A 64253-nucleotide genomic window follows, 5' to 3' on the forward strand; every position below is an offset into this window, starting at 1 on the left:
TCACGGGACGCAGAGAGAAGTCAAGACTCAGGACAATCCTGATTTAGCCTGTTAATTAGTCATTGTGACAATTAGAAATAGTGCTCCCATTTGTGTCTGGGGTTCTTTTAGGCTGGTGTCAGGTCCAGCTGGACGCGGTGCTCAAATACGGCTTGGGCAAGTGCTGGTACCAGCACCTCAGGTCCACGGGGATTCTCCCTGGGGCAGCGGCTGGCTCTCCAATCCCACGGAAGACTGGGGATTGATTCTGACCGCATCACCTTCTGTTAGACCCAGGGCTGGTCCAAACTGAGTAGTTGGAAAGAATTGAACCTCCATGACATTTAGATCAGAAGGATTTGGGATGGGGAGCAGGAGGCCCCCCTCTGAACACAGGAACACACAGAGTTTTCCTAGGACAGAAAGAGGCTCTGATGTGACTTGTCATCTGCCGACTCCTGTACACTTCCACCCTCCTACCGAAGCAAATCTCAATTCTCAGGCATCTCAGAGTCCTCCCACCTCTGGACGTCGCGGTCCTTTGAAGCCCTCCAGGGAGGCACATATTTGAAGGTTATCTGAGGGCTGACGTGTATCAATCTCAGGGAGATAATGAAACCTTCAGGGTGCAGCACAGCTGCTTATAGATGTCCCAGTGGGGGGTAGCAAATAAAAACATATTTATTCAAAATTTTGATGATCAGGAAATTACTTCTGGGATGAGCTCTCTAGTTGCCGACTGCAGGGGCGGATGTTAGTGTGGTGGGGGGGAAGGACGCTTTATAGTTGGACATTTTCCATGCAAATATCTGTCATCTCAGTTCTAAAAGGAGCCCACCTGGGAAGTGCCGAGAGAGACACGTTGTCACATTGGGATGTGGCTGGTTATGGCTGGTGGGAAACAGGCAGAAGGTGGCTCGAGGCTTGTGCCTGGGATCTCAGAGCTTGGATGAGAAGGACCTGGGGCCAGGCCCTGGCAGGCCAGCTCTGCGGGCGTCCTGCTCAGCTTGGTGCCTGGTTCTGAAGACACATGGCACACAGTCGCAGGCCTGGCTCCGCCGTCTGACTGAAGTCTGATCAGTGGTGTCCACAGGAGGACAAGAGTTCTGCGTTTCGGTGACCATGAATGTCTGAACGTAACAGAAGCTCACTCCACTTTGTGAACCTTTGGCTCAGTTGCCCCCTTACATGGGGTGGCCTTGACCTCAGGGGAAGTTTTCTGGCATCATGGCTCCCACCGGAGGCCAGCGCCCAGTGAGCACCACTGTGGGAGGAAGGCAAGGTGGCAGGGGTCCGACCCACCTCTGCCGCCGTGGGCCCTGATCTTTCACCCATGTTCTGCTTCACCGGGAGGGTTTCTGGGTTCTTCTCCAAGAGGAATGGACCCCTCTTTCCAGTGGGGCCAAGAGCTATGGGGCCACCAGACGTCTCGCCCAGCACCCCCGTGTCACAGGCGAGTGATGTCACAGGAAGGCACTAACCCAGGGACTGAGGGGTTCAGCGCCACGGGGTGCAGCAGAGCTGTCCCTTCTCTGTGCTCTCCGAGGTGGAACCCTGGAGGGAGACAGAGTAGCATCCTTATCTCAGGGCTCCGGATTTGGCTGTGGGACCTCCTTGAGCCCATGGGAAGAGGGGACATGCTTGGTGGCTGCCTGGGCAGAGCATGAGGAGGACGAGCTCCTGGTGCCCCACGAGCCCCAGCTGGAGACCTGTGCAGCCGAACTTGCCAAAGACGTGCAGGTGCCTCAGACCCCGGGGGTCGGGGGACGAGGAGAGTGGACATTAGCTTGTTTTAAGCCACCAGGATTCTGGAGATGTTTGTTGGCTTCATGTCCCTCTCGGAACCAATCCTGGAAACTGGGAGGATGAAAAGGTTTCTGACCTGAGCCCAAAGACCATGTGGGGGCTTGGGTGGTGACAATCCTTTCCAGTGTGGGCCGGGCTGGAGCCCAGGACCGTGGAGAGCGGGATGTAATTTCATTCAAAGTCGCAGGAACGAATACTGAGTGAAGAAACCAGCACCTGCCCACCACGCTGAGCGTGCGCCTTCGTTTTACCACATAAGGACAGTTTAATGCTTGATCTCTATGACTTCGTCCCTCTCGCCTCTCTTTAAGGCTTACTGGCTGGGGGAACAGAAGCAGTTGCAGATCTTATGATGTCCGAGGCTGTGGTCAGAGATCAGTTGTCCAGTCTCTGGTGCAGAACATATTTTCTCTTACCTTCTTCCTATTTCTTAAAACACTGAAAATAAAATGTACATCCCACCCCGTGTGACACCAATTATTTAGCTCAAGTAACTCCTAAGTGGCACCCGGCACCTGAGTCCCACAGATTTCTCCTCCTGTCGTTATTTGAAATACAGACCTCAAACCGTGTGCGATGGCCCGTTTTCAGCTTGAAACCTCCGTCGACAGAACCATTAAAGTGCCTGTCCCCGTCAGAGCTCTTAAGTGCTCCTTTCTCTTTCATTCCAGGTGGCTTTGGGGGCTCGGTTCCTGCTGAAGTCAGTCTTGTCGATAGCAAGGCTGTTTTTGTTAGGAGGGTCTGTGACCCAGTCTTCTTTGGAGGGTGAGTTTAAAGGAAGTCATGAGCTTTTCATGTGTCTACAGACAGCACCGCGACAGTGGGCTCACTCGCCAGGACGTGCAAGGTTATGTCACAGCAGCGAATCACCTTGGCCTCACCCAGCGCGGCACTCTGCACGTCCCACGGGGGTCGGGTCGTTAGCAGGCCTCGCTCGCGGACTCCTGCTCTCTGGGGGTCTGGGCCGACAGAGGCTCCGCCGTCTCCCACATCACTCCCATCACAACCATAGTGCAGTCAGGGGATCTTATCCCAGCTCCTAAATGACTCTCCTGGAAGCGAGACTTGGTGCTTCCTCTCAGATCTCCTTGGCCAACCAAGGTCACGTGTCCATACACAATCTCAAGGGTGGGAAAGTGTGACCTGCCATGGGGCTGGCAGGGGAGGGGCACCCAGAGCATGGGAGGGCGCTGCTGATGTCCACCCTACCAAAGGAGCACAGGGACAACAGCTGCAGGGTGCTCCTGCCCTCTCTGACACTTGGGATCGCAACAAATGACTGGGCTTCTCAGGGGGTGGACTGGAGAGCGTTGTTGGAGGCCGGGCACTTTCTGCGCTCAGTGTCTCCATGATCTTATCTCCATCTGCAGGAGGCCTCCGCAGACGCCTTCTGGGCTCCCAGCCAGATGAGTCATGCTCCTCTCCTGCTGCCCCGTCTCCATGGTGCCCTGGTCTGTGCCTCAACCAAACAGTGGGCCCAGCCAGGACCTGAGCCAGGGGTCCGGACTCCCCCAGGGAGAGCCGAGCTCACCCCTGAGCTCTGGATGCAGCCGCCTCAGCAAGAGCCACCCACAGGACCAGGCGGCGGGCACAGTGCCACTTGGAGTCTGATAAGCAGCTTGTGGTGCGGTGCCCAGATCAGCCTGTCATCAGCCTAGAAGAGCCGCCCGGGGACTCTTCATCTCCATGCCCGGGGCCGGCCTTGGCTGTGGCTGTGTGGGATTATTGCAGCCCCTGCTGGCAGGAGCCTGCCCTGCCCAGGCTCTGCAGAGACCAGAGAGGGAGAGAAAGCAGCCCGAGAGCACCTGCTTCCTCCTGAGGATCTTGAGGTAGCAACCCCAGCCTCGTTTGTTGTCCATCATGAAGGGGAGGAAAAGAAAACGTAAACCAACCTCACTCCCCTCATCTTCTCAACATTCCCTAAAATCACCAATTAGAAAAAAAAAGAAAGAAAAGACACAATTCAGTTAAAAAGTGAGACAAGCTTTGCCTGAAACGTCACATTTTCCTAGGAGTCTGAGGCCAGCAAAGCAAAAGAATTTCTGTTCACAACTATGGTGTGAACAGGGCTATTTTCAGCAGAGAGATGCCTCCTGAAATAGGGAGATGGGGAACACGCAGTCTGTCAATTACTCACAATTCAGTCTAACAGCTCTCCCAAATTAGGCAGGAGCGGGCTGGTGGGCAGCTTCTGAAAGCCCTCCCATTGGTCCCCGCTCCAGGTACCATGTCCTCAGGTGATCCCCTCCCCTTGAGTGAGGGCCACCTGGGGACTTAATTTCTAACAAAGAGAAGTGATGGATGTCACTTCCCAAGTCCAGGCGGAACTCACAGTCTTGCCCCAACCTGCTTGCCAACAGCCCTCAGATCCAGTCTGCAAGGAGCCCCGTCCCGCAGTCGGCCCTCGAGGAAGCTTGAACACAGATCCTCCAGCCCTGGGCGGGCTTTCAGATGAGGCCACCACCCCAGCTGGCACTCTGCAAACCCTGAGAGGCTCAGAGCTGAGGACCCAGCGAAACCCCCTCCTGGTTTCTGACCATGAAACTGTGAGACAACCAATGTGTGTGGCTTTGAGCTCCTGAGACATGAGGAAGCTGGCTGGGCACAAGAGGTCACCCCCACACAGGGTCAGTTCTGCAGTGCAGGGCCCCGACTCAAGACAATGCAATTTGACTGAATTTTCCTGCTGATGAGTTTTTAACAGATTTAAAATCAAAGAAGCCCAGCTTAGGCTGAAAGGCCACTCTCAAAATGTCTGGGAGTAAAGACTTTCTTCAAGGAACTTCATAGAAAACCTGTGTGTTCAACAGCCCCCAACAGAGCTGCACTGGCTGCAGGGGTGAGGGTCCCTCCACCCCCCCCCATCCCTCTGCCCCCCAGGGGAAGCTGCTGTCTACCTGGGAGACTCCACGACAACACGGACCTCGCCATTAGAGCAGGCCTGTCTCCTAAGAAGCTGGCCCCCCAGTGAGGGGGTGGCGCTGCCTATGACTCTTGGTAAAGAGGTTCTTCCTGTCCAGCACAGACTCCCGGGGGCCCAGGCAGAGCAGGAGGGTGGCACCTGGTGCTTCCCTGCAGGGCCTTCTCCGTCCTCCCAGCCCCTGTTCTGTCCCCTCCCAGAGCTCTGTTCTACTCCTAGGGGACAGACCTGGTGTCCAGAACCCCCAGCTACCGTGTGGACAGATATGGCTCCATCAGCTGTCCACCTGTGATGCGCTGGGTCACGAGAAGGAACCGGGTGGGGGTGCTGCTGAAAGTCAAGGTCTTTGTCCATCTCTGATGCTGGACTCCAGGCCCGTGCAGGTCAGAGACAGGTGGCCTCATGCCTCAGTGGCTATGTGAGGGAAGACCCAGGGTTCTGTCACCTGAAGTGTGGGTCAGGGACTGGGCAGAGGCGCTGTGACCCAGCTGTGCCTCTGTGGACTCCATGAACCTCTGCGTCCAGTTCAGGCTGTGGTTCCTCTCAGGTCGCAGCAGGAATCGCACTTGACAATCACTCTCCTGGCTCCAGGCAGCTGGAGGACGTCCAGGGCCGTGGGGAGGCAGCCAAGCCGGCAGCTCCTTCCTGAGTCCTGAGCGATGATCAATAGACACATCACAGCGTGGGACTCTCAGGGAGGGCCGTGGCTCCCCGAGCCTACCCGGGCACCGGGTCCCAGAGCGGGGCAGGCATGGGCTGCCACCAGTGGGCTGAGCAAGAGGCCTCACATCTCTGAGGTTTTCTAAGGAAGACACACAGACCTGCTCAGGACAGCATCCTTGCAGGGCAGAGACGGTGGTGCCCTGGGTGAACGGGTCCCTGTGGCTTGGTTGTAAGTATTTTAGGCAGGTAGAAAAGTGTCATGCCACAAACCATCCTCCAGAGTCAGCAAAATCTACAAGTACCGTCAAAGCTTCTTGTGAGACCCTCCATCACCCCATCATCTGCCAGTCTCTGCGGTTGGAACCGCACCCGGGGCTGGGGGAACGTGGCTGTGGGGCTGGCTCCCGGGGTGAGGGCCGGACCCTGCCGTGCGAGGCGGTGCCTGTGAGGACTGCATGGCAGTGTCTGGAGCACCGGTGGCCAACAGGAATTGCTCATGGCTGCCTGGGTGGTCGCGGTGGGGCTGGTGGGGCTGGTGGGGCAGTTTTCAGGAGCTGCGGCTGCTCCGCTCTGTCCCCGAGCAGGCCTGAAGCTGGGTATGGAGCGCGACGCCTACGTCATGATCGCAGAGAAGGAGGAGAAGCTGTACCACCTCATGATGAGCAAGAAGGTGAACCTCATCAAGGACCGGCGCCGGAAGCTGAGCACCGTGCCCAAGTGCTTCCTGGGCAAGTGAGTGCGCCCCGGCCGACTCCCACACCCCTCCCTGCGCCCTCCTGGGCAGAGCCACCCAGGACCCCTGTTCCTGTGGAGCCACCTCAGAGTCACGAGGCTGGGGTCCCAGGCGGGTTTTCAACCCACTGTGAGGTCCTTGTCACGCCATGGCTGGCAGCGCATGCATGCTGTGGAGTGGCTGCCCGCTGCTGGCGCCTGGGGTGGCCGAGCAGAAGGGGAGGAGGGTGGGAGGCGGGTGGAGCTCAGCCCACTCTTCACTTTTTGAAGCTTCTGGTAGAAGTGGGTGTCGACCTGGGCTGGACAGGAACCTGGACATGGGGAGGGAAGTCTCATAGGAACCCTGCATGTGGGAGGAAGGGGCAAGGCGATGGGTACCGCAGCCGGGGGAAGAGGAGATGGGAAGTGGGAGAAAGTCGGGCCGAGCGAGCCTGGTTTTAGCTGTGCTAAGGTTAAAATGCCTGCAGACAGTCGGTGTCCACTTGAGCCCAGCCTGGAGGGGTGGGGCCCAGGGCCGAGCTTGGGGTCCAGGTCAGCAGCTGGGGTTCTGCTCTCCCTGGGGTGTCTGTGGAGAGGAGAGTTGGGGCCTGGGAGGCAGCGGAGGGGCCTGGCTGCTCTCCACCAGCTCATCTCTAATCCTGGCTGAAAGGACGCCGGCCCCTTTCTGGGAGGGGCTGCTTCCGGCCTCTGGTCAGAGAACCTTCCTACCTCCTGCCCAGCCCAGAGTGTCAGAGGAGCTCCTCCTGCCCCTTGGAACCAGGGCCAGGTTCACAGCCTGCTTTTTAGCCATGGGGCTCAGGAGGCCACAAGCCCCGAGGGAGACCTTCTAAGAAACCTGCCTCCCGCGCAGCGCCCTCTGCACCTGCCCGGCTGAGGCCTCTTTCCCACGGGGCCAGCTCCCGAGCTCTGCATGAGCTGGTCCCCTCCTGTGGACGGAGTCAGTGGCCACAGAGACGGTTTGTCCAGCCCTGCCTCTGCTGCCCGGCACTGACAGAGGCGGGTCACTGCTGCTATCCCCACTTTAAGGGCGAGGAGAAGGCCCAGCACGTGGGCTGGTGACTTGGCGTGCTCTGCCCATCTCCTGCTCTGCGTGTTTGCTCATTTTTATCTGTGAATCCAAAACGTGTCTGGTTTGGCTTTTCGGTCTTCAAGGGCTGGGCTCAGGTCTCGTTTCCCTCACTCTCTCGCTGCGTGACATTGGACAAGTCTCTTAACCTTGCTGAATTTCAATCTGTGATCCAAGAGAATAAAATGGCCCTCAGGGTTGCTGGAGGAGGCAGGTGACACCTGTGAGGTGGCTATACACAAAAGTGACCTAGGTGCAAAACCTGTGTGTCACTGCAGAGGCCCCCAGGGGGCCCACGCCTTCCGCCACCCTCAGGTTAGTTGAAACCATCAGATTCAACCATCCTTTGCTCCTATTGACCCAACCCCTCCCCTGGGCCAGCTGGGGACAGAACCCTGGGAGTGCCTGCCCTCAGGGAGACACCTGTCTAGAGAGTAGCCAGACGCAGGCCGCAGGACGGATGAAGTGAAGGGGTCTTTCTGAACTCTGCCAGGAGCTGTAAGGCAGGGAGGGAGTGGGGCTGGTTCAGGGGGTGCACGGGCCTCTCGGGGTGCTGTTTCAACAAGGTCCGAGTGACCAACACCCGCCAGAAGACCCGGAGCAGCTGAGGGAACAGCAGGTGGGAGTCCTGAGGGTGGAGGGAGGCCAGCAGGGAGGCAGGAGGCCGCAGGTGGCCACAGGGTGGGAGACCAGGGTTGCCACGGGAACCAGAGGGGCTGGGTCAGCAGCACCTGGGTCAGGGCTCTAATTTTATTCTAGGTGCTGAGAAGGCACTTCGGAGGCGCAGCAGGGCCTGGGGTGAGGATGCACCTCATCACAGAGGCCAGAGGAGGGCGCTCTTGGGGGCTGCCAGAGCTCAGGGGACCACATGGGACAAGGTGTGGTCAGCAGGGTGGTCAGCGAAGGCTTCCTGGAAGGAGGGAGCCTTGGTTCCACAGTCCGTGGTGGTTAGAGGCAGTTGAGTTACTGACATCTTCTGGAGGTGGACCTCCTTACTGACCTGGAGGGGGCGGCCTCCCTGCCCAGGCCTCCCTGCCTGGGCCTCCTGTGTGCCCAGGTGTGGGGATGAGTTGTGAGGAGGAGGAGGATCCATTTGTCAGGCGTGCTGTGGACACCTCCACCATGGTGAGAGCCCAGGCCTAGCAGGCAGCAGGCAAGACAAAGGGCCCCCTGAGGGGACTTGGCTTGGTGGCCTGGCTCCGCTGGGCCTTGGCCTGGTGTGGGCTAAGTGAGTGTTCAGTGGGTCAGGAGGAGGCCGGAGGCTGACTTACCCTGATCAGCGGACCCCAGCCCTGATCTGCAGCAGCTCTGGCCACTCCAGGGGGGCTTTTCCCGTCCAGGGACAGCAGCCTGCTCTAGGTCACATCTTTCTGGAACCTGGACCTTGCTGCCCTTCGCGCTACACTGTCTGCCCTCCCAACTGGCTTCTCACACACTGAGTCCTGCCCTGTGCTGGCTCACGGTGTCCCACGGAGTCCCACGCCTTCCCTGGGGCCACGCTCCTGGGCACTGGCTGCTGGCTGGAGGCGGTGGGCGGGAGAGCGCAGGCCCCGCAGGGAGAGCTCGGCTGGTTGTGCAGCTGGGTCCAGGCCGAGGTTCCTTATGACCACAAGGTACCCCCACCAAACCCAGAAGGTTCCTGAGTGAACCCCTTGCCAGGTGGACCCTGCGAGGCCCAGACAGGGATAGAAAGTCGCCCAAATTTGTCCAGAACGCCGTGAACCTTCCTGATCCCCAGAAGGTGGCAAGGTCCAGCTTGGGAGCTCATGGGTCCATGTTGTTGTCCTGTGACTGTCTTCTCCCACCCCCGCAGCCACTTCCTGTCCCTCCTTCCTGGCTCAGGGCTGCTGGCCAGTGCTAGAGGTGGCCCCCAGCCGGACAGCTGGTGGGCAGCTGGACGCTGGGTCCCGGCTTCCGAGAGTGGGCACGCAGACATCCGCTCCCTCCTGCAGCTGCTGGCAGCGGGTCTGGGTGCTGGGCTGTGGGACTCGTGAGAGTGAGCGCTCTCCTTCCCCGCGCTGGTCTCCTTCCCGCCTCCAGCAGGGCTTTCTGACTGCCTGGCACACCGCTGCCTACACACCGAAGGGCTTCCCCTGCCAAACCCCGGGAGGCTAAAAATAGTTTCCCTGCAGGACAGCAGGCTTCAGTGAGCAGGAGAGCATGGGGCCCTGGCTGGCTGCCACCTGCTGTCATTGAGCACAAAACAGGTCCCCCTTCCTGCTCTCTCATGAGGGCTAAATTCTGTGCTGAGCCCAGGAAGATCTCCCGGGAGCGGGGCCCTGGCCTGGCTGGCCTCTCCCCACCGGGTGTGCTGGGCTCGAGAGCCGCCCGTCTCCTCTGCCCCCCGACATACTGTCTCCCCGGCCTTCCTGCTGACCCAGAACAGTCCTCCTTGCTTGATGGTTGCTTCCTTTATTTGTTTAGTGGATGATTAGTGCGTCCTGTTGTGCGTGAGGCCTCTCCCAGGCTGGGACACAGTAGGTAGCACTCGGTTCACAGGGAGATTACGTTCTGGCTGTAGGAGGTGGCTGAGAAAGGGATAAATCTGCAAATGAGATAAATTCAGACAGTGATAAGCGCTACGGAGGAAGAACAGGGCCACTGAGTGGGTTGTGTTGCCAGACAACGCGCCTCCTTCAAGGAGGTGATGTTTGTGCTGAGACCTGAAGGATGAAAAGAAGGCCACGTGAAGAGCTGGGGAAGGGCATTTCCAGGCAGAGGGAACAGGCAGTGCAAAGGCCCTGGGGCAGGAAGAGTCTGGCACCTTTCAGGAAGGGAAGATCCTCTCACCTTCCTTTCCTTTACCGGCCCATCTACTTGCCTGCCAGTCACCTGTCCATCACTTGTCTGTCTGTCCATTCATTGGTCCACCCATCCGTCCACTGCTCCATCCTTTGAGCCTGAGGCAGACCCAGGGCCTGGCCATGTGTCCCTCTGCCATTGGTAATGGGAGATGCGCAGGCCTCCAGCGGTGGCCAGGCTGGGCTCCCCAGCCTCGCTTTCCGTGGGAGGTTCTGACTGGCTTCAGGGTCCCATGGCCGGGCCCGGCCCTGCAGCCCCCAGCCCCAGCCCCAGCCCTGCAGCCCCGGCCCCGCAGCTCTGGCCCTCCAGCCCTGGCCCCCAGCCCCGGCCCCCCATCCCGGCCTGCTAGCCCCAGCCCTCCAGCCCCCCAGCCCCCCAGCTCTCCAGCCCCCCAGCCCCCCAGCTCTCCAGCCCCCCAGGTCCCCAGCCCTCCAGCCCCCCAGCCCTGGCCCTCCAGCTCTCCAGCCCCCCAGCCCCGGCCCCCAGCCCTGTCTCCTGTTCCCACAGTGAGTTTGTGGCCTGGCTCCTGGAGATCGGCGAGATCAGCAAGACGGAGGAAGGGGTCAACCTGGGCCAGGCTCTGCTGGAGAATGGCATCATCCACCACGGTGCGTGGCTGGCCGCGGTGGGCGGGCGTCAGACCAGGCAGACTGCGCGGCCGCGAGCCGGGCCCTCCTGGGCAGCTGCCCGCTTCCCCGCCCGCCCTGCCCCCGGATGTCCTCACACGGCTGCTTCCCGGCCTTTCCCCGGGACAGGAGCAGACAGGGACACCTGGGAGAGGTGGTGGCAGGGATGTCCCCCCCCACCTTTCAGAGGGGAGGGTCACGGCCCAAGCTTCAGTGTTCCACGAGCAGTTACCAAGCGCCAGGCTGGGCGTGCTGGCCACACGGGGTGGGCAGGCAGTGCAGCCGCCTGTCCCCGGGGAGCTGGCCTTGCCACTGGGGGAGGATAAAACCCAGAAGTAAAGGTCTGTGTCCAGGAGGTGTGGGTGCCCAAGGAGCGAGAGCAGGGCGGGAGGTGACCTGTCGCGGTGGCTCATCTCCAAGTGGGGTCTGGGGGTCTCTGGGAAGGGGGCCCAGGCCAGTACCCAAAGGTGAGGGGCAGCCCGAGCCAGGGTGGCTTGTTCAGCGCAGGCAGGGAGGCAGCAAGGCTGCCTCTGAGCGGGCTGTCGGGGGATGAGGCCCAGGACGTCCTGGCCCACAGGGCGGTGGCTCTCGCATGCGTGAGGGCGAGGCCCTTGCTGAGTCCTGCAGAGAACCTGCGGCTCAGGGCCGCACCTCACGCTTCCTCTGCTGCTGGGCAGAGGTGCTGGGTCCCAGGTGGGAGCAGGAGCCCAGCGGGGGCAGCTGTGGGGCTGGGGGGCCTGGCCTGAGAGCTTGGGGTTCGGAGGTTGGGCCTAGCAGGATTTGCAGGGATCACAGCATCCAGGGTGACTTGGAGGCTGTGTGGCTGAGACCCCTGGGCCCCCCACAGGCTGAGCCAGACAGGTGGTCTGGGCCCCTCCTCAGCAGGTGCCTGGCCTGCCGGAGGTCTCCGGTGGCCCTGCGCTGCAGGGGACCTGCGTTCCTCGTCTGCGCACTGGGGAAGTGGGGCCAGCCAGCCCACTGGGCACGGGTGGGGAGCGGGGGGGTGGTGCCCAGCCTCACTGGCCGTCCCTGGTTCCCTCCAGTTTCTGACAAGCACCAGTTCAAGAACGAGCAGGTGATGTACCGTTTCCGCTATGACGATGGCACATACAAGGCCCGGAGCGAGCTGGAGGATATCATGTCCAAGGCAGGTGCTCTCCACCCTGACCCATGACCTGGCATCATGTCCAGGGTTGCCACCCTCCACCCTGAGCTGACACCTGACCCATGACCCTGACCCAGCAGAGGTCATGCACAGCAGGCCTCTCTCTGTCCAGCGGCCTGTCTTCCCCTCCACTTCCCCTGCCAACCCCACCCCGACCCTGATGTCTTGTTGTGTTGTGTTTCTGGCACTGGGTGTTGAACCCCAGGGCCGTAACCATTGACCTCCGAGCCACATCCCAACCCCCTGTGTCTTGAGACAGGGCCTCTCTAAGTTGCTGAGGCCGGCTTTGAACCCAAGCTCTTCGTGCCTCAGCCTCCCAGTCCCCTAGGATCACAGGCGTGCACCACGGGACAGCCCCTGCTCTGTTCTGAGGGCCATCTCTGCACTCTCCAGCAGCCTCGGGGCCCCGAACCGTGTGGCCTGATCCCAACTCCCCTCTCTCTTCTTTCAGGGTGTGAGGCTGTACTGCCGTCTCCACAGCCTCCACACCCCGGTGATCAAGTAAGTCCCCACTTCACTTCTGCCTCTTCTCAGATGTGTGGCCTGGGGCTGGCACCTTCACCTCTCTGAGCCTCACTTTCCTTCTCTATCAAGTGGGCTAATAGCGGTACCTACCCTGGAGGTTTGTCACAGGATGGAGTGGGCGGTTGTTGGGAAGCACTGCGGTGAGGGCAGAGGGTGTCAACCCTAGAACCAGGGACTGGCTGAGTTTGAATGTGCCTGCTAGTTGCCAGCTCTGTGACCTTGGGCAGTCACTCGACACCCCCTGTACCTTGACTTTTTTCTCTGGAGTGGGGATGACAGGATGTGCCCCGGGGCCTTTGCACTTGCTCTTCCCGCTGCATGGGATGCTCTTCACCCTTCAGACGTGGTGTCTCCGCCGTGCTCTGTGCTTGTCACTTCATTTGGGGCCCTGCTGTCCAGTAGAGCTGCCTGCACTGGTGGAAGTGCCCTGTGTCCGTTGTCCCATATGGGAGCACTAGTCACATGGCATTTTCAAACATGGAGATTGAGGAACGTGATCTTTAATTTGACTTAATGTTATTTTATAAGTTTTTTTTTTTTGGATTGAATTGAAATTAAAAGGGCTGACGCTGGGCAGCGTAGGCCTGCAGCCGGGGCCATCCCGAGTGAGTGGTGGATCCAGCGCTCGCCTCTGCCTCTGCCTCTGTAAAAGGGGCACAGAGTCACTCACAGCTCTGGGGTGCCATGGGGCTAAATTCATAGGAGGTGCCTTGAGTGGTGCTGGCTCTGTGGGCGCCATTGCCATCGAGCGATCATTCCCTATGTGAAGCTTCAGTGGTGGATGCAGGGTCCCAGGGCCACCAGACTCTTACCCCGGCTGCACGTTCCTCTGCCCCATCCTTAGCTCTTGCCGGCTCTCCTGGGTCCCTGGTACCCGACCCTGGTCCCCAGTCCTGCCTCCCGGCTCCTCTGCTCTGCTGCTGCCCTGGGACAGCCTGGGGAAGTGGCCCCGGGGCCTTCACTAGTGCACCGCGGCTGCTGGGCTCCCGGTTCTGAAGCTAGAGCAGTTCTTCAGCCAGACCCTTCCTCGGCCTCTCAGGCTGGCCTCGGAAACCGGGGGCTACCTGGAAGGCTGCGGGATGGTCCGGGCTGCCGCTGCCACAGGGCTCACAGGAGAGACCCGGGGACCTCGCTGGCCACCCTGGCCCCAGAGAGGGGCTTCTGTGTCACCATAGCCGGGATCTTTGAACCTAGGACCGCCACACAGAACAGAGGGAAGGACAGGGAAAGGCTGAGTTTTCTCATGTGAGGGTCCCAGGCTCCTGGGCCTGTGCGCTGAGGCATCTCAGCCAAATGAGTCCTCTTTGAGGATGTTCCGTGGCCCCCGGCTTCCACCACAAGATGCCAGCAGCACCCACCCCGGCTCCTGATAGCCCACGGGTCCCTCGGAGGGCACAGTGCCCCGGCTGAGGTCCTCGGGCGAGAGTGAGAGAGCCCTAGAGCCTAGTGCCTGTGCCCTGGGGGAGGGGAGGCCTGGGGGGACATCACACTGTGGCTCAGGTGTGGGGTCGGGGCTGGGCCTCTGCCTGGCCCCTGCCCTGCGCCTCGAGATCTCGGCAAGCCCAGGAGGCCCCACTGCGTCCCCTGCTCATCTGTCACCCCCTCCTCCTCGCAGAGACCGTGACTACCACCTGAAGACCTACAAGTCCGTGCTGCCCGGGAGCAAGCTGGTCGACTGGCTGCTGGCCCAGGTGAGGACCCCTGACCTGGGCGGCCAGCATCTGGCTTTGCCCGAGGAGGGGGGCTTCCTGGAATGTGGAGCCTTGTGTTGTTTTATTTTTTAAAATATGTGTGTGTGTCTGTGTGTGTCTGTGTGTGTGTATATATATATATATACACACACATTTAGTTGTAGTTGGACATTTATTTATTTTTATGTGGTGCTGAGGACTGAACCCAGGGCTTCGCAAATGCTAGACGACTGCTGTACCGCTGAGCCACAACCCCAGCCCCAATTTGTGTTTTTAATGGTGGCCAGGGCACATAGTGCAAGTTTACCTGCTTAACACCTTTTAAGTGTGCAGCTCCAGTGGCATTAAGTACAGGCCTGATGTCCTGCAGACATCCCCCACCCACAGAGCTGAAGCTCTACCTGTGAAGGGGCAGCCAGCCCTTTGCTGCAGCCCCGCCCCCTCCTGCAGCCCCGCCCCTCCCTTCAACTCCGCCCCACCCTCCAGCCCCGCCCCACCCTCCAGCCCCACCCCACCCTCCAGCCACTTCCTGGGCTCTGTCTCTGGAGTTGACTACTCTAGGGACCACCTGAGAATGAAATCCTAGCATATCAACCGTTTGTGACCACCTCATGTCACTTAGCACATGTCCTCAAGTTGTAGAATTTCCTGGGTTTTTAGGTCCCATAAATAATATATATACACATCTTATTCCACTTGTGCTGTGTATCCAGATACCCAAGACCAGGTAATTGTAAAGAACAGAAAGTGGTTCTCACACTCTGGCAACAAACTGGAGCCTCTTGCCAGGGTCTTCCTTTCAAGAAAGCCCGAGGCCAGCAGAGGCTTAGACATCCCTCCATCAATCTTGCTGACCCTGCAGAGTTGTTTGCTCCATTGAGGTCCAGCGGTCAAGCCCGCCTGCCTGTCCTTCCTTCTTTATGGCTCCTATTAATGGTCACTTAACAGGGTTTCCTCTGGCCAGGCCCTGGCTGGGCTTTGTCCGCTATCCTACCGTGGCCTTCAACCCATTTACAGAGGGGAGGGATGGGGCCCAGAAAGGCCAGGGCCTGGTTCCAGGAGGCACAGCCTCACCACGGCAAAGACAGGATAGGGCTGGGCCCATCTCACCCCGTCCAGAACTCTGCCTGATTCTGGGAATTTTTCAGGGAGCTCACAGAATGTTCATTCATGGTCTGAGAAAAGATGGGACCCTGCAACATGATAATGGACGAAGGTCCAGTTAAACTGCCAGAGCTGGGCCTGGTGGTGCAGACCCATCACACCTGTGACTGAGGAGACTGAGTCACGGGGATCACAGATTGAGGCCAGTCTTAACAATTCAGTGAAACCATCAGCAACTTAGTCAGACCCTGTCTCAAAATAAAAAAATAAAAAAGGACTGGGCGTGGGGCTCAGTGGAGAGCCCCTGGGTTCAATCCTCAGTACTAAAACCAAGCCAAACCAAACCATGAAACCAGCTGCAGAGCAGAGCTGTAAGCCAGCCTGAGTAATTGTTAAATTTAGTGTTCATAAAAAGTTCCTTCCATTCAAAAACCACAGTTTTGCTGGCTGGATTTTCTCACACTGAGCAAATGACTGATGACTGCTGTGGAGACTCAATTTATATGTTTCTCGGCACCAAGTAACTTCAAAAGTGGGTTTAGAAAAGTGCTTCACAAAAAATCAGGCTAACAGAATGTCCTTAGTGTGAGCTGTGGGTGTGTTTCAGTGTTTGCTGTAACAGTGGGACCGAGAAATCGGGGGGGTTGCAAGACCGTGGCCTTGGGCTCAGACTTGCTGTCTAGAAGCGCAGGGCCTCTAACCCCCCACTGCACTGCCCCCTGGGGACTCTGTGCAGTCAGCCCAGAGGCATGCCAGGCAGACCCGGTTCACATCCTGGCTCTGGTACTTCCTGGCTGCGTCACCTCGGGCGGGCCGCTGGTTACCGTATCTGTGCCTCAGGTTGCCCACCTGTAAAAAACGCAGCCTGGTGGGAGTCACTGCTTGGCGAGTGTAGCTCTTAGTGCAGTCCTCGCCTCCTGCGGAGGACCCGAGGCGGGCCCAAGTTCTGTCAGCGAAGAAGGCTAAAGAAACCACAGGGGGATTTGCGGGCATGGGACAGTGAGACCAAGAGACAGCAGTGGGGACGTCTGCAGAGTTGGCCTCACAGCTGTGTGGCAGGCAGGTGAGCCTCAGGCAGGTGTGCGGCTGCCAGGTGAGCCCACGGGCAGGTGAGCCACAGGCAGGTGAGCCACAGGCAGGTATGCAACAGGCGGGTGAGCCTCAGGCAGGTGTGCAGCAGGCAGGTGTGCGGCAGGCAGGTAAGCCTTGGGCAGGCGAGCCACGGGCAGGTGTGCAGCAGGCGGGTGAGCCTTGGTCAGGTGAGCCACGGACAGGTGTGCAGCAGGCAGTTGAGCCTCGGGCAGCTGTGCCTCGGGCAGGTGATCCTCGGGCAGGTGAGCTGCCACGTGGGTGCCTGCTTTGTAGTTCAGGTGCTTTGGCTGCAGCCCAGACAGCCCTGGCTTTGGGGCTCTGAGCTTCCCGGGCCTCGCTGCTATGGACTCTGTGGCCTCATGTTTCCCAGACTCCACTTGTGCCAGGGGACAGCCTGCTGGTGTCACAGGGAAAAGTAGATGTTTCCCCAAAGGCTGGGGGTGGGGCAGGTCTGAGGAGTGTTTGGAACCAACAAGACAGGATATGACATCAAAGGCCCATCCCCACCTGGAACCTCAGCAGGAGCAACAGAGAACATGTAATAGAGTGGCTCAAGGGGGCTTCCCCTCCCTCTGGACATCTCCTTATTTCTAACTTGTAGGTTATTCTGCTCCTTAGGACAAAATGTCAGTTGAATGCCTACTGAATCAGTTAGAAATGCTTTTGTCTTCTCATAGTAGGAACTGGACTTAATACAGTAAAGACATTTTCTCTTATATAACTAAATGTTCAGAGTTCACGGTCCTAGAACCCAGCAATGCTATTTGCACCCAGAAATGCACCTTTCTGTTTGGTTCTCTTAGCTTCTTGCTAGTTGCCTCACAATCACAAATGGCTGCCACACCTCCAGGTATCTCATTTATAATGAACTATGGCCCAAAGCCAGCAGCAGTTCAGTTTGAAAGTGCTTTTTCAATTTTCACATTAGGGAGAAAACTTCTCACAGTTGTCCCTTGACCCACCGTCTTCTGCTTAGTTCTCATTGGCCAGACGGTCCCCTAAACCGGTTTGTGGGTAAATGGACAGGAATTTCTGAGAGAAGCTGGGATTGCTCAGGATTCCTCCCTTGATGCTCACGAGGGGCTCTGGACTCACTACCCAGGCAGGGAGTCTTTTAGTTTTGAGGGTAAGGGTCAGTTCTGACCTGCTCTCCTCCTAGTTCATTTAACCCTCAGAATGGCCTGGGGAAGGTACAGCCCTGATCCGTTTTACTGATGAGGAACTGAGGCTGGGGTTCCCCAACTTGCCTCTGGGCACCAGTCGTAGGACACTGTAGAGGCTGGGGCTGTGGTGCCTTGCGGTCAGCTGTAAAGATGCCCTGTATTGATGGTGGCCCTGGTCATGTGTGCGTGGACCACTCCAGCGTGCAGACCTTGGCGAGGATGGGCAGAAACACGGGTGAGGCACTGCAGCTCAGAGAGGTCAGCTGACCGCCGCGGTCACAGTGGGCAGTACAGAGCTCACGCTCTCCCCTCTCCCTGCTGCCCAGGCTCCTAGATGCCCAGGGGACAGGGTTGGTGGGCTGGGGCTGGGGCTGGAGCGAGTGGGACCAGGCCACAGAGCCAGGCTCAGAGGGCATGAGTGTGCCGACGTCCATGTGGCTTGGCAGGACCTTGCCTGCCTGCTCTGCCAACTCCCTTCCCAGGCAGATGGCAGGCGCCGACTGCAGCTGGGCTCAGCATGGGCAGCGAGGGCTAGTGCAGGAGAGGTAGAGGCCAGGAGTGAGGGTGACAGCTGAACAGGGACAGAGTCCTGGGCCGCCGACCACCCTGAACCTCAGTTTCCCCAGCCATGACCTGGTGGTGGGGAGAGCCAGCCTGCCATGCCTCAGTTTCCCCTGTCAGGCAGCTCAGGTGTGGTGGTTGCTTCTGGCTTGACCGCCCAGACTGGCACATGCTCGGCACGAGAGGCCTGCGCGGGCCTTCAGACTCATGCAGAGGGCCTTTCCCACTGCCCCACGGCCTTGCATCACCTCTGCTGCCTCCAACCCAGCGGGACCCCTGGAACCCATTTCATCCCCCAGAGCTCTGGGGTGTGGCGGGATGATCCCCCTGTTTCAGGGGCACAGAACCCTGCAGAGCGGCCTCAAGGTCAGCTTCCCGGCCCTCCACTCCCCTCCCCGCTTCCTTCCATGTTTTATGTCCCATCAGGGCTAGGCTTGGGCTTCCATGTGAGGCCATGTGAGTGCACAGGCCAGTGCCAGGGCCCTGCCCACACGGTGCGAATTCTACTGGGAGACAGACCTTAAACAGAACAGGCCTCAGCACCGGTCACCTGCTCTGAGTCCTTCCCCTAACCACCCTACAGTAGCCCCCAGTGTGCTGGGCAGTGAGAGGGACGGATGGTGTTTCTGGGGAGGACTTGTGGGGGAGGGCTTGGGGACTACTTTTGGGATAGTTAGGGGAGGACTCAGAGCAGGTGACTGAGTGCTGAGGCCTGAAAAGCCCAGGGCGGCACCCTAGGTGGAGGAAAGAGCAGGTGCAAAGGCCCCAGAGGAGTGGCGTGCGCAGCAGGGCAGGAGCCCGAGGGTGAGCCGTGAGTGGGCAGGATGGGGCTGAGGAACCCAGTGAGATACATGGCCTCTGAGCCTGGTTAGCTTGTGCCTCTCCCCACAGGGGACAAAATGCCCCCAGTGGTGATTGCCAACCCAGGATGACAGGTTTGCTCTCAGGTGATGAATCCAGGACCTGTCACTCTAACCTGTGTCTGCCCTGCTGTGGTGAGGGACCTCGCTGGTCACCTTCCCCAGGTCCCTCAGAGTGGGGAGCCCAGGCTGCCCAGAAGTCAGGTGGATGCCAAATGCTGCCCCGCCTGCCTGGGTGTTGAGCTGGGCCTGTGCCACCTGGACCCTGGATGTCCCTCCTGCCATCCTGGCAGCTGGGGGTGGCTGCCTGGGCTGCAGCCCCTTGGGGCCCTCCCTCAGCTGGGCCTGAGCTCACTGGCTCTCTAGCACTGTCTGGCTGGGTCAGTAAACCCAAGGCCAGAGCTGCCCCCACCTGCTCAGGGCCTGGCCTGTGCTCAGCAGCAGCCACCTCTGATAGAGCAGCGGTGTCCCTTGAACCTGGGAAAATGCCCTCCTCACCCCAGGCTGCTGGCAGGGAGGGCCGCAGAACCCTCTGCCGCTCCTTGGCCAGTTGTTGGGGAGGGAGGCGGCTGGAGGGCCTCTTGCCAGTGACCCCCTCCCCAGCTCCTTTCTCAGTCCACAGACTTCAGGACTGCAGCCTTGTCCCCAGGGGGACACAGCAAGGCTCCAGGCCCCTGCCCCCGCCTGGCTGCTCCCCTGGCTGCCCTGCTCCTCCTGGTTTCTCCTTCCCACCTCTGGGCCTTTGTCCTGCTGTCCTCTGCCCAAGTCCCTCGCTGCCCTTCCACTCTCTCTCCGCCACTGTATTGAGATTATCTGGGTTGCAGGCAACAGAAATGATGTTGGATAATTTAGCGGGGGTGGTGGTGGCAGGGGACAGGGCTCCCTGGGAGGAGGTGGGGCAGACCTGGGAGCCAGGCGCCAGGGAAGTCTGAGGAGGGGGAGCCCCGGGGACCACCTCAGGGGCCGCTGCTGGGAAGAAGCACACACCTGCCTCCTGTCCTGCCCCCACCCCTCAGGTGTCCCGCACCTGGGCAGGGAGGTTCCTGTGGCCCCGCAGGATGGTGACTCCTTGTCTGGCCCTGGGGTGGGGGTGTGTCCTGAGCACGGTCCTGCTCAGGATGTCTGCCAGGGAGGGTCGGCTGGGACAGAACCCTACAGTGCCCTGCGCACTGGCCTGTCCTCTCCAGGCTTCCGGGGGGAGACGGGTCGCCCAGGTGGCCCTGAGAGGAACCACATCCCCTGGTTCTGATGGTGTCAGTTGGCAAGTTTTTAGTTGCAGGGACAAAGCCTCAAGTGGAAGGGGACTTAGAGGAGCAGCGTGGATGAGGAGGTGTGGGCGGTGGCTCTGGCGGGATGTGGCTCAGAGTTGCCAGCTCACCTAAGGCCACTGTGCCCCTCTGTTCCATGCCAGGGAGACTGCCAGACGCGAGAGGAGGCCGTGGCGCTCGGCGTGGGCCTGTGCAACAACGGCTTCATGCACCACGGTAACCCTTCCCCGGCCTCTGCCCAGCCCTCCCTGCCCGCCTCGCCCATCACTCAGAGCGCGACTCCTGCTGCCCGCCAGCCCCTTGCGCCGTTCCGGGGGCCCATGTCAAGGCGGCCTTCCTGCCTGTGGCTGAGCCCACGTGGCCTTCCAGACTCATGGTTCTGCTCTTCTCCAGCCGGTGCCTGTTGTGTCCCAGGCTCGGTGCTAGATCCTGGGGACAGCAACGAGCAGAACAGGTCCCAGTCGTTTCTGTGTGTGTCCCAATCAGAAAGATCACATCTTCTGGATCGTTCCAGGTGGTGCAAGTGAGGAGGCCTTGGACTCTCACTCTGAGCAAGGCAGGAGTCCCCAGAGGTTCTGAGCAGGAGGGACGTGGTGACTTGGGTTTCTTCTAGACCCTTCTGGCTTCAGTCTGTGGGGCGGGGCAGGGGCCTGGTGGAGGTCCAGGGCAGGGCCACGTGGCTAGGGCCAGGCGGTGGCACAGAGGTGGGAGAGTGTTGGGTCAGGAGACCCTAGGCCTCGGGCCCTCGGCCGGGTCCTCCCCAGCTGCCGCTCTTCTGATGAACTCAGCTTGGAACTTTCTCTTGAAGGGCCAGGTGGCAAGTGCTCTCAGCTCTGCGGGCCACAGGGTCCCTGTCACAGCCACTCTCTGCCCTTGTAACACAGAAGCAGCTACACACAGCACTGAACCAGCTGGGCATGGCCCTGTGCCGTCAGACTTTATTTAGGGAACCAGGGGCGGCCACCGTGTTCCAGCCCCAAGGCCTGCCTTCTGGCTGGTGGGCGGGGCGGGACCTGCCTCTGGGGGGCTCCCCGCTGGGCCTCAGTTCCCCAGCTTTCCCGGGAGGCCTTGCCATCTGCCATGGTTTATGGGGTCCGGGCTGCTTCCTGCTGTTCGTTTCCCCCGTGAGGCTAGGTCACCCATCTGCCCTGGCTCAGTGTGCCCAGAAGCTGCCCTTGTGCCCCTGGGGCCTCCCAACAGCTCTGCTCGCCCACCAGCCAGCTGGGCCGGACCACTTGTTTGTGGGTGAGGGTAATTAGGGGTCCACCCCTGCTGCTATTCCAGGAAGGCTGCTGGGAGAGGACATTCCGCAGGGGGGTCCCAGCAGTTTGGACGCTCTGGAGGGTGGGAAATTGCAGGGTGCGGCCCTTTTCTCCTGTCCCTGCCACGACCTCAAAAATAGGCTAAAATAGGAAAAAGAGCCCAAGCCCAGGATTGCGGCCTTGGCCAAGTGCAGGGCAGGCACAGAGTGGGGCTGGCGGGACCTCCTGCAGTGGAGCTGAGCTGTCCCAGAGAAGTACCCCCAGGCTGGACCCCTCTCATGCCAATACAGGCTGTCTGCTCTTTTCCCTGTGGATGAGGCTGGACGTGCATGTGGTCAGGGTCAGCAAGGGTCCAAGCAGGGGACCTGACTCCAGGTCTGTGTGGCTCATAGAGCCTGGCCAGCGGCCTCCACAGAGAGGTGTAAGTTGGGCCTCACCTGGGGATTCCCTGCCTTTTCGGGACACGCCAGCAGGACACAGCACTGCGTTCTCCTCCCACTCCCGGAATTTTCTAGCTTCGTGTTTACAGTAGAGGCCAAGCCAGCCCGCCCTCCTGGCTCCCCACTCTGGGGGAAGTAGCAATTTGTGTGTCTGTTTTCTCCAAAGAGGTGATATGGTGGCCAGACAGGTAGGGTCCTGGCGAAGTGTCCTGGGGACTAGGAAGAGGAAACACTTCCTTTGTCTTCTGTTCCGCCACCAGATTCCCCGTCTTTAGGGGTGCATCTAGGCAGCTGGTTCTCCTGGCCGCAGGGACCCGCTAACCTTAGGCAGCTGGCTACCTGAACCTCACAGGCCGGATTCCCCTGGCTTATTTCACCCAGCCCTCGCTGACAGGCCCGGGGGGCAGCACAGGGAAAGGAGGGGCCTGCGTGGGGCCCCAGTGCGGCTGCTGACCCTGACCTGGACGGATTTGTCTATCGGCCTGGGCGTTGGTCTTTCCACCTGTGGAAGGGCTGCAACAGCCTTTCCATCTGCCCAAGGGGTAGACGAGCTAAGCACAGCCACAGAGGCCTGGCCCGGAGGTGCCTGGTGACCCTAAGCCATGGCCTCGGGCTGCATCTGGTTTCTTGTGTGCATTTTCCTGGCTCATCCTGGTACAGGGGTCAGCACTTTTTTCTGTAAAGAGTCAGATAGTGGGAATTTAGGCCCTGTGTGCCTTGTGACCTGTCACACCTGTCCAACCTTGGCATTGTGGCTGGAGAGCTGCCAGCTGCAGACAGTGTTGGGGCTCTTTCCAGTAAAACTTTATTTGTAGGAACAGGTAGTGGGCCAGACGTGGGTCCTGGAGCCTCAGTTTGCCGACCCCCTTGGTTTGTGTCCGTACCTGCCTTAGCCCCGAGGTAGTGTGCGTGTGCTTGGCCGACTGTGGCTTTACTGTTCACAAGCAGGTCTTCCACCCCCAGGAGTCCTGGTGTGTGGTGTGAGGTAGGGGTCTGGCTTACTCTTTCCCGAGTCAGAGTCCCATCCGCAGAGGGCTCCGCAGTCCTTTACGCCCGTCACACCCTGAGCAGCCAGGGGGTTTGGGACACACCAAACCTGTGTGGGGCTAGCCCAGCCCTTGGCTGACAGGTGGCAAGTGTGGCTGACGTGTGGCTGTGAGTCTGACCGTGGCTTGTGTGTCTGTGTCTGCAGTGCTGGAGAAGAGCGAGTTCAAGGATGAGTCCCAGTACTTCCGCTTCCACGCTGACGAGGAGATGGAGGGGACCAACAGCAAGAACAGACAGCTTCGCAATGACTTCAAGCTGGTGGAGAACATCCTGGCCAAGCGGCTGCTGGTAGGAGCAGGCTGGGCCCGGGCACCGTCCTTCCCAGGCCTCCTGTGGGATTGGAGGTGGCCGGAGGCCAGGTCACTGCATGGCCCAGGCGCCCTCCTCACACAGGTCCGGGGTGCTGAGTGCCCTCCCTGAGTTCCAGCTCCACTTGTCTTCCCGGCTGCTGCAGCCTGGCGCTGTGCCCGGGGACGGCCTCCCAAAGCCACTTCCCTGCCCCCCAGAGCCTGGGTCTCAGACTGGCGCCTACCTGTGTTCGGTGGCTGTCGATAGCTCTGCAATTCAGGGAGGTCTCACAGCTTTGCAGGAAGTTGACCCGCCTAGCCCCCCAAATCCTGTTTCTCTGTCCACCAGTGAGCACCAGCCCCTCCAGATGCGTGGTCCCAGCGGGTGGTGGACAGGGGCTCAGAGCGGGTCGCTCACCCTGCCCAGGTCAGAGCTGGAGTCGGCCTGGTGTGGAGACACTCAGTGCCTTCTGTGGGTTCCATTTCTCCTTCCTCTCCGGGGCTCCTGTCACACCCAGGGTGGGCTGCAAGTGCTCAGCGTGGCCTAGGGGACTCTGCCTCTCCCCTCCACCTCCGGTGCTGTCCTCGCCCGGCCCCAGCCACCTGAGCCCTTTCCTTCCCCTTCAGTGCCTCAGGGCCGTGGCCCGCTGGCTGCTGCCTGGGGTCCTTCCCCACTCCCATGTCCAGCCCTCAGCTCCAGTGTGGCCCTCAGCCACCCAGGGCAGGCCCCGGCCCTTAGCTGCTGTCCTGTAGTTCAAGGTGCTCACAGCCCTGCACTGCGGTCTGCGGTTGATCCCGGGCTGGCCCTCCCCTGCGGTCAGCTGCAGAGGGGGACAGTCCAGTCCATCTTGCTGGTGAGCATGTCTGCCGTACCCACGGAGCGCTTGGCGTGTCTAACCAGCGCGGCTCCCTGGATGTTATTGCATGGCTGCGCCCATTTCCCTGTGTCCCCAGGAGCCCCAGCACCTGCTTCCAGCAGTAGAGGGCTGCTGCTCCTTGAGCTGCTTTTCCACTCCCACAGTCATGGGGCTGGGTGTCTTGGGTCTGCTTTATTCATTAAGTCATTTATTGAGCACCTATGGTATGCCAGTGGATGGGGAGACAGCGTGTAGAGAGGGGACTGTCCCTGGGTTTGCAGGAGGAAGGGGTGACAGATTGAACACACACCAGGCTCTGGCGGGAGCCAGGTGGTGCCCTCACCTCAGGTGCCTACTGTGTGCAGGTGGGGCTTGTATTTGGCCTGGTCTGGCTGCTGTGCTGCAGGCCCCTCATCTGCACCCCACCCTGGTGGCCCTGGGGCATGAGGAGACAGCAGGATCCCAGTCCTGTGGGCATCAGGGTGGGGTGCCCTGGGCACCTCCTGCCTGACCGGGTCTGCTTCGGGCCCCCAGATCCTGCCCCAGGAGGAGGACTACGGCTTCGACATCGAGGAGAAGAACAAGGCCGTGGTGGTGAAGTCGGTCCAGAGGGGCTCGCTGGCCGAGGTGAGGCCCAGGGCTGCTCTGGCAGGGGCTTGTGCAGGTGGGAGGGCAGCTCAGCAGGTCTGGGGACGAGGGCTGGTGCTCTCTCTTGTCCATATGGGGAAACTGGGCCCAGGACCCCTGCAGGTACTAGGGAGCCGGACGCCCTGGCCGCTCGGCGCTGTCCTGGTGCGGCCCACCAGCGCCCCCTGCTGGCGCTGTGTGGAGGCCCAGGACACACTCAAGTTCTGAATCAGTTTTGGAATGAGCTGCGAAGATAAAAAACCTAAATATTGGTGGCTCGAGCAGGAGGAGCTCATTGTCCCCTGGGCTTGGTCTGGAGGAGAAGGAATGGGAGGGGATCTGAGCCCCAGACTCGCAGCTTCTCCTGGGTGGGGAGGTGGGGCTGCAGCTGCCAGGCCAGGCAGCCCAGGCTCCCAAAGCCCTTTGTGAGGGGCAGTCACGAGGTGGCCACCCTGTTAGACCCCCTGCTCCACCCAGCCGGGCAGGCCACCTGTGGCCCCTGTAGCTGGGTCCAGACCCAGGCCCCGCGCCCTGCAGGGCTTCCCTGGGGGAGCCGCCTTGGCCCGCTGGGCTGTCCCTGTCCTTGAGGAACACAGGGAGGGCCCTTCACTGTGGATGGCAGTGTTTGCACTCACACGCCTGTCCTCTGCTGCCCCCAAGATGGCCGGCCTGCAGGTGGGCAGGAGGATCTACTCCATCAACGAGGACCTGGTGTTCCTGCGGCCCTTCTCAGAGGTGGAGTCCCTCCTCAACCAGTGCTTCTGCTCCCGCCGCCCCCTGCGCCTCCTGGTGGCCACCAAGGCCAAAGAGTGAGTGACCCCGGGCCTGGTGCCCAGCCTGATGGCATGCTGAGGAGGGACCAGTGCTGGGGCTGGTGGGGTGGGAGCTCTGTGGCCTGGGGGGTGGCCGTCACTGAAGCCACCATGGGACATGCTGCCCCTGCTCTTCAGTAGCCTCGGCTGGGCCGAGGGGCGTGGGCCTGACATGCGGCCCTGTCAGCATGGACGCAGCTCCTGCCCTTCATGGGCCCCTGGTCAAGTGGGGGACAGAGCAGGGGACAGAAGTACACTGGTCGGGGCGTGAGATACGTCCCCAGCTGGGGCAGCGAGTGAGCCATGGAGACGCACAGAGCTGGCCTTAGACTGTGATAAGGTGGGCAGAGAGGTCACCAGGGCTCCTCATGGGGACTTCTGGGGGAGCAGGGCTCCAGGCAGAGGAAGCAGCGGTGCCTGGGCCTGTGGTGGGGCCGTCTCTGGCAGCTGTGAGGCCCAGCAGGGAGGCCGAGGGGTGCGGACGGGTGGGGGAGGCCAGCGGGACACGGCGGCCAGGCCTGTGGGGCCCTGCGCCACGGTGAGCCCTATGGAGAGCGGCTGGAGGTTCCGACGGGTGCGGGGGCTACAGGGGGAGAGGGAGGGGCGGCGGGACAGATGAGGTACAGGGGAGAGTCGTCCATGGAAAAGTCATGCTTGGTGTCTACGCCTCTCTTTTATTTGAGGCCAGCGCTCTGTTGCCGGGAGGGGGGCGTTCTGATGTGACAGTTTCAGTAAAAGGCCAGCTCGTTCAGGGAGATCTGAGCACGGTTTGGCCCGTGCAGGTGGCGGAGCTGGCCAAAGGGGAGCCAGCCGTCTGCTTGACTTCCGGAAGCACCTGGGGTTTGGAACAGGCTTAGGGGATGGCTTTATCTGGCACACGAGGGGACGTGCCAGAACAGGAGGGATAAAGGCAGGCCTGGGGACATAGCCTGGGTGGGCGTGTCCAGGACAAAGGACGCCTGCTGCCCAGCCTAGCAGGTGTGGCCCCTCTCTGCTGTGGTCGAGAACGGGCCCCAGCGTGTCTGACACTCGGGCTTTCCAACCCCTCTCTAGGGGACTGGTGGGTGTTTTGGGGGGACAACACCAAGGTGTGCTGGGCCACTTCTCACCCTGCCGTCTACGATAATTGAGTCAATGTCCACGGGGGTGCTGGCCTGGCCTCCAGGGCTCCTGGGTGTGGGGGCAGTGCAGGCAGGCCTGTGGAACTTCGGGGCTCTTGGCCACTGAGGATTGGTGGCGTGGACTCTGGGTAACTGGCATGTCCCCTCATGTGGGACTGGGCTGCCTGGTGCTGCTCTTGTTTTGGGCTGAGTTTCCCAGAAGCCTTAGAGGCAGGGGCTCCCCCAGGTGGCCCCAGGTTATGGGGAAGGATGCTGCTTTCCTATGGCCTTACCCTGTCACTGAGCTTGCGGCAGGACCATCAAAGTCCCCGACCACCCAGAGGCCCTGTGCTTCCAGATCCGAGGAGCCGCCCCGCCCTATGTCTTCGCCATGGGGAGAGGTGAGCAGGAGCCTGGCTGACCAGCAGCAGCTCTGGGCTGGGGCTGTCTGTGTCCCCGGAGTTCAGAGTCGTGGGGACCCGTGCACCCAGCTCTGCCGACCCGGGTGCCATTGGCATTTTTCTCCCTTCCTGAAGCTAAGACTTGGGAACACTAAGCACACGTGGGCGGACCAGCCTGAGAGACACCAGGGAGCCCTGGGGACCACGGCAAGGTGACGGGCGCTGTTCGTCCCTGAAGTGGCAGCGCTCTCCAGGCTCGGCCTTGCGGGGCAGGGACTGGCCCTGGAGCCAGACTGGGCGTGTCAGGAGAAGTCAGGGTCCCACAGAGCCATGCCGCAGCCCCAGGGCCACCAGCTGGAGGCCTCTGCTCTCTGCAGCGCCTTGTCCTGGAGAGGAGACGGGCAGGTCTGCAGGACTGGGCCCAGCATTGTATCTCAGGGCTTCCTTCTAAACTCTAAAGGTCACTTTTGAGGTCAGAGTTATACCTCTAATATCTGTTCACTGAGAAAGTGAACAGAGGGCTCCCGAGAAACGGAGAGCATTTTAGAGTGAGCTTCTGATTTATCTTTGAAGCAGTAATCTGTGACTGCGGGTGACTTGCCTCCATCTCCAGAGGACATCTGGCAGGACTGGAGATGTTTTCAGTGGTCACAACTGGGGAGGATGTGCCATTAGCCTCTAGGGCAGACCGGAATGCAGCTGTCACCCCATAGTGCCCAGGGTGGCCCTACAGAGCCGAGCTCCCTGGCCCAGGTGGTGGGAGTGCAGGGGAGAAGCCCTGCCCTGGAGCAGCCGCAGCGTGTAGTGATCAGTGTGCCAGCAGCTCTCCGTTACTATAACAAAATACTCAAGACTGTCACCCTACATGGAGGAAAGGTTGGCTGGGCATGGTGGCACATGCCTATAATCCCAGCAACTCAGGAGGCTGGGGCAGGAGGATCCCAAATTTAAGGCTAGCAACTTGGTGAGACCTTGTCTCAAAACAGGCCTGGGGCTACCCCCTTGGCCCGGCTCTTCGTGTTTTCTCCACCTCTGAGAAAGCACCCAGCTGGGTCCAGGCCTTTGGGGACATTCCAGGTCTACACCGTAGCAGTGGGCGAACCAGCCAAGCCCAGCAAGGCTGCCATGTTCCCGAGCCCTTGCCCAGAGCCGGGCTCGGTGCTGGATGCCTCCTGTGCCAATTCCCTGGTGTCTCAGGAACCTTGTGAGTGGCTTGATCCTCGTCCCCTCTTAGCAGTGAGGACCCTGAGCCCAGCAGGTGGAGGAGTCCTGAATGATGGTTCCGTGGACAGCAGGGTGTGCCCTTGTCACCTGCCCACACAGGCAGAATCTCAGTCTTTGTCTGCAAGTCACATTGTCCCCAAGGCCCCAGGGGATGCGGGAGGAAGGTGCACCTGGCAACTGGTAGCGCCAGCTCGAGGCCCGGCTTCTGGCCAGGTGGCCTCGAGGCTGCCGATCCTCCTGAGCCTCTGCTCCCCTGGCCACACGGGCTGACCCTGGTGCAGGACCACGGGTTGTGCAGGGCAATGAGGGAGACGAAGCTCTCGCGTGACCTGAGCCTGGATTCAGACCCGGCTCCTCTGTGTGTGGCCTTGGCTAGCTGTCCCCTCTGTGAAGTGGGGTGCCAGGTCCCACTCTGTGCACTCGGGGGCCACTGCTGGCTCCAGGGGGAGGTGTGGCCAGGTGCCTCCGGTGGCCTGCCTTGCCTGCTGCACCCCGACGCCCTGGCCCTGCCTCAAGCGCTCCTCCCCCAGGCTCCAAGGCCATGGCTGCTGGACTGTGTGCCGGCCAGTGTGTCCTGAAGGTCAACGGCAACAACGTGGCCAGCGAGGGTGCCCAGGAGGTCCTGGAGCACTTCCAGGCATTCCGGAGTCGTGGAGAGGAGGCGCTGGTGAGCGGCCGGGGCTGGTGCCCCCCCTGGGGAGACGTGCGGGCAGCACAGGGGGCTCTGCCCAGGGCACCAGAGGACTGGCCCCACCCCCCACCTGGGTCCCCAGCTCTGGGATACGGACAGGGGCTCTGGGCAGGGTGGCATCGTCCACCCCCTCTGCTGTCTGTCTGGGTGTCCACGGCCAGACTGTGACTTGGCCTGGGGACTCGGGTGCTGGCACTTTTCAAGGCTCCCTCCCCTGGCAGTGGTGGGGCGGGCGCCATCCAGGCTGAGGGCAGGGCGTTCCCGGGGGCCTTGGGAGCTCCAGGGACATCTGGAGGCTCCTTTAGGGCAGTGTCCCTAACCGGCCCAGAGCTGAGCGGGTGGCCCCTTGGCCCCGTCCCCTCCTCCCTGGCCGTCCCTCTCACAGCGGCTCCTCCCAGGGCCTCTACCACTGGATCTACCACACCCATGAGGACGGCCAGGAGGCGCGAGCCAGCCAGGAGACCCCCGGAGAGGACCTGGGGGCCCTGGAGGACGACCAGCCAGACTCTGGTAGGGGGAGGCAGGGTTGCGACAGGGACAGGGCGGAGTCCTGTTCTGTGCCAGTGTCCTGCCCACCTGTGGGACTGGGTGTGGGGGGCAGGTGGGCAGGCTCTTCCAGGGCGGGGTGGACGGCAGCAGGCAGCAGAGGCAGCCAGCGCCGTGGAACGGGCTCCGGCCGCCCTTGAGTTGAGGCTCCCGTTGCATGCCGGTGCCAGGGCTTGGCTGCGTGGTGCGGCGCCCTCCTCAGTGTCGCCTGCCCCCTGGCTTCCAGCCTGGCCCCTGCTGTCCCTGGGCCCACAGCTGAGTCTGCGCGAGGACGGGCCGGTGGTCAGCCTGACGGTGGACAACGTGAGCCTGGAGCACGGCGTGGTGTACGAGTACGTGAGCACGGCTGGAGTCAAGTGCCACGTGCTGGAGAGGATCGTGGAGCCCCGCGGCTGCTTCGGCCTCGCCGCCAAGGTGCTGGGCAGGGGCCCTCCTGGAACCCGAGGTCCAGTCCCTGTCCCTGCACCTGGCGGCCATGGGCCGAGGAGGCGACTTGTCCCTTAGCCTGAGTCTGCAGCATGGCCGCAGCGGACCTGACCTGGGGTGCTGGTAGAGCCTGGACCCTCCCGGCTCAGTGGGTGCTCAGCGGCCACTGCTGCTTCTGCAGGTCCTGGAGGCCTTCGCTGCAGAGGACAGCGCCTTTGTGCAGAACTGCGGACGGCTCATGGCCAGGAGCAGCGCCATCGTGACCATGCCCCACTTCGAGTTCCGCAACATCTGTGACACCAAGCTGGAGAGCATCGGCCCGAGGATCGCCTGCTACCAGAATGTAGCTGCGCCCCAGAGGTCTCCACCGCTGGCTGCCAGGCGTGGGACCTCACCTGGGGTATTTTTTTTGTCAGTGTCAAACTCCAGTCCAACTTTGCTTAAACAGGAAATTTTATGGGTTTCTGTCACTGAAGAGTACAGAGGTGAACTTCAGGCATGGTTGTATCCAGGCTCTCAATCGGATATGACACTATTGCAGGAGTACGGCCACTCTCCGTCCCTCGGTTTTGTTCCCCACGTGGCTTCACACTCGGGCCGTGAGGTGGTGGCCCTCATAGCTCTGGCCTTAGCGCTATCAGAGGGAGCTCTTGCTGGCCCTGTCCTAGTCCCTGTTGGGGGGAAGGCAGCCCTGCCTGAACCTCAGAACTGAGCCAGGAGAGATGGTTCCTTGAGGCCAGCTTAGGTGCAGCAGCTGACGTGGAGAAGTGGGTGCAACTAAGTCCTGAGGCCTCCACGCCCCGGCCTCTGCCTGGCCCAGGAGGGACAGTGTGGGGGCAGTGCTTCCCATTCGGAGGCCCTGCTTCCTAGGAGTGGCCCAGAATCCCCTGTCCCCGCTCACGGTCCGTGCCCCCTCTGTTCTCAGTTTGCAGCTCAGCTGAGGAGCCGGGTCAGACCCGCCTTCAAGCAGGCAGCCCTAGAGCCCCACCCCCTGTGCGGCCTGGACTTCTGCCCCACCAACTGCCACGTCAACCTCATGGAGGTGTCCTACCCTAAGACCACCCCTAGGTGGGCAGGTCCTTCAGCATTCGCTTCGGACGCAAGCCCTCCCTCATCGGCTTTGACCCTGAGCAAGGTACCTGCTTGTATCTGTTAGAGGTGGTGCTTAGACTCACACTCTGGTACCTCAACAGAACCGTGTCTGGGGGCCGACAGTCCAGGCTAGAATGGTGGCTCCGTGGTCATTAGGAGTCCAGGGCCTTCTATCTTTCTGCGTCACCATCTCTAGAAGGGGTCTCTAACTTTCAGGGTGCCTCATGGTGGAGTATGGCTGCTGGTGTGCCAGCCACCATGTCTGCATTTCCAGACAGGAAAAGCCAACCGTGGTTAAAGGTGTATTAGCATCAAACTGAAACTGTCTTCTTGAGGAAACTTAGTGGATCAAGATTCTGAAAAGGGCAGTCGGACGCTGTGGTGTGCACCTGAAACTGAGGCAAAGGATCACAGAGTTTGAGTACAGCATTGGAACTTAGTGAGACCCTGTCCCGAAATTAAAAAAAAAAAAAAATTAAAAAGGCTGAGGTAGAACTCAGTGGTAGAGCATTTGCCTGGCCTGCACGAGGCACTCAGTTCCATCCCTGGTACCGCCAAAAAAAGGAAAAGAAAAAGAAAGTTCTGGCAGGGAAGTTCCCTCTCCCGGAGTTCTGGGAGTGGGTCTGCTTTCGCTGACCTCCCGCCTGCCCTCCTCCCCTGCAGGCCACCTGAACCCCATGTCCTACACCCAGCACTGCATCACCACCATGGCTGCCCCGTTCTGGAAGTGCCTGCCTGCTGTGGACGGGGACCCCAACGGCCAGGCTCTCAACGACAGCCTCGGGCCCCCCAGCGGGGCCCTGGGCCAGGAGGACCGGGGCCTGAGCTTCCTGCTGAAGCAGGAGGACCGTGAGGTGCAGGACGCCTACCTGCAGCTCTTCACCAAGCTGGATGTGGCCCTCAAGGAGATGAAGCAGTACGTCACCCAGATCAACAGGTGAGCCGAGGCGGGGGGCCGCGGGGGCGGTGGGGCCGCGGCCTCACTCCACAGCAGGGGAGTGAACTTGTTGAGGGGAGCCGTCCTATACACAATGGGCTGCGCTCATCAAATGCTAGGGGCACTCCTACCCCCAAGGTGACAACCCAGAGTGTCTACAGACATTGCCAGATGCCCCTGGGGGCCATAGTACCCTTCCAGCAGAGCAGTGAGTGCTGCAGCCTCCTCAGGGAGGCCGAGGCACTTGGTGAAAGCCTTGGGATCTTTGTTCTTTTAACATCCCAGGAAGATAGAGAGCTGGGCCTGAGGTCCCCCTTGCTGTGACACAGCAGGGCGCATGCAGCACCCCCTGTGCCAAGGGTGGGCACTGAGTGTCTGCAGGGCAGCAGGGTGGGGCAGAGCAGGGTTGATGGCACCTCTGGGATGGGCAGGCCAGAGGTGGGCCATTCTGCATGACAGTGACCCCTTTCTTCAGCAAACATGTGGGGGAGGAGACAGGACGTAGCCATTAGGACCCTGGAGACCAGCCACCAGAAGCAGCCTCTGGATGGGGCTGGGGCCCTCCTGGATGTGGCCCTCTAGGAGATGAAGTAGTACATCACCTGCCTGGAGGGGACGATTTTGAGAGTGTCAGGAACACTTGAGCAGGGACCAGGTACTAAGGGGTCTAAGGAACTGCTGATTCCGTTCTGCAGAGTGAGAGGCACATGGTCACCTTAAGTCAGGGCGTCTTCCTGGAGCCTGTTGGCATTTTGGGTGGGTCATTCTGTGTTGTGGGCCGCCCTGGGCACTGTGGGTGGGTGGCAGCGTCACCAACCTCTATCCCCCAGAGGCCCTAGCACCCCTTGCCCTTGTGGTGACAACCCAGACCATCTCAAGACGGCGTCCAGTATCCCCTGCAAGGCACATTGCCCCTGGGGGAGATCGGAGGCTGAAGAGCCCTGTGCTAGAGTCACAACGGGGATGGACAGGGTGACTTGCTCTCGAGGCTCTCTTAATCCTCAGGGCTGGGAGGGGGGGCTGCAGGGACAGGTGGACCCCCTCGTGCTGCGCCCCTGCTGCAGGCTCCTGAGGTCCTGTCGCGCTCTCTGCCTCATGGGTGGGGACTTCTCTGTGGAGGCCGCGGCTGCAGGCTCAGGAGCCCGAGGCCCGGGCTTTACTCCTGGCCTGTTGGCCGTGTGACCTCAGGCTGCCTCTCTGACCCTCGGTTTCCTCACCTGCAGAGCGGGGCCAGTTGTGACCCTGATCTCCTGAGAGGCGGGATGGTGGCTAGCCTGGGCTTGTGGGTCGCCTGTGAGGCCCAGCACTGTGTCTAACATGTGGCGTGTCAGTCCCCACCTCCCAGCCTTGAGACGCCTGTGACACCATCCTGCTGCGCAGGTCGAGTCTCATGAACAGTTTGCCTCGGGCCTCTCAGACAGGAGGTGGTGGCGTTAGGGTTTGAAGGGGCTGCGGCCTGGGCAGGAACTGCCTTTTGAATGACTTTTCCTTGTGCGCGTGTTTACCTGCCATCTGTCCCGGGTGCTCTTGTCCGTGGTGGCAGAGCCCAGGAGTGTCCGAGGCCCTGCGGCCTGCCGTCTGGAAGCCATGCCCTCTGGGCCATGTGCAGCGCCCCAGCCCGTGCGCAGAGCCAGGCCAGGAGCCGCCAGAAGGCGTGAACCTGCGCTCTCACCCCAGCAGGGCTGCGGGCGGCTGCGCAGTTGTGGTTGCCTTTCCAAGGGGTGACACAAAACCCTGGACAGCTACCTGTGCAGGATCGAAGGTCACAGCTGGTGAAGCTGGGGCCTGGGCCTGTACCTGGAGCCCTTGCCCTGCAGGCTGCTGTCCACCATCACGGAGCCCACCCCTGGCGGGGCCTGTGACCCGCCCCTGGCTGAGGAGGCCTCCTCCTCCTCACTGGTCAGCGAGGAGAGCGAGATGGACAGGACCGACCATGGGAGCATCAAGAAAGTGTGCTTCAAAGTGTCCGAGGAAGACCAGGAGGACTCGGGCCACGATATCATGAGCTACCGCGACTCCTATAGGTGGGCATGGTATGGGTGGCCCTGGGCTTGGTGGGACGGCCAGCAAGACAGTGAGCCTCTGACCATATGGAAGTTGGGACCATGGACGTTTTGTGGAATGCGGTGGTCTGGCCCTGAGACCTGCCCAAGGTGCATCCCAGAGAGCCCACCCAGGTCCCCGCCCAGGCTGGTGCTTCCATCTGGCCTGGTAGACGCCACCCTTTCAGCCATACGTGTCCCAGTGCAGAGGAGAGGGCTGATCTGCCCACACGGTGTGCTTCAAACTTGGTTTAAGACCTGTGGTTTCTGCCAGGCATAGGGATGCACGCCTGTAATGCCAGAGCTAGGGAGGCCGAAGCAGGAGGATCCCAAGTTCAAGGCCAGCCTGGCCAACTTAGTGAGGCTCTGTCTCAAAATAAGTAGATGATAGGTAGGTAGGTAGGTAGTTAGAGCTGGGGGTGCACCTTAATGGTAGAGCACCCCGGGGTTCAGTCCCCAGCACTACAAAAATAAACGCTATTTATTTTTACTTGATCTGAGGAATAAGTCTGTTTCTTTTTCTTCTGAGAGGCCGTGAGCTGTCTTGCCACTGGTTAGATTAATTGTAACGACATCAGTGAGGCCTTAATTAGCGGTTAAGTAGATTAGAACTCAGTTCCCTGTGCTAACTCTGCCTGGCTGCTGGTAATTCCTTATCTCAGCCTAATGAGCCCCGGACCCCCTGAGAAGGGCCTTGTCACCTTCAGCTGCAGCCAGAAGGAGTCCTAGGCAGCCAGACCCCTCTGGTGGGCAAAGCCCAGGGCTGCAGGGATGCGGCCAGCGAATGCTCCTCTTGTCCCCACGGGACCTGCCTAGTCCTTGCGCCCAGTTTCCTGGAGTCTGTAACCGGGTCGTTCTCGCTGCGTGTGTGCCTGTCCTCGGAGCTCCGAGGCCAAGGTCCCTCGCGTCTCTGGGTTTTCCTTCTGAAGTTCCTGTTCCTCTGGTTTTTCATTGAATTGTCAAAGAGCGTAGGGTGGAATTTTGGAACAGTTGCTCCTGATTCCTTGAGTTCCTTTTGGTCAGGTGAGTGGTGGGTTGTGCCCAGAGTCAGGGTTGTCCCTAAGAAGAGCCAGGCACTCGGGAGCACTGGGGACCTTGGACAGTGGTGACAGCTGAGTGGAAGCAACTCTCCGCTCTGTTTCTGTGCTGGGCCATGAAGCGCTTCCCCCCAGCGGACCTGAAAGACCCCGGGCTGGTTGTCCCCTGGGCTGGGGCTTGACCGTGCTCTGGAGCGGGTCTGGGTGCGGGGCCAGGGGTGCGAGCGAGGGTGACTCGGCCGTCTCGCCCCAACGCAGCGAGTGCAACAGCAACCGGGACTCGGTCCTGTCCTACACCAGCGTGAGAAGCAACAGCTCGTACCTGGGCAGCGACGAGATGGGGTCCGGTGAGTGGGCCGCCCATCGGGGAGGGTCCTGGCCGGTTGGTTAGCGGGTGTCCTCCTGCTCTGTTCCGTTGTTTGGAGTTCGTTGCTTTGAATCGCATGGAGCCTCCTTCTGTCTGCTGGTTTGGCAGGTACTTAGTCAAGCACCTCTCACGCACCAGGTGCTGGAACTTAGCAAAGCTAAGATCCCCACACAGAGCAGATAGAGACCTCTGTGTGGTCGTGCACCATGGCCTATGGTTGCATGGGATGTGTGGGTGGTGGGTGCTCCGAGGTCCCACAGATCCCTGGTACCAAGGGGGCCCATAGGGATGACCATGCACCAACCCAAAGTCCAGATAGCACAGGAAGGTTTAAAGAAGCCAGTGAACTCGAATCCAAACCCGTCGTGCTCCCAAGTGTACCCACCAATGGTACTTGGATGCCGTCGGCAAGGGCACATGTATGCAGAGGGACATGCGGTGGCTGGCGGGCGGCTGGACGGACAGGTGGATGATCAGAGGAGGTCGTGCTGTGTCTGCAGCGCTTCCTGAAGCCTGACGTTGCTGTGTGTTAATTTCAGTCTCATTCTCTCAGACTTAGAAAGTACACTTTGTGCATAAATAGGTCACACGTCCACATGGGCCATTATTAGAAAGACAAGAGACAGGCTGAGGTGGCGGATCCCTCCCACCGTCAGCCACGGCCTCCTGCTGCCCAGGCCGCCCCCCTGCACCCCGTTACTGCTGTGTCCTGCCAGAGGACGTCTCTGCATAAAAACTTGCCCCCATAATGTAGCAGAAGAAAAGAAGGCCCAGGCAGGCGGACTGTGTGGCTGGGCTCTAATGTCTCATGATAGAAGATCAGGCCATTGAAATATGTCCCCAGAGGGGTTCAGTGGAGCTGACTTCACTGGAACAGGGGCTGTGACTCTGTGGGGCTGGGATCCAGGTCTTTGTCCTCAGTGCCCTCATTTGTGGAGTGGGAATGACAACAGCTTGCCATCTGGGGGGTGTTTGTGCTTCTTGCCCATTTTTTAGATGAAGAAACAGAAGCTCAGAGAGGTCCAGGGATTTGCCCAGTGACTCAGCTGGGGCCTGAGTCTGGCAGGCTACATGTCCCCTGTGGGTCTAGGGCTCTATAGTCGTGTGGCCTCCTTGAGAAGAGGTTGGGGAGGAGCGGGGTGGGGAAGCAATGACTGACAGCCACGCTCTGTCTTCTGCCAGGGGACGAGCTGCCCTGTGACATGCGCATCCCATCGGACAAGCATGACAAGCTCCATGGCTGCCTGGAGCACCTCTTCAACCAGGTCGGCCTCGTCCCAGCCTGGTGTGGCCCTGGGTCCTCGAAGCCCCCTGGCAGCCACGCTCACCGGGGGCTTCTTGTCTCCAGGTGGACGCCATCAACACGCTGCTCAAGGGGCCGGTGATGGGCAGGGCCTTCGAGGAGACCAGGCATTTCCCCATGGAGCACAGTCTCCAAGGTGAGGGGTGCCCGGTGGGAGCAGGCTGGATGCTGGGCACACACCCCTGCTGCGTGGCTCTGGCTGGTCCAGGCTGGCAGACTCCTGCCTGAGGGCCACATCAGCCCACAGCCTGCTTTCGCTCAGAATCTGTCTCCACTGTCATCCTTATATTTTAAAGTTTCGTAAAAGCCAAACAACAAGGTCTGTGTGGTAGAAGCTGTAGGAGCTGCAAAGCCTGACCTGGCTCTCTACAGGGACAATTGGTGTCCTGGGGTTGGTCCCTGGGTCCCCTGGGCCTGCCCATTTGTGACACGAGGGACAGCCTGGAGTGCACTTCCTGTCTGTCATACCCACGGAGATCTGCTCCCCTCATCACACTTTCCAGCCTTGTGACTTTGCTGCGGAGTTTATTATTGATGTGACTTTTGTTTTGTTAATGGCATCTCCTGCAGAGTATGGTGGTGCAGGCCTGTGGTCCTAGTGACTCAGGAGGCTGAGGCAGGAGGGCCTCAAGCTTGAGATCAGCCTTGGTAATTTAGCAAAACCCTGTCTCAAAGAAAAAAAAAAAAAAGGACTGGGGATGTAGCTCAGTGGTAAACGGCTGGTGGTTCAATTCCCCAGTACCTAAGTGAATGAACAAATAGGTTTTGAAAAGGTATCTTCCTTTTGGAGATTGAATTTTAAAAGGATCTTATTAAAATGCCCCCATAGGAAGAGCCAGTGTAGTAGGCCATATATTGATGATAAGCCACAGTGATCAACTTAATGGGAAAGCCACAGTGTCATCCCACTGCCGTCAGGTGGGCACTGCTCCCTGCCCGGGGCCTCTGCTGCTCTTCAGGAGAGGGCTGTGTGAGAGAAGAGTTAAGGCCTCACCAGCACCAAACCGAGGCTTTCCTCTGCAATGATTGAGATGAAAAGAATTGGCATTTCTTATGTCCTCCTGCCCTTTCATCCCACTAACCCCCCCACCATCTGTCTGTCCCCAGCTGCCAGTCCATCTGTGCAGCTATGCAGCAGGTAAATAGTTCCCTAGAGCCAGCTTGTGCCAGGCCTTGTGCTGGGTGCTGGTGACCCTGAGCCCGATGGGACACTGCTGACCTCACGGGCTCCCAGCTGTGTGCAGGAGACGGGGATGTGGACAGCCTCTGCCTCCAGGGGAGCATCGGGTCTGCTCAGCTGTCCCTCCCGCTGTGTCAATCCCCTGTCCAGGGGTGAACCTCAAGGAGAAACAGCAGAGAGGGCCCCAAGCCACAAAGACCTCAGAGACCCGGGAAGAGGCCAAGGGAACAGGGGCCTGCATCTGCCTGGCCTTTGGCCTGTTAGGGCCACATTCAGGTCCCAGTTCTCCCACTACCCAGTGTGACTTTAGGCAAGTGACTTGCCTGGGCTTCCCCCTCTGTTTAGGGAAGGGTTAGAACGAGGTCACAACTCATGTGCCTGCTTAGTTGGTTGTGGCATGAAGACCTGTGCCTGAGAAGAAGGCTTCTGTGGCTACCGGGTCCAGATCTGGGAGCAAAGAGTGCTGTGATTGATTGGTGCTGTCTCCACTGGATTGTCTGTGGCTGTGGATCCTGGCCCCCGACTGGCAGGAAGGGTGCTGAGATGGATCCGTGGTGTCTGCGATGGGAGTGGCATGTGAAGTGGAAGCACACTGACCATGCATTTGTCCTCCAAGGCCTGGATTACATCCTAGAGCCTGCTGCTCCCCGGATCTAGGTTATAAGCTTTGGAATCTGGTGACAGGGCATGGGCTTTTGTGCCACTGTTCTCCAAAGCCACCTCCGTCCCTTCCCGGCCCTCATGCCGCTTTCCTGCCCCAGAGTTCAAACAGAAAGAAGAGTGTATGGTCCGTGGCCAGAGCTTGATCCAGATCAGCATCCAGGAGGACCCCTGGAACCTGCCCAGCTCCATCAAGACCCTGGTGGACAACATCCAGAGATACGTGGAAGGTCTGTGGGCAGGGAGGGTCATGGGGGGCCTGTGGCCTTTGGCTGGGTCTGGAGTGCAGCAGGGTCCTGTTGGGGCCCACCTCTGTGCCCCTTCCCCTGTGTGCTCAGGGAAGGGGAGAGGAGTGGCTGCACGCTGTCAGCTGAGTGGCCTCCCCGGGCCGGCTCTCCTGTCGCCTGCCAGCCCCCCTTAGCTGCCTCCTCCTCTCCCTCCTCCTTCAGATGGGAAGAACCAGCTGCTCCTGGCCTTGCTGAAGTGCACAGGTGAGGGCTTTGCGGGGCAGCCGTGAGTGCGTGGGCCCAGGGGTACACGGCGAGGCCTGCCTGGCTGTAGGCGTCCATGAGGACAGCCTGGGGGGCCTCTTCTGTGGCCAGGGTGATTTTTTCTTGGCCCATCAGGATCTGCACTGGGGAAGGCGACCCTTTGGCCTCCTGCCCCTCTAAGACTTGCACCTTGTGTCCAAGGGACAAGTCTCAGTCCCTGGAGCTGGGAGCCCTGTCTTGGGCCACCTGCTTCCTGGGTGATTATGACGAGGACACAGGATAGAGGGCGGAGGGTGAGGGAGGCTGCTTGTCAGTAGGCTCCAGACCCAGCAGACGGTGGAGGCCGGAGCTGCAGGTGGGGTGGGCCACGTTTGTCCACCTTTGTCCCTCCCTTCTTCTCAGAAATTTGTAGTCAAGGGAGGATCCAGGTCAAAATAGGCAGCTGCACGCAGCTGGCCAGATGTTGAGGGTAATTCCTCTCAGCAGCTGAGACCTGCAGCCTCTTTGCCTCAGGTGGGGCGGGGTGGTGGAGGGGCGGGGCAGCAGGAGAACCCGGTTCTCAAAAGCGCCGGTGGAGCTCGGTGGCACAGCCGCACCACTGGCACACAGCCGGCCAGGCCGAGAAGTACTGCATCCCAGAGAGATGGCCAGGGACGGGCCTGGATAGTGGCCAGGAACCCACAGGCCCACCTGCTTGGTCGGGGGAGCAGCAGCTTTTGGGTGAGGTGGCTTGCTCATGGAGGGGGGAGTTCTGTGGACCTGGCTTTTGGCCCCAACAAAACTTTTGGCCAGTTCGCCCCATGCAGGGTCTGTGGGGGGCTCGGGGCCAGGGGTGGTGCAGCCTGCTGCCAGCACCTGCCCAGAGGCCTGTCTGTCCATCACAGACACCGAGCTGCAGCTGCGCAGGGACGCCATCTTCTGCCAGGCCCTGGTGGCCGCCGTGTGCACCTTCTCCGAGCAGCTGCTGGCGGCCCTCAGCTACCGCTACAACAACAACGGTGAGTACGAGGAGAGCAGCCGGGACGCCAGCCGCAAGTGGCTGGAGCAGGTGGCCGCCACCGGGGTCCTGCTGCACTGCCAGTCCCTGCTGGCGCCAGCCACAGTGGTGAGTGGGCAGAGGAGGACGGGAGGCCCCCCAGCCTGTGTCCCCTGCAGTTGGCTCCCAGGGCCCCGCTGTTCACACAGCAGGTGTTTATTGAGCACCTACCATGTACTGCTGTTAGGAACTGGGGCCTTACGTCCTGGTGGGAGGGAGACACACATAGGTAAAAGACATGGTGCTCAAGCTAGGCGGTTTTGCCCCAGGGGACACTGGCAACATCTGGAGACATTTTTAGTTATAGCAGTTGAAATATCCAGGAGTAGTGTCTCTGGCACTTGGTGTGTGGAGGCCAGAGATGCTCCTCAGTGTCCTACAACAGTCCCAGGACAAATACCTGCAGTGCTGGGTGGCTCTGGTGGCCAAGGCCCAGCCGCTGGCTGGTGGGAAGTGTGGCCTCAGAGCGCCCTCTGCTGGGCAGAAGTCTGCTCTCACCCGACTCAGAAAGGCTGCCTGGGCACCAGCCCTCATGTCTTGGAGCCACATGCTAGTCCCTGTCCGTTTGGTCTCTGACGTCGCGAGGCACCAGACTGCTGGGGTCCACAGCTCACCTTCCAGCCGGGGAGGCAGATGAGAAGACACAACGGAAGGCTGGGGGGAGAGGCAGGGAGTGGAGGCCATGGCGTCCTTGGGGATCTGTGGTCAGAGCTGGCCGTGTTGAAGCGGTGACTTTGAGCCAGTAGACAGGAACAGCCTGGGGCAGAGGGAGCAGCTGTGGCCCCACGAGCAGGGAGGCGGTGGGAGGTGAGGTGCGTGGGCTGGGTCTGCAGGGCTGGGCCTCGCTCTGGGCAGGAGGCTCGCAGGTTGGAGGCAGGTGAGAGACAGGATGTGGGTTCAAGTTAGACAAAGGTAACAGCACGGGGAGAGGGGGGTTGTTTGGGGGAGGGTTAGGGGAAACTGTGGGGTCCTCCTGGGACGTGGACCCCCCTGGAGTGGTGGCTGGGAAGTTGGGGGGCTCTGGAGCGTGTTTTGATGGTGGGTCCCAGGGCTTGGTCATGGCTGTGTATGGGGCAAGGGGAGAGAGAATCGGGTGGGTGGGGCCTGCTGGAGGGGCAGGAGGTGGTGGGTTAGCTTTGGAATGGTTGTTCATGACCGTTGGTGCAGGGAAGGGCCACTCAGCAAGTCAGAGCCAGATGGGTTCTGACCCTGGGGGAGCAGGACAAGCTGTAGGCAGAGCACACGCAGGACCGGTGGGAGGAGCCCACTGTGTAGCACGTGGCCTAGATTCGGACCCCAGCTTGTCCAGGGAAAGCTTGGGGTGGGTGGCACCCGAGGTCCCTCATGTGTCTTCTTGCAGAAGGAGGAACGCACCATGCTGGAGGACATCTGGGTGACCCTGTCGGAGCTGGACAACGTCAGCTTCTCCTTCAAGCAGCTGGATGAGAACTACGTGGCCAGTGAGTGACTCCCCGCCACTGTGGGTGTCAGGACGCTGAGGCGGCAGGAGCGTGTGGGGCCACCTGGCCTCCCGTGCGAGCAGGCCAGCTGCCCGAGCCTCACTCCCCAGCTGGAGTCTGAGAGCTGAATTGCAACACACGTGGAAAAGGGGTTCTTCCACATCAGCCAGCTGCCCCACCACCCGTGAAAGACCCACGAGCGATTCTCATTCAGATCCCACCCTCAGATCCCATTCAGATCGCCCCTCTTTGTGGGGAAGAATTAAGATTCTTAGGGACTAAGGCCGTGATTACCTGAGGTTCCTTGGTCCTGTCTTCCTCCCTCTGCCCTGCCCACCCCCCTGCCCACCTGCCCACCCACTCGCACCACCCACCCCAGACACGTCCGCAGCAGGGAGCACTCGGTACTTGCCAGCCAGAGACAGGCTCTGGGCCACGGTGCTGGGCAGCATGACCACAGCTTCTGCCCTCCCCGTGGTGGTCTCACCCTGGGTCACCTAGGGACATCAGAGACGCCGATCCCAGTCGCTGGCTGCTGTGGGTCAGTTGGGGCCTGGGTAGGGGTCCCGGGGGAGCGCAGGTGACCTCCTGCTGAGGCCGAGAACCCTGTGGGTGCTTCCCGCGCGGCTCTGCTGGGCCCTGGGGACCCCGCCCAGACCTCCACCTCGGGAACTCAGGGGTGGAACAGGGCGCCCATGTGCCACGTGCTCTCCCCAGGACTCCAGAGCTCATGGGCCCTTTCACTTCACTTCATAAAAAGCCCCCTGAGACAGCTTTTTCCCAAGTGCCACCCCCTTGAAATGGCTGTGTGTCTGGGCTGCGTGTCTGGGCTCTCGGGGACATCCATCCTCCCCTTCAGGGACCAGCTCTGACCTCCTTGGGGCAGTACCGTCCCTGCTGAGGACGCAGACTGCTGCCTAGGGGCCAGTTTGAGTTGGCTGTGGTGCTGCCTGTCGTGGGCCGAGCTGGGCTCCGGGAGAAGCCCTGGTCCACCAGTGACACCTGCAGGCGCAGCCGGGGTCCCCAGGGCCGCACTCTGCCCCCCTGCCCGCAGCTCTTCCTCATGGAGGTGAATGAGATGCAGGTCCTGTTGGAGGGCAGCTTTTGCCAGGTGGGGCCCTGAGTGACCAGCAAAGGGTGACAGGAGCACCCTAGGGCTCTGAAGACACCCGGCTGGTTCCCCTGCCGGGCAGTCAGTGTCGGGGCCAAGAATAAAGCAGTGGCAACCAGCAGCTGTCGAGGGTGTCCAAGAGGCAGGTCACAGGCGGCTCCGCGGGGTGGGGCTCTCTGAAGCGCCCTGCGGGGTGGGAGTCTGAGGCGCTCTCTAGGCTGGGGAACGGGGGTCACAGGATGCGACTCTGGCGTGAGTGGACATGGAAGTCCCAGGGTGCCACCTGAGGCTGGGAAGAAGGGGGTCTGGGGTTATCCCCCTGGAGTGGGCCGACAGGGAGGCACTGGGATGTCACTCTGGCACCTGGGGAAGGGAGATGTGAAGCTCCTGTAGCAGGGGGCGGGGCCCTGGGGTGAGCCTGTCTGGCCTTGTCCTCCGCAGACACCAACGTCTCTTACCACATCGAGGGCGGCCGGCAGGCCCTGAGGGTGGTCTTCTACCTCGACAGCTACCACTTCTCCAAGCTGCCCTCCCGCCTGGAGAGCGGGGCCAGCCTCCGCCTGCACACCGTGCTTTTCACGAAAGGTGAGCTGCGGCTATGGGGGACCGCAGGGGCCGAGCCAAGGCCACCAAGCACTGGGGACCCAGCCCCTCCCTCCCTCCTCTCCCTTCAGCTCTGGAGAACGTGGAGGGGCCGTCTCCTGCGGGCAGCCAGGCAGCAGAGGACCTGCAGCAGGAAGTCAATGCCCAGTCCCTGGAGAAGGTCCAGCAGTACTACCGCAAGCTCAGGTGTGTGCCTGGGGCTGTGCTGGGGCCAGGGTTCAGAGAGCTGCCACAGGGCGTGGACACAGCAGTGCCGGGCAGACCCTCTGCGGGAGGAGTGGGCCAGACGCCCCTTTCTGGGGCACCTGCTCTGTGCGGGGCCTTTGCATGAGAGTCCAATGGCGGTGCGCACAGTAGTTTATGCTAACTCATTTTCCAGATGAGGAAACTGGGACCCAGGGGCATACACAGTGTGCCCAAGGTCACACAGCCAACAGTCTGGCTTCAAAGCAGGTCCTTTCTGCTGAGCAGAGCTGCCTGTCCACTCTGCGTGGGGACCGGAGCTGAGATGGGTGCTGAGATTCAAGGGCCTTGAGAGGGGCGTGGCCCCTGGGCCTCTGTCCTGGTCACACCTGCAGGGAGAAGTGGAGGGAACAGATTTTGCTGGGAGCAAGCACGTGTCCAGGGGAGCAGCTCCCACGTCCTTAGCAGCCTCAACCGTGGCCCTCCGAGTCCTGCCTTGGTGACAAAGGGTGGCTGAGAATTAGGAGATGGCAGGTCCAGTGTCAGGGCCTCTTCCCCTGGGGCCTGGTTGGCCACTTGCTGTCGTCCACCTGCTCCACAAGCGCGTCTTTCACCTGTGGCTTCTACTCCCTTCCACGGCCCAGTGGAGACCGCCTGGTTCCCAAGGCTTAGGTGCCTGTGGGTTGGCCCTTGAGAGGAACCTCTGTGGCCCAGTGAGCGGCGCCCAGGGCCAGGCGGGGACGGGCTCAGGGAGGAGGAGCAGGTCTGGGCGGCAGCAGGGAGGGCGGGGGCCGTTGAGGACAGCACTTGGGGGGCTGTCAGGGAGCCCTGAGAGTGGCCTCCTCCTGGGAGACCACAGCCCTGCAGCTGTGGCTGGGGGTGGCCCCTCTCAGCCTCTCTCTCCCTCAGGGCGTTTTACCTGGAGCGGTCTAACCTGCCCACGGACGCCAGCACCACCGCCGTGAAGACAGACCAGGTGCGTCCCCCCTGCAGCTGGGCCGGGTGGGGCTCCCGGGGTCAGGACTCAGCGGGGCCTGAGGGACCACTTGGCCCACCTGGGAGTCCCCAGGTGGTTTCTGCTCACTGGTGGCCTGCTCCTCTCTGCTCTCGTGGTAACTGCGGGTCTCTCTGGGGCCGGCGCCCTTGGAGAGGTGGACCCACGCCGGGTGGGCCTGGGTCCTCTTTTTCCTTCACATTGATGTGGGCACTTAGAAATCAAGAGATCTCCTCAGAACAACGGAGGCTTCCAGCTGTTTTGAGAAGTGGACAGGTGTGAGGCCTCCTGGGGGCTCCTCCCCACAGGCTGGCCTGTGCGGGGCGGGGCTAGCCAGGGCCACCGGCCTGTCGGCCCCTGCTGACAGTGTCTGTGGCCGGCCTTCCCGGCTTGTGCAGGCCTCACCCCGGCATGGCGTTCTGGCCTTGGGGCTGGAAGCTGCCCTGGGAGATGCTGGGCACCACGCTGTGGGATGTGTGGCCGGCAGGATCTCGCCATGGCACAGGAAGACTGAGCCACCTTTACCTCCACGCGGTGGCTGGGGGTCTGGGACAGCAGGGAGGGCTCATCCTCAGGAGGGGTCTGGAGGGCACGAGCGAGTCACTGTTTGTGCTCAGAGACGCCCTGGGCCTGAAGAGGCCGGGCCGGGGGTGAGACCTGAAGTACGGGGCGAACACCGAATGCCAACTGCAGGGTAGCGGGGAGCCACAGATTGCTCTTGAGCAGAGGTCATGGAAACCTTGGAGAGGGCGCTGGGGGGACAGGTGCAGGGACCTCTGGATGAGGAGGAGATGGGGAGGCAGGCCAGAGGCCCTCGGCTATGCCCCGAGCGTCCCCATTGTATCTGTCCCACGCCTTGCAGCTGATCCGCCCCATCAACGCCCTGGATAAGCTCTGCCGCCTCATGAAGTCCTTGGTGCACCCCAAACCTAGGGCCGGCGGGAGCTTCGGTGCCAGCCTCATCCCCGTCTCCTCGGAGCTCTGCTACCGCCTGGGGGCCTGTCAGATGGCCCTGTGTGGCACCGGCATGCAGAGGTAGGCCAGAGACGGCTGGGCCTCGGGGTCAGGGCGGCTGGGCCCGAGGCCTGGTCCCTGGGCCCGAGGCCCGGTCCTCCACTGCTTGCCGGCCTGGGGCAGGGCCTCGGCGCTCTGGCCTCAGGTTGCTGTGAGATGTGGCAGCAGTGGAGGGTGGCAGGGCTGCGGGTGTCCTGGAGCCGGGCTCGGGAGCAGGAGGCGGGTGCCGGGCTCCTGAGCCTGCCATCCGCGAGGGAACGGTGTCGCACACCTCCTCGGGATGCGCTTGTCTCTTGGCCTTGCTGGACACTTCTGCCTTCTGTCCCCACCCTTGTGTTGGCCCCAGGGAGGAAGACCGCCCCTCTCCAGTGGGCCCTTCCAGGCCCCCTCGTCCCCCCACTCAGGTGCCTCCCACTCACCAGGGCCTCTGTTTGCTGCCCGCCCCCCCCCCCAGGCAGGGTCCCATGAGGTCAGGGGCTGTGTCACTCTCTGCCGTAGCCCACCACCTAGCCCCGTGTCCGGCACTGATAGGCACTGATGGACAGGCGTCCAGTTGTGTCCCATCAAGGGAGGAGGGCGCCCTGCGAGCTGGGCACTGCCAGGTGTCTGCGCCCACGGGCTCATTTCCTCCCGGCTGAGCCGGTGTGGAAGGGCTCATTCAGGGGCTCTCAGCCAGGGGCAGTTCTGCTCCCCAGGGGACATTGGCAGTGTCTGGGGACTGGCATCTAGTGGTGGGGCCGGGTGCTCTCCGTGCCCTGCAGTGCGTGGGATAGCCCTCTTTCTGGTCCCCACATCAATGACACATTCGTCTTGATTCTCAGGAAACTGGGGTGTGCAGAGATGGACTGTCTGTCCCGGGTCCCGGAGTGAAGGGCGCAGGGTGGGGTTCCAGCCGCAGGCCCGGTGCCCAGCCACTTCTGACCTGATAGGGTCTGAGCCACGTGGCTGTGCTGGGGGCCACTGAGCAGAGGCCAGGCCGGAGGAGTCCCCTCGGTCAGCCCTCAGCTCACTGAGAGCCCCCAGGCCCTGCCTGGCAGCAGTGACCTGCCGAGGGGTGGCAGCTGCCAGGAGGAGGAGGGCAGGTGGGGGAGGTCAGCCCGGAGAGGACGCAGGGCGGAGGTGGGCCGCGCAGCCACACGGGGTGACGGCACTGGAGGTGGGGCCTGGCGGTGGGAGCCGCTGCCCATGCCCTCTCCCACCCGCAGGAGCACCCTGAGCGTGTCCCTGGAGCAGGCGGCTATCCTGGCGCGGAGCCACGGGCTGCTGCCCAAGTGCATCATGCAGGCGACGGACCTCATGCGGAAGCAGGTGGGCCTCGGCGGTGCTCCGGGCTGTGGCCCAGGAGGGCTGCCTGCTCCCTGTGTGTGGGAGGCCACCTGGGCCTGCGCGCCCTCAGCCCAGACCTAGCCCACCTGGGAGCCCCCCACCCGCAGCCAGGTGCCCCTGCCTGTCCCCACTCCTCCAGGCCCCAGACTGACACTCTTACCTTCCAGGGCCCCAGAGTAGAGATTCTGGCCCAAAACCTCCGAGTCAAGGATCAGATGCCCCAGGGCGCTCCGCAGTGAGTGGCCCCTGCCCTGTCTCCTCCAGGGGGCCTTCAGCCTGGCAGACCCCTGGGCTCTGCCAGGGCCCCATCTGGCTTTTGAGGACCCTGCTTTGGGAGAGACGAGTCTGGCTCAGTCTGTAACCTCACGAGGATCTGCTTCTCCTGGAGCCCTGGAAAGGGTCCCTAAAGGTCCCAAGTGAGCGGCGGGTGGCTGCTGGGGGGACCTGGTCAGTCTGCCCTCCCGTCCTCCACCCCACCGTCTCTCGGTGGCACTGAGCCCTGTGCAGCCCCTGGGACCTGGGCTCACTGGGCCAGACCCTGTCCCCCGCCCACCCTGCCCAGTTCCTTCTCCGCGTCTGCCCACGGTGTTCAATAGCTTCCCATCTAGAAACAGCTTGGATACTGCTGAAGTCGTGCAGTGTCCCCGCACGCCCTGGGGGCCATTCCCCCAGTGACGCTGTCTTCCGTGGCCCCAGCATGTGGCCGGGCCAGGCCGCTGCCCTTGGTGGTGCTCCAGGGTCCCACACGGCTCGTCACCCTCAGCTCTTTTCCTGATACTCTTTGGGCGGTTCCCCGCCCCAGGTTCCCGGCCCATCTTCCCATGGGGACCCATTTGACCCAAACAGCTATGCTGAGAGCAAGGTCCTGCTGTGGTCCCCAGCTGGCAGGTGGGGGTGCTGAGGTCCAGGGAAGTTAAGCATCTTGTCCAAGGTCACTCAGCTAGGAGATGGCAGAGCCACCGAACCCAGGCCCAGCCCTGTCCCCGGAGCCTCTGGGGCCTGGCTTTCCCGTACTGTGGTGGCCTGCTGCCCGTTGCTCCCGCTCTGCGGTCAGGACTCCTCGTGGCCCGTCTGACCTCCTGTCCTGTCGGAGAGCCAGCAGCCGCACCCCCCTCAGGTGCAGGCTCGGCTCCGAGCCCTCTCTGCACCCTGCTGCATCTGGGTCCCGGGGTCTGCGGAGGGAGGAGCTCCGGTAGAGACCGGGTCTCGCTAGTGGCCGCAGGTGCAGAAGGGCACCCCACGCCCCACACACCCGTGTCTGAACACACAGGTCTGCTCACAAAGACACGCCTGTGTCTGTAAACACCTGCTGGCCTCTGGGGGACAGATGTGGCCCCGGAGGGGACCGGGCAGCTGGGGAAGGTGTGGCATGTCCACGTGTTCACGCTCTGTCTCTTGATTCCTGCCAAGTGGTGTCCTCTGGGTGTGCATCACCTATAAGGTCAACAAAGTGGCGGGGGAGTGCTGAAGGGCCTCTGGGGTCCCACTCATCCTCTCTCTCCTGCCCCTACCAGCCTCTACCGCCTCTGCCAGCCTCCAGTGGACGGAGACCTCTGAACACCACGGGTCACCGCTCAGCTGCGCCCACGGAGCCGCAGAGTGAGGGGACCCAGAAGGCCATGCCACAGGCAGCAAAGATGTCCCGAGGCTCCTGCCCAGCTCCCTGCACTGCTGCGAGGACAGGGCCTACTCGGCCATGACTGCCCACCACCCTGGGCCGCACATTCTCCACCCTGGGCACCGGGCTCCAGGGCTTGTGGAGCTCACGGTGCAGCCAGGCTCCGGACTCCATCCCAGTCCTAGGGACAGTGTCAAGGTGCTGGCCCGGGAGGCCTGCGGACAGCTCCCTCGGGATGGTGCCACTGCACTTTGAACCCGGGCTCCCTCCAGGCCACATCCCAGGGCCCGCGCCGTCTCCGCCCGAGCTTCCTGCACACCCCTAACCTTACTAACCGGCTCGGTGGACTCAGGGCACCCAGCCTCAGCCAGGAAGGAGAGAGGGACAGGTGCAGCTCCTGCCACCGGAGGACACGCAAGAGCCACACCAGCTAATGACGTCACTCACCGCCATCGGAACTGGAGCCGCCAGCCCTGGGCCGAGACGCACTCGGACTTATTTATATGGTGTGACGTCTCTGGTGTTTTATTTTATTTTTTGTTGTCGTTGCCGTCTTTGAGATTTTTTCTAAGGTTGTATAATTATATATTTGACATTTTAAGTTTCAAAGAAGGGCATATTGTCTAACAGGGACCAATGTGAGGTAGTATTGCAGTTTTACCCAGTTCTACTAAAAAAGAAAAACTAAATTATTGAAAATTTTAAGAACACTAGTGTGTCCTCTGTTTTAGAGTTGGGGTGGCAGGGTGTCCCGGTCTCCACAGGTGCCTGCTGCCCACCCTGCTTCTCCAGCGTTGACTCGGGGTTAGAACTTTCTAGATGGTGGCTGCAAAGGCTTGAGAGGTGGCAGAGCTGCGGAGGGAGGCGGGGAGCCGGGGGCCACCAAGGGGCCTCCTGCACGGGACACTGCGTGGCACCTCGGGTGGACTTTATTTTTTTGATGTTAACTTCTCAGAGCAGGGCATCTGGGACTCTGAAGCCACCTGCCCTTGTGGGCAGAGGGACCCACAGAGGACCCTCAGCAGGCTGTCCCTGGCGTCGGCATCTGCGGGAAGCACGGGGGGGGGGGTGTCTTGTCACTCTCGCCACCCTGGCTGGCTGGGAGAGTGGGTGTGGGCTGCTACTGGGCACCCTGGTCCCCAGAAGCCACCCCCTCTTGTCACCGTGCACAGGCCCACCAGAGGTGGCTTTGTTGCCACATCTTGCTGCAGGTTAAAGCCCAGGGCGCGCCTCAGCCCTGTTAAGGGAGCTAAGGGCCCCTGAGGCGGCCATTGCGCACTGGTTTTCTTAAATGTCCGGGCTCCTCTCCTCACAGTCGCGATGGGCTTTTAGTACCATTAAAACCAGTTGATGACACAAAGGAGGCGGCTGCGGCCTGCCTGGTCTGTGGCACGTGGCCTGGGGTGGCTCTGACCTCTGACGGCCACACAGGATGGTTGGGAGCTCTGTGCCGGGTCCTTCACCCGGTGCCTCAGGTTTCTCCTGGTCACAGGGACAGAGTGGCTTCCTTGCCGGGCACGGCGGGGATGGTCTGAGATGCCACGGGGCTTGTGACTCGCTGGTAGCGGTGCATGATGGGTCTTGGGTGGGTTTTCCCTGTGTTTAGGACCGGACCTGGGGTTTCCGTGACGTAGAAGATGGTGACTGCCATCTCCCCGGCAGCTGGCTGCCCCCTGCTGGCGCCTTAGGTGCCAGAGTCTTAGGAAGGTCTGAGGGACAGCACCCGGTCGTCCTGCGCCCCAACCTGCAGGGCCACTGGATCCGAGCAGGAGTGGAGCTGAAGCTCAGCGCGGGCGGGGTGGGCTCCCACCGGGGTCCAGGCTGACCCTCCGGGCCCATTCCCGAGGGCCCCATCCGGCCCCTTCCAGGGTATCCTTGTGTCTTTCAACTGAGGTTCCAAAAGACTCGATGCTGTGACAGCATTTGGGACTTTGGGATCTGGGGTGTTGTGATGGATCGATTCTTTAGAATTATCTGAGCCAGTTTCTGGACCCAGAGAAACATAGGGACGACTGTCACCCCCAGCTGGGGAGGACTCGGCGCCTTCCTTCGGGCAGACGCTGCCACAGGAAGGACGGGTTTCAGCCTGGACACTGCCTGGGGCCTGCAGAGAAGGGCTGGATGGGCAGCCTGGGGCCGGCTGGGGCTTGGCGGGGTTAGGGGGATGGGCCCCACTTCCCTCTTAGACATGCCCTTCCAGTGCTCAGCAGGACAGAGGGCTTCCAGGGCCAGGGGCCTTCTTACAGGAGACTAGAGGACCCCCGGCGGGCCCTGGCAGGACCTGGGGTAGGAGTGTCCCCGCCCGCTGCCTGGCACCCAGATGTGGTGTGGACCTTTATTTATCAGCTGGTGGATTTCACTCCTGAACCCTGATGTGTTTTCTTGGCAGTAGGTGCCCTGGTCACCTGGTCCACCTTCCTGCCAGGCCACGTGCAGTGGGTGAGGAACAGCTGCTGCCTGTAGCAGGGTCCCAGTGCTTCAGGTCCCCCAGTCCCTGGGGCCTGGCTCCCATTGACAGGACCTCTGGCGCTTCACCTTCGAGGTCCTAGGCTTTGGAGTTGCCTGTCCCTGCCAGCCAGGGCAGGAGCTGGTGGCCAGGAGTCACCGCTCGTCAACAGTGAACCAGGGCAGGTGCAGCCCAGGGAGAGGCCTCTCGGGTCCTGTGCTCCTGCGTCCCTGGCGTCCAGGCCCCCGAGGCCTGAACCTGCAGGCTGCTGTCTGAACTGTCAAGTGCAGGTGATGTGGACAGGGTCCCTCAGGAAGCCAGAGTGGACGGATATGTTGGCCACTGCATGATTTTATGTAATCATAACTGTTTATGGGGTTGGCAGCCAGGAAGAGCACCCTGGGAGCCAGCCCCCCCATCCTGTGTGTGTGGCCAAGCACCAGCCCAGAGCCGGCCACCAGGGATCATGCTGAAGGAGAGGAAGGCCCAGCCGTCAGTGCTGGGAGCAGCCAGAGCGTGTACCGCTGACCATTGGCTCTGGCCTGGCCGTGGCCAGGAGGTCCTGTCTGATACCTTTGAGGTCAGAACCCTGGCCTGGCTCCCGGACCCGACAGCCTGCCGTGCTCACTGAGTGGCCATCTCCAGGCGGTCACCGTGCTCAGAGCCTTCCCCCTCCACCTCCCTCTGCAGTGCTGGGTGTCCCATGGGCTAGGCCCTCAGCGGCTTCCCGGAGGCGTGTGGCGCCCAGCCTGTCCAGCAGAGGGTGCCAGGGACCATGTTGTGCCCGGAGTTGAGGTTCCTGAGCTCCCGGCCTGGCACCAGGTTTCAGGCCTGAGGCTGGCTCCTGGGTGCACATTGGGGACAGGGCCAGCCAGCAGGCAGCGCGGGGGCCATTTGGACAACGGGCACTGGCCCTCCTGGGGGCTCAGGTGACCGTCTGCCTCGGCTTCTGTTTGCTTCGCCTTTGCTGTTTCTTTTCTCAGCTTTGCTGTGTCCCTGACCTGCGGGGATCGTGACTTGTGTTCTGTCCCTCTCTCTCTCGGTGACCCTCCTCCTCTCTGTGTCTTCCCCCTGCCGAGTGGATCTGAGACGGGGCGAATGGCCCTGTGACTGAGAAGAGCGGTCCTCCGAAGGCTGTGGCCCGGCACCCACGATTGCCAAGGCGCCCCAAGTCCCTCTCAGGGGACCATGGCTACGTGGAAGCTGTGGCCACCAGGTGGCGCTGTGGGGCAGGCCGTCCTGTCCTGGCTCCTGGGGACTGTGGTGAGGCAGAGGACTGAGCTGCAGGAGGCCCCTGCACCCTGGTCCCCTGTCCTCGTCCCCTAGACTGTCCGAGGCTGCCGCAGGACAGCAGGGTGTTGGAGGAAGGGCCCCGCAGGCTGTGGGTCCCCCCACCTGTGAAGAGAGGCTGCGATCCAAGAGGAATTCTCCTCTGGCCACCTGGCCCCTCCCCGACTCCTCTGAAGGAGCGGTGGGGACATTTGGGATCACTCCCGTGTGCTGAGTGCTGTGTGTCTGTCCGACTCTGCTGGGCAGGCGCCACCTTATCAGCCTCTTGCCACCCCTCTGAGGGGCCCCCTCTAGGATGAGCAGGAAATGGGTTCAGAGGGTTTAGTGACTTACCTGAGGTCACACAGCCGGCAAGTGGAGCCCCTGTGTGGCTCCGGGTCTGAGGGAGCAGCTTCACGTTTGGCAAATCAGAAGCAGGGTGGCCACAGGGTTTCCATGGACCAGGAGCACCCCAGGAAAGAGCCGACTGTGTCCTGGAACCTGCAGGAAGGGGGAGGGGGAAGGGTTGGACAGTCGCTGTCCCAGAGAGAGGGGGGAAGGTGGTCAGCCGGGAAGCAGACGGAGCTTCACTGCCTCGTGTCACAGCACGGCCTCAGGGCCTTCCACGTGCTGTTCCCGTGGCTTGAAACACTCTTCCCAGGGCCTCTGGCTTCACTCCCTCATGTTTTTCAGGTGGGCTTAAAGTTGCCCTGTCCGTCCATTCCTGATACCCTCTCCCCTCACCGTGTTTTGTTCTTCGTAGCATTTCCTGCTGTCTGATAGAGCATGCGCACGCGCGTGCGCGCGCGCGCACACACACACACACACACACACACACACACACACCCTGTCTCTTGGTATCGTGTGCCTCCTGAGGTTTCTGTCAGGAAGAGACCATTCACCATGAAGTGACACAGCCAATGGGGGCCCTTACCAGAGCCTGTGCTGTGCAGTTTGGACTTTCAGCCTGTAAAACTGTGAGCTGAATTAACCTCTTTTCTTCAAAAGTATCCTGCCTCGGGTATTTTGTTACGGTAAGGAAAAGCTGACTGATGCCCCCTGTCAGGAGTGTGTCCTCACCCCACGTTCTGGCCATCAAGGTTTTGCAGAAATCTAAACGTGATTCTAGGTCTGGCCCTTCCCTTACCCTCCCTGGCTTCATTCAACAACTATTTATCAAGGGCTCACTATGCACTAGCTTCTGTTCTAGGCCTAAAGCCACACTCTTGAGGCCCCTGGAGTTCATATTCTGCTACAAGAAGACAGATTTTATTTGTATCAACATGTGGAATGGCAGCTGGCATAAATACAGCAAGTTAAATACAGTAGGTGAGAGCCCAGGGACAGATGTGTGAGCCACTCTGATTGGTGATCGTGGAAGGCCTTTCTGGGGCAGACCCTAGAATGGGGACCAAAGGAGAAGAGATCCATGGAGAGATCTGGTTCCAGGTAGAAGCACCAGTGCAAAGACCCTGAGGTTGGAGGTGTGAGGAGGCCAAGGCAGCTGGAGCAGTGGAGGGGAGAAGGAGGTGACCTTGGAGGGGCAGGGACCACAGCACGCAGGTGACCTGTGCACTTGGGATTTTATGCCTAGAAACCATTGGTAGGTTCTGAGCAAAGCCAGGCAACTTCCTCCTCTGTGCGACCGAGCAGTTCTGCCCCGCCCCCGGGCCTGCCATGTGGGGGCTTTTAGAAACGTGCAGAAAGCACCCCCCCCCTGGAGCCAAAGTGGCGCTGCGACCCTTTAGTTCTGGGACCTGTCGGGCTTCTTCTGTGGTGTTTTATGAAACGTGTGGCCTTACGATGACACAGGTGAGGTTTCTGTTCTCTGCAGCAGCGCTGGTGACTCCAGAGCAGGGCTTCGGAGAGCTCGAGGGACCAGCAGGTGACCCAGGAGGCCCTGCAGCCTCCAGGACTGGAGTGGGGGGGAGGGGACTTCTGTAGTCCTGGGTCACCACTGCATGGCACCCACAGGCCACCAGGGAGCTGGGTCTCGTCCCAGAGGAAACCAAACAGCAGTCACACTGCTTGAGCCTGATGTGTTTGGTGACAGCTTCCCCACAGCTCGCTGGGCCTTGTCCCCACACAGGGACTGCAGAGCCAGGCCAGGAGCTCATGGACCTTGGATCCGGGGCTGCTGGGGCTGCGGTGTCCCCTCCTCACTCCCCGGGCCCGCCCCCTGCTCCTGAACCCCCAGACCTGCCTGGGCGGCAGGTGCAGCCCAGGAGGTGACCCGGGGGACGGGCTGGCTTCAGGGTGGTGCACAGGGACCTGCGGGCAGGGGGCCTGTGTGGCCTCAGGCCCTGCTCTTGCTCTCGAAATGCTGGTAACTTCTGAACGTGGGGCCTGCGTTTTTATTCTACTCTGGGCCCCACACACTCTAGAGGTGGACTCACGCGGGAGAGGCCATCTCAGGACCACGTCCCTGTGCCTGTGGTTGGTGGAGGGTGACCCACTTTTTGATTGACTGTGAGGTATTTTTACACGTCACACATCCACGGAGTGCAGCTTCCCATTCTCGTGGCCGTGCGTGGGTTGAGTTACACGGGTCACGTGTTCATGTGTGATGCTAAGTCTCTGGGGAGTGCTGAGGAGTGGCACGCTGGGTCAATGGTGGCTCCGTCCCAGTTTTCTGAGGAATCTCCACTGCTTTCCAGGGCGGTTGACCAGTTTGCAGTCCCAGCAGCCCAGCCGTGTGCGAGTGTGCCTTTCCCCACATCCTCGCCAGCGCTCATTGGTACTTGTCTTCCTGATGGCTGCCGTTCTGACTGCAGTGAGACGGGGTCTCCATGGCGCCGTGACCTGCATTTCTCTCATTGCCAGAGCATTTTCTCACATGTCTGTTGATCAGTCGTATTTCTTCTTCTGTGAAGTGTCTGTGGCTCCTTTGCCCACTCGTGGATTGGGTCTTTCTCCTTTCTGGTGTGGAGTGTTCTGAGGTCTTTGTGTTCCTGGGCAGTCCTGCTCTACCCGAGGTGCAACTGGTCAAGATCCTCTCCGGTTCTGGAGGCTCGCTCTCCCCACGTTCTCGATTCTTCCCTTCACTGTGAAGAAGCTTGTGAGTTTGGCGAAATCCCATTTATTCTTTGCTGATTTTCCTTCGTGTGCTTTGGGGGTCTGATTGGGGAAGTTGGTTCCCGAGCCACATGATGGAGACTTAGGGCCACTCTTCCTTCCAGGAAGCCCAGGGTCCTTGTTGACCCCCTTCTCACCAATCAGATGCAGGAGTCCGGCGCTAGGGATTCTGGGAAAATCTTCTCTGTCTCATCAGGAGGGATCTTGCTGGGTGCTCCCTCCTCAGGCCTCGTTCCCTCCTTCTGGCCACCTCCCCCTGCTGCCAGCACCATGGTTTGACCGGAATGTTCCAGTCTCCTGGGCCCCCCAGCTCTCATCCTCACCCCCAGGGGCAGCCAGAGACGCTGTGAGGATGGCGGTCAGGCCAGGTCCTGCCTCTGCTCAGAACCCCAGGGACTTCCGCCCCCTCCACTGAAGCTGAAGACCCCGGCCCTCCCCTGCAGGACCCTGCCTCCCACCCACTCACCCTCCCGTGCTCCGGCTGGGTCTGTGCTGGTGGCAGGCGCAGAGCCTCTGGGCCACAAGGGCATGAGGGGAATCCAGCCTCTGCCTCCCAGGGAGCAGGTGGCCCCTGTCCCAGTGCCATGTGGGGACGGGGTGTGGTGTTAACTGAACACCTACTAAGTGCTGGGCACGCTGTTCAAGGCTCTGACCAGTGCTGGGCTCCTGTACCTGCTCAGGGGACGCTGCCATGGTCATTCTGTCCTACAGGTTCTCTGGGACTCCAGGGGACTCTGCCTCATTTGGAGGGGACTGGAAAGTCTGTTGTGACAGGGAGGCCCACCCTGACAGGCTGGGGCCCTGGGGACAAATGGAATCCATTTACTTTACCAGGAGCATTTATCTGCGTTTCCACCTCAAAGCTCCAGGGAGAGGGGTGAGGAGGCTGCTCCCCAATAACCTGATTTCATGGAGGAGCTAATTAGGCGGAATCAGGGGGGTGGACCCCAGAGAGGCCACTGCAGACAGGGGCAGGAGAGGAAGGACGGGGCCTGGGGCAGGCGGGAGGTTCTGGGTGCAGAGCTCTGCCAGGGCCACCCACGGCCTCCAGCAGCAGCAGGCCCTGCAGGACCCAAGTCCTGGGGGGTCTGACACCCACAGTCCCCGGGTGGCACCCTCAGGTCTGGGGGTGGCAGAGGCAGGACATGCAGCCCTGGGCCCCTGCACCCCACAGACCTGTCCTGGTCCCCAGCATTGTCACCACAGGGTTCCAGGTGACCTCAGCACCGTGAAGAGTCAGAGGATCCTGGTTCACTGTCCAGCTCTGCCGCTGGCTGGCTGCGTGGCCTCGGGTGTGTCCAGGGCTGCTCTGAGCCTCAGCCTCCTCAGCTGGACAATGGGAATCACTGACAGTGCTTGGCCCCAGGGTCACCACGAGGCCCGGGGACGTGACTGTGTTCCAGTGCTTAGTGCCCAGCAAGCGCCGGCTGCCGGTGAAGCATCATTTCCTTCTTTGCTAAATGGAAACACTAGTTACCACGTTGACCTCATCCCCGCGCCCGCCGCCTTAGGATGGACACTGGGGCACGTCAGTGCTGGCCTTGTCTCTCTGGGGATCTGGGTCAGTTCACGCCCTGCCAGGCAGCCGGGTCACACTGGGGCCACAGCAGTCCCCACACCTAGGGGCTTCTCTCCGTGGGGACTCAAGCTCTGCTCAGTGTGTCCTCACGGAGGACCCAGGGGAGTGGCCGCCCCATCATGCGCCACCCTGCCTTGCAGAGAGCACAGAGCTTGGGGAGGGCCCTGGCAGGGTGGCCAGGCGCCCAGGCCCGGGTGACTCACAGCCTCCCTGTGCTCAGCACCCAGGCCCGGAGAGCCACGTGGCCCCGTCTGGCCACCAGGGGACAGGAGGGGGACAGGAGGGGCACTGGCGATGCCTGTCAGGGGAGGGCGGTCGGCATTGGCTGAGCACCACCGGGGCCTCCAGAGCTGCTTGAGTCTTGGGTTTGGTCGTCGCTGCAGGAGCAGAAGCAGCGGGCAGGGGATGCTCCTGCTGGTCAGCGCACTCGTGGCCAGGTGCTGGCCTCCGCTCCGCTCCCCTTTTTCCTGGCTCAGGTCAAACTACAGACCCCTCCGTGGAGCACGGCCGCCCTGTGGCCACTCACTCTGGTCTTCTCCCCTGGACCAGCCTTCGCCATCACAGCCCAGCCATGGGAGAGAGGCAGGCGGATGGTCTGATGGGCAGGAACCCTGCCTCTGTCCCCGTCAACCATCTTGATGACAGCAGTTGACAAGGGGCAGCCCCCCAGGGGTGCGGGGTGTGTCCTCTGTGTGTCGGATGGATTGTGGGGGGTGGGATTCGTGTGTGTGTCCTCGTGTGCACGTGTGTGACTTTCACAAGTCTCCCTGGCCCAGCCCACTCCCTGTTAGAGTCCCCTGTCCCTGCCCCTGTAGGTGCTGGACAGTCATCTGGGGCAGGCTGTCCTGTTTCCCACCCAAGTTCCAGTGTCCTCTGGGCACTCACTGGAGTACCAGCTATTTGACCATCTTAGCCGAGAACTTTAGATGGAAACAAGATTCTTCCAAGATTTCAATGTGTGCTCATGCCCATGTGTGGCGGGCATTTCCCTTGTCCTCTGTGGCTGGCCGCTAGGGACCCTCCTCCCCCTCCAGCGGGTGCCCTCACTGTGCTGCTTCTAGGTCTGCTCATTTGCATATTGAAATATGATTTATTAAATTGCAAATTATTGTCCTTTTATTTCTTTTTTACAATCCACTTGGGGCCTCGTAATGCGATTTTAAGTAGGTGTGGGATATTATGGGTCAGTTATTTATGACTCTCACTTCAGGGCAGGAAAGAGATCATTAAGCACATTCTTCTTGGGAAGGTCACAGGGTCTGATACGGTGGAGAACTATGGCTTGGATCCTTCAGGATTGGTGTCGGGGACAGGGGCGCCCGGCCTCTGAAACGCCCGGCTGTCTGACTTGGCTGCAGGGGGGCTGTGTGGGGCTCAGGCTGAGAGTGGCTATGGGGTTGGTGCCACCCGTGTCCAGCTCCCACGGTTATCTGTGTGGCCACTGAGCTGTGTGGATGTCTGGGGAGGAGCTGCCTCCTCGTGGAGGGTGGAGGCCCCGGGGGCCCGGCGAGGCGCTAACACAGCCCCTTTAAAACTGCAAACAACTCCTGCTCACACTTCTGGTCACGTGGAGAATGGAAACTGAGGAACCACCGCTGGCCAGGCTGGGCGCTGGGGCGACCTGTCCCCTGGTTAAGTCAGCCTGCTCTCTCCCGGCTTCTCCCCACTTTGATCCGTTGCATAAAATTCATTTTTTTTGCATTGTTGTGTTTATTTGTGGCCAAATCCAGCCTGAGACAGTGGTAGGTTTGCACCTGGCCCGAGTCAGGACGGAGGACCCAGCGTGCTTCAGTCCTACTGCTGTCCATCACTAGGACTGCCTTGGTTTCTGACCGGGAGAGAACTTACCTGTGGGAATGGAAGATCAGTTTATCACTTTGAGAAATGGAAGGAGGGTGCTGTGTGACCAAAGCCCAAGCGAGGCGGATGGCTCCAGCAGAGCCTCCGGAGGCAGCCCCACCCCCAGTCCTTGCTCCCACACTTGCTGAGCCGTCTGCTTGAGGTCATCTGCACCCAGCCGTGCAGGGCCAGGGGCGTCAGACCTGTTTGGCCTGTGAGGTCACTTTTTTTTTTTTTTTAAGAGAGAGTGAATACAACAGTCACTAATATGGCATTATGTAAAAATGCGAATATGTAACAGATGTGATTCTGCAATCTGTATTTGGGGTGAAAATGGGAGTTCAAAGCACAATTTGAGTCTAATGTATGAAAGATGATATATCATGAACTATGTAATGCGATAAATAATCAATAAAAAAAAAATTAAAAAAAAAAAAAAGAGAGAGTGAGAGAGAGAGAGAGAGAGAGAATTTTTTAATCTTTTATTTTTTAGTTTTCGGCGGGCACAACATCTTTGTTTGTATGTGGTGCTGAGGATCGAACCTGGGCCGCACGCATGCCAGGCGAGCGCGCTACCACTTGAGCCACATCCCCAGCCCTGTGAGGTCACTTTTGATAACCTGGACAGTTGGGGATTCTGCTTAAATTCCCTGAGAGAAAGGGCTACATTTCAATACTGGCTTTATTTAAAATAAAAAAATATATATAGAATTTCAGCCATAGACCATCTTCCTTGGCTACCAAACGGGAGCCACTGGCCGCAGGTTCTGGGGAACAGGCCCAGAGCCCCAGCCGGTGGGGAAGCCTGTGCCCTGGGGCCGAGAGCGCAGACTCAAGCAAACAGAGTGGTGAGATTTGGGGTCACGTGGTCAGCCCAGGACTGGGGGATGTTTTCTAGGTTGGTGTCCCCGCTTGGGCTCAAAGGTGGCGCTCAGCTAGTGTCAAGGGGATGACATGAGGCAAAGCGCACGCTGCCGAGGCTTGGGGGGGGTTGACTCACACGACCCTCCAAACCCACCACGCGCCCCGAAGGCCTGGCGGACACTCGGTTCACCATCACTGATGCCCGAGGGAGCACGTGAGGCCTTGGACAGCTCTGTGGGCATCCCAGTGGGCCAGGGACGATGGTGGAGATGGCCAGGGAGACACCAGGTGGGAGACACCAGTGGGGGTGGGGACAGGTGACAGCAGGCACCGCCTACAGACAAGGCAGCACACTCACCCTGCTCCCCAGGAGGACAGAAGTCGTCACGAGGATGATGGAGCCAGCAGAACCCAAGGTCAGACCTCAGGGGGCCTTTTGCAATGGAGTGGTCATCAAGGTGACCTTAGAAACAAAGTGAGCAGAGTCTGTCCAAAGGCAACTGGATCCACCTATTAAAAAACCTCCAGATCCAGTGGCCAGGGCCACCACAGTGAAGAGCCATAGCCCGTGCCCAGTCTCTCTACCGAGGTCGGGCGACAGACGCAATGTTGACCCACGTTCAAGTCACAGTGGGCCAGTAGGTCTGGGGTCCCACCCACCAGTTTTTTGGCAACAGGAAGAATCTCGGGGTAAAATCCAAGTGGAGTCCCCAGCCAGGAGAGCAGCTTGGAGGGAGTGTGGGACTCCCAGCCTCGGAGACTCGAGGGGTGCAGGAGGGGTGTCTCATCCCCCCTAACTTGGGGTGCAGAGTGACCTTACATATAACCAGGTGGTGACGTCAATTGTGGTCGCTGTCCCAGACGCGCTATTTGTGGTTGAGCACCCCAACCCCACCTGGCGCCTCCCACGCAGCGTCAGACCTGGGGACATGTCGTTTTCCTGGAGTAATTTATGAGGACCAGAGCGCAGCTCTGCCTTCCTGTCCCAGCCACAGCACACAGTCCCTGTCCTGCCTCCAGTCACCCAAGGCTCCCCACAAGGCACCGTGCACTCTCCCTTCCTCTGTCTCGGGGAGCTCTGTGGCCCAGGTGCCTGCAGCCACGGACATTTGCTTTGGGTCCATCCAGATGAGTCTGCCCATGGCCTCTCTGGATGGCTCTAGCCCCCTGAGCTGCTTCAGACGTCCCACTCTCATCCCCTTCCCACGAATGAGCAGAAAGTCTGCGGCTCTAGCCTGCGGGACGCTGCACATACCGAGCCCGCCATTTTAATCCATATGAGCAGCTCTCCCTCATCAGGTCAGTCCTCGGGCACTTACCTCGACACCACAGAGGTTTATTTGCCTAATTGTGATCTCTGTCTCGAGAAGAGCAGGCCACCTGGTCACACTGAGAGCTGGTAACTGCCAGGGTGGCTGGCAGCCAGGGGTCGGCAGGGGGCACAGGAGAGCAGCCATTAGCTGCCAGGACCTTGGGCTCCAGCTGCAGGAAGAGTCCCCTCGTCCTGGTACCGTGGGCTCCAGCTGCTCAGGAGCAGCAAGGAGAGCTGCCACCACTAGAGAGGGAGAGCGGCTGATGCTAAGGGAGCTGCACTTTGCTGATTTAACTTCTGTCCAAATGGACAGAAGAACAGCCAGCTGGCTGTCACATGCTGACCCAGCCTGGGCCACCGTACAGTCTTCAGAAAGTCTTGATGCCTCCTCATGGTAGGAAACATCAAGATGCTGATGACCCTTGGCTGTTGGGACTGGACGGGCTGAAAGAAGCCCGTAGGTTGAGTTTCTTATTTAGGGAGAAAAATGGGAGCCCTACCCCTGGTTCCCGTTTCTGGATGAGCTCGGGTCCAGCCGGGAGAGGAGGCCAATCATTCTAACAGCAGAGCCAGCCTCGCCATGGCTCCATGTGGTCATCAGTGGAGGGTTGAAAATGGAAAGGCAGAGACGGCCTGAGGCTGGGGTGAGAGCTGCTGAGCTGTTTATGGAAACTGCTTTCTCTCAGCGCCACCGTCTTGCCCACGTGTCCAGACCCCGCGTATGGCTGCTGTCACACAAGGCTGGGAGCGATGGGTTGCCCCAGAGACCTGTGACCAGGAAGCCTAAAATATTTATTATGTGGGCCTTTGGGCAAAAGTTTACTGACCTAAAGGGAGTCACAGGCAGCAACTGGACTTGCAGACCCGAGGCGGTGGGCTGAGGGTCATCTCCACTGGAGAGTGGAAGCCGCGGGTGTGTTTGAGGGCACTGCGGTGACACTGATAGGACAACACAGAAAACAGGAGAAAGTGAAACCAGATGGAAGCAACAGGATGTCCTTTCTCCCTCCTGCAGCCTCCCCTGCTCCCTGCTCAGCTTCCTGGGATGCGTCTTTAGGTCAGCTCATGGAGGGCCAGCCCCTCCTACAGGTCGCCCAGCGCTCGTGCCATCAGACATCACCTTCCTCTTCAGCTTAATAATTGCACCAAAAGACATCAGCTCGGCAATATGTGTGTGACCAGTGGTTCCATTCCCCCCCCCCCCCAAGAAGCGAATTTATGGGAGATCCACTCTGGGGGTGTGTGTCATCATTTCCCAATAGTTACTAGTACCGAGGTTCCTTCACCCCCCAGTCAATCTCACTTATCCGGGTGGCAGATCCAGCAGTGCATTTCCTGGCACCGAGGGCTGTGGAGCCTCCGCTCTTCACAGGCTTTAGGAAACTTGGGAGATTAAGGTTTTGCATAATGCAAATCAGGAGGGGAAGATGTTTGCCTGCCTCTGCTGCCCAGGTAATTAGAGCACCAAGTCCAAAAGAAATTCATTTTCCGGGGGAGAGAGAAAGGTCTGCTTGGTATGCAAACAAGCACGGTCATCGGCAACACAAGAGCCAGCACCAGCGACTGTTTGATTTGCAGCTTTAAAGAATTTAAGGATGAATAAAACACTGAAATAATTTTTGAAGAGCTGTCATCAAATGGCCCAGTCTAAGCACTGGGTGGGAGGGCATAGAGATGGCACCTGCCAGGTGCTGTGGGCCCCGGGCCTGTGAGGTGCTCTGGGCTCCTGTGAGACCTGCACTTTGCCTCTCCCAACCCATCGGTCCCAACCTAGTTCCCTCTTCCAGGAAGTCCTCTGGGCTTACTCCTGCTGCCTTCTCCCTTGTCTCCCTCCAACTCATTCATTCAGAAAGTTTCTCTGACCCCCCCCCGCCCCCGCTGGGTGCACCAGCCAGGCTAGCAGGGGGTGGAGCGGCAGCAACACGGGGAGCAGGCCATCCCCGCCCTCTTGGGGCTGAGGTTCTAGTGGGGATGAGAAGCCGTCAGTGTCTCAGAAGATGCTGTGGGAAGAGCCACCAGGGGTGGTGTGGAGGGCAGGGAAGTCTGGGGGGGGGGCTTTGGTTGTAGCAAGGTGGTCCAGGGGGTCTGAGCGGTGGAGGCACAGGTGACCTGACACGAGGAGCAGCTGCTGCAGCTCGAGTGTCCCCAGGTGTCCCAGGAACAAGGCCAAGGTGGCTGGAGCTGGTGATGGGGGAGCAAGGGGAGGAGCCCATGCAGGGCCAAGGTCAAGGACGGCCCCTGTCTGTCCCCACACACCTCCAGCTCAGTCATTCTAACAAAGCCCTGCCCACCTGCTGGGGGCCAGGCCTGTTGTGGAGGCCCTGGGTGCAGCAGGGGACTCCGCGGGCAGGGCCCCTGCTCCCAGCCTGCGCTCTGCTGGGAAAGTGGAGAAGAAAGACATCAACAAGGACGGGATTCCCCAGAGTGACGGGGCGGGGAGAGGCCGTGTTGGAGGAGTGGCCGGGACATCCGGTCACCGACAGGAGACCCAGGCTCCTGAGGGCCGCAGCCTGGCTCCTGCTCTTTGCTCTCCCCCTGCAGAGTCGGGACCTCGGCAGGAGAATCGGCTTCCTCCTCCTCCTCCTCAGGGGCCAGGAGCAGGTCAGGGCTTCCCCAAGGGGACCATGACCAGTCCTGGCCCTGGCCCTGTGCTGGCCACAGAGAAGGAGCCGCTGGGTTCTGGCACAGGAGACCCTGGCTGGAGGGACCCTCCCACCCTGCAGCTGTCCCTTGGGGAGAGGGCTCCTGGGGGCGCAGGCCACGTCCTCTCTGGGCCCCGAGTGCTGGTGGGGGCTCTGTCAGAGGACAGGCTGGAAGCCCTCCCTGGGGGTGGACAAGCCTGGTTCAGGCCGGGCGGTGGGCACAGGACCTGCTGGAACCCAGATCCCAGTGCTTCCACCCGGCAGGACCCCGGCCACTACGCCCAGCAGTGACCCTCCCGAGCCAGGCTGGCCAGGGCCTCCCCACGAGGTTTGCCCCAATTCTCTAGCCACTGTTGAGGGGCTGCCCTGTGGCCACCGTCCCCCTGAGGCTCCGCAGCACCTGTTGAGTGAGCGAGTAAATGGACGGGCAGAGCCGGGAACGGGGACCCACTGCTGTTCCCAGAGCCAGGCTGCGGGGGCCGGAGGGGCCCACAGGGTGCTCTGGGGCTGCTCCCTGGGGCCACTTCTTGGTCCAGCCACCTGCTTCTCTACTATGGGCAGCGGGGTCCCTTGGAAGCAGAGGGCCTGCCTGTCTGAACATCCGAGGCTGCTAGACAGCCAGGTGCCAGCTGTCCCCACTGTGGCCTTGGGATGCTGGGAGGGAACAGACGGGAGGAGGCAGGTGGGGCCGGAGGCCAGGAAGTGAGAGGCCAGCAGAGGCTGCTTGTCCAGGGCTGTGCCACCTGGCAGGGTCGTGGCCTTGGGGACGTGGTGCTCGGGGAGGCCGGCTTGGTGGACATCTGTCTGCTGTCTCCCCCATTTTTATGTGAAAGGGGGGGACGTGCCTTGGGCTGCCATCTGTCCTGGGAGCCCCATTGTGCTGAGACCACTGCAGGGCAGAGGGGCCAACTGTGGGCAGAGGTCGTGGGGAAGGACACGGCCAACAGAAGGAAGCTTTCAGGGCTGGTGGCGCAGAGGGCGGGCTTCGCCGGTGGGGCTGGGGAGGGCAGCAGCCACCATCTGTGCCCAC

At 60.7% G+C, this 64253-nt stretch overlaps 1 pseudogene across 1 annotated transcript; it reads left to right on the forward strand.

Moving 5' to 3' along the window:
• Positions 1-11186: 11186 nt before the first annotated feature.
• On the forward strand, positions 11187-48234 carry LOC308640382 (phosphatidylinositol 3,4,5-trisphosphate-dependent Rac exchanger 1 protein-like; annotated as a pseudogene). Its single transcript, XR_014024328.1, has 30 exons — positions 11187-11316; positions 11638-11745; positions 12191-12260; positions 13900-13975; positions 20167-20239; positions 22918-23060; positions 24451-24543; positions 25204-25352; positions 26771-26856; positions 28611-28747; positions 29170-29281; positions 29544-29731; positions 29925-30086; positions 30669-30878; positions 31499-31772; positions 33590-33796; positions 35110-35198; positions 36401-36483; positions 36567-36657; positions 38463-38591; positions 38811-38852; positions 39737-39957; positions 41249-41348; positions 42901-43044; positions 43134-43248; positions 44155-44221; positions 45102-45274; positions 46459-46561; positions 46747-46814; positions 48094-48234. The product of XR_014024328.1 is annotated as a phosphatidylinositol 3,4,5-trisphosphate-dependent Rac exchanger 1 protein-like (transcript).
• Positions 48235-64253: the final 16019 nt, after the last annotated feature.

The sequence above is a fragment of the Spermophilus citellus genome (genome assembly GCF_964194105.1).
Source record: "Spermophilus citellus genome assembly, contig: SCAFFOLD_491, whole genome shotgun sequence".
NCBI classification, from domain to species: Eukaryota; Metazoa; Chordata; class Mammalia; order Rodentia; family Sciuridae; genus Spermophilus; species Spermophilus citellus.